Genomic DNA, 72,089 nt, shown 5'->3' with positions numbered 1-72,089 from the left:
CCCGAGAACGTAACGCAAACAAAATTAAAAGAACACTCTATATTAACAAACTTGATTGTTAGTAACTTTTCATTCCAATACACAAATTTTGAGTTTATGTTTAGTCCACTGATAATGAATGGCTACATTGTGGTTTACAACATGGAAATGAATACAACAAGAAATACTTACAATGTACATTAAGGATCACTGCATTTGACTGTTCACTTTGTCCCACTTGACTGTTCTCAGCTTTACAATATAATTCATTATTATTATGATGATATGTTAATGTAATTGTCATCTCTTGTATTGATTTTCTTCCACTGTATACACTATCCATGTACACAAGCTGACTAGGAACAGTGATCATTTGGTTGTCATGGTACCATATCAGACTAGCATCCGGGTTACTGCTACATGACGTGCATGTGAGGAGCAAAATGTCACCAACTATGACATGTCCAGTATTGCCAGGGTAACCAGATAGTAAAGTACTGCATCCATCCGGGTAGACTGGAGAAACTGATTATAAATTAATTGAAAGATTAATAACAGCAAATGTTATTTGGCATATAATTCTACATCTGAAGTTGAATGCAATATTTCCATTACTTCCATGGTAGTGGCAAAAATACAATGGAACTAATAAAAGTACCTATTCAACATAACCAGTGACTTATGAATGTTTTACACTTATACTGGGCTTGTTTTTAACTGTTTACCAGTATGTGTGATTATATGAGGATACTGCAATATATGAGCAAAGACAATACGGCTGGAATAATGACTGACGTGCAGCAGAAATCAGTATGACCACGTTCTGTCTGAGAACATACTTTGCGATATGCTAGTGATAACCTTATTACTGTACATCTTCCTGAGCTAACCACTTCGTATTTTTAGCCCAGAGCCTTGAAAAATAATGGAAATTATAAAAATCTCGCTACGAATTTCAAATTCAAAAGCATCCTCCATCTTAGAAATATTGTGGGTGTACATATGGCATAGTGTGCGACATACATATGACAAAGAACGTGGATATATATACGACAGAGAACAAGGCATATATACGGTGCGTGGCATGATGAGTGTGAGACAGGGCCTAAATTTATGTAAGGGGTGCTTGCAAAAATTATGCTGAATCTCAGTCACCTTGTAAACTAAAATCACAATTATATCTTTTAATTTGTGTATTCATACTGGATAGAGCCACAGTTTGAAGTGGTCATATCATAGCCCAAAAGTTACAGTCGTTTCCACAAAACCTCGAACGTTGACTTTGTATAAAATGATAACACACTACTAAAGTTGTTTTGTAACATTCCTAGTAAATGTTTACAATTTGCTCCAGATATTATCAAAGTTGCGGTAAAATCAAAGAGTTGTTTATTTTATAAAACAGACAGCAGTCTTCACTGTCGCCACACAAAATCCATAAATGACAACTAGAACATGTGGTTGGTAAATGCTAAAAAAGCATTTCGTTTTCAAAGTAAATTAATTTATTACTCACAGTACACTGTAATGGGTACACTATCTGAATTAACATCTCCAGTGACTTGTGAATTCCTTGCTTTACACTTATACTCTGCTTGGTTATATTCAGCTCTTGTAGTTATTGTTATTTGTTGTTCTGATATCTTGCCATTGTAGTCACTATTAGTTTCAGTTAAAGTCCCAATATTGACATTATCATCGTTATCATCTATTTTATTATTATTCCTGTACCACAGTATAGTAGCTGATGGGTTACTAGTTGTTGTTGTACAGGTTAACAGTATATTGCTACCACTGTTAACAGCACTAGTATAACCAGACAAACCAGCATTATCAGGTTTAACTGAAAAATAAATAAATTAAAACAATATTTCAGTATCATGTTCATTGTTACACATATTTCTCTATGTATTTATACCGCAACTCTAATTAAGGGAACATTATAAAAAAATAAAATATCAAAGCATTTCCTGTATAAAAAAATCAGATTAGTGAGGCAAGCAATGTTTGCCATTATGCTGTTCATTAATGGGTACTTCAAGATCCCATTAGTGATTTCAATGTGTTCTCTATTATAGCCATTTGCACATTCATGTAGTGTATATAGTGTTTGGAAAATTACAGGACACAAAAATACCATGAAAAACAATACAAGTAATGACATATTCCTCGTGAGTTCTCAAGTTCAAGAAATAAATAAAGATTGAGCATGAACAGTCAGAGAATATCAGTGATATGGCCACTTGTCGGCCATTTTAAATCCAAGCTATCAAACAAAGTGATGTGCGTAAAGATCATATAAAATACATACCAAGTTTACCAACAAAAACTGTCTACCTTGTATGCGTGACCAAGATTCAGACGCGTAATTGCAGAAATACTTGCTATATTAAAATAGTCGCCATTCGGCCATCATGAATTGTCAAATGAATATATCTGTATATGTGCAGCATGATTTATGATGTATATCTAACGTTTAAAAATGTTTGGTAGTGGAATGTCTGGAATACAACTCTGAACCAAATTTGTTTACAGTAATTGTGACTTGAAAACAGCCGGAGCAGTAACAACTGAGAAAGCCCTCTCGCCATAGTATTTAGTTCTAGAACTGGGTTTTCAGTTTAGAAGGTGTTGTTTAGAAGAGTTGATTGTGAAGATGTATATAGAGCAATGGCATCAGTAATGTAAGCAGAAGCAAGATTGTTATAGGTTTTAAATGTTAGGTAGTATATAAGTAAAGGCAGTATATAATTTGTTTATGGACTGGCAAATTAACCAAAGAAGTTGAAACAGAAGCGGGATAAAATGTTCTTATGTTTACGACATTTAACAATTGTGGCAGCAAAATTCCAGATACGTTCAAGCCGGGATGAAGGTGCCCCGTAGAGCAATGAGTGACTATAGTCTAAACTGGATATAACAAACGATTATTACCAGTAGGCATTGATTTTTGTGGTCCAGATATTTGTGAATTTTCCAAATTTTGAAAAATATGTCTATGTTAGGTGACTTGCAAATGTTTTTGACACTGTTTTAATTGCACAGTGTTGCATAATGATTCTAAGATCTTCGAAAGGATGTCAATGCCACCAATATTGATGGAAAGAAGATCTGAATGACTGGTCATCAATTGGTCAGAGGTTATGAAGTGAAAAAAATGTACATCATACACAACATATAACAGCAAACATAATGTACAGTTGTATATTATGATTTGACCAATTTTGAACAAAAACATAGTTTAACTCTTGTGACCTTGCTCTTTGTTATATAATATTATTTCTTTTATCATAGTTTGTTGAAATATGAATATGCATTGTCATAATAAATTTTTATACAAACAAGATTTAGGATTGAAATAGCAGTGAGAAACCAGCCTACCCAAAATATCTCTTCACAAGGGAATTATTATTTATAGTCTGTGAGGTAGTATAAGTCACATCACATATTGGGGGCAGAAAATGTGTTTGGGGAAGGCGGATATAATTCATATTGGGAGCAGAACAACTACACATGTTGGGGACATAAAATTAGTATATTTCTGTGTGAGAAGATATAATTCAGGCACATATTGGGGGCAGCATATCTGCATGTAAGAGGTTAAAGGTAATTTAAAGCAAATTAAATGATTATACTTACAGTACACTGTAATGGGTACACTATTTGAATTAACATCTCCAGTGATTTGTGAATTCCTTGCTTTGCACTTATACTTTGCTTGGTTATCTTCAGCTCTTGTGGTTATTGTTATTTGTTGTTCTGATATCTTGCCACTGTAGTCACCATTAGTTTCAGTTAGAGTCCCAATATTGATATTATCATCGTTATCATCTATTATATTATTATTCCTGTACCACAGTATAGTAGCTGATGGGTTACTAGTTGTTGTTGTACAGGTTAACAGTAGATTGCTACCACTGGTAACAGCACCAGTATAGCCAGACAAACTAGCACTGTCAGGTTTAACTGAAAAATAAATAAATTAAAACAATATTTCAGTATAATGTTCATTGTTACACATATTTTTCTATGTATTTATACCGTAACTCTAATTAAAGGAACATTATAAAAAAATAAAATATCAAAGCATTTCCTATATGAAAAAATCAGATTAGTGAGGCAAGCAATGTTTGCCATTATGCTGTTTATTAATGGGTACTTCAAGATCCCATTTTAACTGAAAATGGAATTAACATGTGAACAGGCTAATTCCATTTTAATAGGTTTATTCTTTTTGCTTTTTTTACTATGGTTGTGCTGGGCAACATGTTGTTGGTCTAAATGAGCAGGTGTAAATAGGACCCCAATTTTCGATATTTGGAAGCCAGTGCAGATATGCACTCCTATATATACAGGTGTGTGATTAGGCAGCTACAGGAATCAAAACCCATTATCTTGCTAGTGCAAGACAAACATCTTATCATAAAGGTTCATCATTACACACATCAATCTTACTACACAATATCTATTTTGTCATACATGCAAATATTTTCCTTGTAAGCAGAACAATGTTAACTTCATCAGTATTACCAGACATGGCAGTTTTATTATATGACATTATAATGATGAAAAACAAATAGAAATAACAATATAGAAATTGGCTTTGATACCATATTAAATTTTTCCCTTGCTTTCAATCTTCCACTAATGATTTTTATTATGAAGATAATTACAGATTAATTTGTAATAAAAGTGTATGTAAAAGTTTCATGCTCATATATGTTGGTCATATTAATTATTTAGTTTTAATTAATCTAATTGTTGGACAAAAATATAAATACTAGATTATACTTACAGTACACTGTAATAAGTACACTATTTGAATTAACATCTCCAGTGACTTGTGAATTCCTTGCTTTACACTTATACTCTGCTTGGTTATCTTCAGCTCTTGTTGTTATTGTTATTTGTTGTTCTGATATCTTGCCATTGTAGTCACCATTAGTTTCAGTTAGAGTCCCAATATTGATATTATCATCGTTATCATATATTCTAATATTATTCCTGTACCACAGTATAGTAGCTGATGGGTTACTAGTTGTTGTTGTACAGGTTAAAACTATATTACTACCACTAGTAACAGCACCAGTATAACCAGACAAAGTAGCACTATCAGGTTTAACTGAAAATAGAATTAATATGTGAATTACTACAAATGATAACAGAAAAAGAAATGGCTCAACTTATCAGGTGACCAGGAAAATCATAGAGAAACATGTGCCATTGGTAATCATATGTTCTCATGTAAATTTTACCAAGACATTGCATCATCTTCATGTACATGAGAATGACTGTTTTAACAGCATGTTCTCATGTAAATTTTAACAACCAGACATCTAAATCGTGTTCTCACGTAACATCGCTTCATTTCCATGCATGTGAGAATGAATGTAATTAGTATGTTCTCATGTGAATTTTAAAGCGTATAAGTAACAAACAATAAATTTGTTTTACTAACTGTACTAACAATTAACTGTCAGAACAGCTGATTTTGAGTCACCAGATCCAACATCATTATCCGCAATACAAGTATATGTACCATAATCAGACTTCTCAATATTGGATATTGTCAATGATCCAACAGTCACTGCATATCTACCATTTATATCAATATCAGTGCTGTCTTTCTGCCATGTATATGTAACATCAGGTACACCAGTAGCTGTACACTCAAATGTGACAGATCCACCTTCATTTACTGTCTGGTCAGATGGTGGTGTAATGATGGTTGCTGGTTCTAAGATATCATAAATAAATAGATTATATGATTAGGATTTATCAGGTTTACCAGTATCTGCACATTGTAATGTGACTGGTCCAGTACCTACTATTACTGTCTGATCACATGGTGATGTAATGATGGATACTGGTTCTAAGATATCATAAATAAATAGATTTTATGATTAGGATTTATCAGGTTTATCAGTATCTGTACATAGTAATGTGACTACTACAGTACATACTATTACTGTCTGATCAGATGGTGACGTAATGATGGATACCGGTTCTAAGATATCATAAATAAATAGATTTTATGATTATGATTTATCAGGTTTACCAGTATCTGTACATTGTAATGTGACTGTTACAGTACTTACTATTACTGTCTGATCAGATGGTGACGTCATGATGGATAATGGTTCTAAGATACCATAAATAAATATATTATATGATTAGGATTCATAAGGTTTACCAGTATCTGTACATTGTAATGTGACTGATCCAGTACCTACTATTACTTCCTGATCACATGGTGACATAATGATGGATACTGGTTCTAAGATATAAATAAAATAGATTATATGATTAGGATTTATCAGGTTTACCAGTATCTGTACATTGTAATGTAACTGATACAGTACCTACTATTACTGTCTGATCACATGGTGACGTAATGATGGATACTGGTTCTAAGATATCATAAATACATAGATTATATGATTAGGATTTATCAAGTTTACCAGTATCTGTACATTGTAATGTGACTGATACAGTACCTACTATTTCTGTCTGATCACATGGTGACGTAATGATGGATACTGGTTCTAAGATATCATAAATAAAATAGATTATATGATTAGGATTTATCAAGTTTACCAGTATCTGTACATTGTAATGTGAGTGGTCCAGTACCTACTTATACTATCTGATCACATGGTGACGTAATGATGGATACTGGTTCTAAGATATCATAAATAAATAGATTTTATGATTAGGATTCATAAGGTTTATCAGTATCTGTACATTGTAATGCGACTGGTCCAGTACCTACTATTACTGTCTGATCACATGGTGACGTAATGATGGATACTGGTTCTAAGATATCATAAATAAATAGATTATATGATTAGGATTTATCAGGTTTATCTGTAACTGTACATTGTAATGTGACTAATCCAGTACCTAATATTACTATCTGATCACGTGGTGATGTAATAATGGATACTGGTTCTAAGATATCCTAAATAAAATAGATTATATGATTAGGATTCATAAGGTAATACTGGTTCTAATATATCATAAATAAATAAATTATACGATTAGGATTTATAAGGTTTACCAGTATCTGTACATTGTAATGTGACTGATCCAGTACCTACTATTACTGTCTGATCACATGGTGACGTAATGATGGATACTGGTTCTAAGATATCATAAAATATAGATTATATGATTAGCATTCATGAGGTTTACCAGTATCTGTACATTGTAATGTGACTGGTCCAGTACCTACTATTACTATCTGATCACATGGTGACGTAATGATGGATACTGGTTCTAAGATATCATAAATATATAGATTATATGATTAGGATCCATAAGGTTTACCAGTATCTGTACATTGTAATGTGACTGGTCCAGTACCTACTATTACTTTCTGATCACATCGTGACGTAATGATGGAACTGGTTCTAAGATATCATGAATGAATAGATTATATGATTAGGATTTATCAGGTTTACCAGTATCTGTACATTGTAATGTGATTGGTCCAGTACCTACTATTACAATCTGATCACATAGTGACGTAATGACGCATACTGGTTCTAAGACATCATAAATAAAATAGATTTTATGATTAGGATTTATCAGGTTTACCAGTATCTGCACACTGTAATGTGACTAGTCCAGTACCTACTATTACTGTCTGATCAGATGGTGACGTCATGATGGATAATGGTTCTAAGATAACATAAATAAATATATTATATGATTAGGATTCATAAGGTTCACCAGTATCTGTACATTGTACTGTGACTGGTCCAGTACCTACTATTACTGTCTGATCACATGGTGACGTAATGATGGATACTGGTTCTAAGATATAAATAAAATAGATTATATGATTAGGATTTATCAGGTTTACCAGTATCTGTACATTATAATGTGACTGATACATTACCTACTATTGCTGTCTGATCATATGGTGACGTAATTATAAATACTGGTTCTAAGATATTATAAATAAATAGATTATATGATTAGGATTTATCAGGTTTACCAGTATCCGTACATTATAATGTGACTGGTCCAGTACCTACTATTACTGTCTGATCATATGGTGACGTAATGATAAATACTGGTTCTAAGATATCATAAATAAATAGATTATATGATTAGGATTTATCAGGTTTACCAGTATCTGTACATTGTGATGTGACTCATCCGGTACCTAATATTACTGTCTGATCAGATGGTGACGTAATGATGGATACTGATTCTAAGACATCATAAATAAAATAGATTTTATGATTAGGATTTATCAGGTTTACCAGTATATGTACAATGTAATGTGACTGGTCCAGTACCTACTATTACTGTCTGATTAGATGTTGACGTAATGATAAATACTGGTTCTAAGATATCCTGAATAAATAGATTATATGATTAGGATTTATCAGGTTTACCAGTATCTGTACACTGTAATGTGACTGGTCCAGTACCTACTATTACTGTCTGAGCAGATGGTGACGTCATGATGGATAATGGTTCTAAGATAACATAAATAAATATATTATATGATTAGGATTCATAAGGTTCACCAGTATCTGTACATTGTACTGTGACTGGTCCAGTACCTACTATTACTGTCTGATCACATGGTGACGTAATGATGGATACTGGTTCTAAGATATAAATAAAATAGATTATATGATTAGGATTTATCAGGTTTACCAGTATCTGTACATTATAATGTGACTGATACAGTACCTACTATTACTGTCTGATCACATGGTGACGTAATGATGGATACTGGTGCTAAGATATCATAAATACATAGATTATATGATTAGAATTTATCAGGTTTACCAGTATATGTACATTGTAATGTGAGTGGTCCAGTACCTACTATTACTGTCTGATCACATGGTGACGTAATGATGGATACTGGTTCTAAGATATCATAAATAAATAGATTATATGATTAGGATTTATCAGGTTTATCAGTAACTGTACATTGTAATGCGACTGATGCAGTTCCTACTATTACTGTCTGATCACATGGTGACGTAATGATAGATACTGGTTCCAAGATATCATAAATAAATAGATTATATGATTAGTATTTATCAGGTTTATCAGTATCAGTACATTGTAATGTGACTGGTCCAGTACCTACTATTACTGTCTGATCAGATGGTGACGTCATGATGGATACTGGTTTTAAGATACCATAAATAAATAGATTATATGATTAGGATTTATCAGGTTTATCAGTATCTGTACATTGTAATGTGACTGATACAGTACCTACTATTACTGTCTGATCAGATGGTGACGTAATGATGGATACTAGTTCTAAGATATCATAAATAAATAGATTATATGATTAGTATTTATCAGGTTTATCAGTATCTGTTCATTGTAATGTGACTGATACATTACCTACTATTGCTGTCTGATCATATGGTGACGTAATTATAAATACTGGTTCTAAGATATTATAAATAAATAGATTATATGATTAGGATTTATCAGGTTTACCAGTATCCGTACATTATAATGTGACTGGTCCAGTACCTACTATTACTGTCTGATCATATGGTGACGTAATGATAAATACTGGTTCTAAGATATCATAAATAAATAGATTATATGATTAGGATTTATCAGGTTTACCAGTATCTGTACATTGTGATGTGACTCATCCGGTACCTAATATTACTGTCTGATCAGATGGTGACGTAATGATGGATACTGATTCTAAGACATCATAAATAAAATAGATTTTATGATTAGGATTTATCAGGTTTACCAGTATATGTACAATGTAATGTGACTGGTCCAGTACCTACTATTACTGTCTGATTAGATGTTGACGTAATGATAAATACTGGTTCTAAGATATCCTGAATAAATAGATTATATGATTAGGATTTATCAGGTTTACCAGTATCTGTACACTGTAATGTGACTGGTCCAGTACCTACTATTACTGTCTGATCAGATGGTGACGTCATGATGGATAATGGTTCTAAGATAACATAAATAAATATATTATATGATTAGGATTCATAAGGTTCACCAGTATCTGTACATTGTACTGTGACTGGTCCAGTACCTACTATTACTGTCTGATCACATGGTGACGTAATGACGGATACTGGTTCTAAGATATAAATAAAATAGATTATATGATTAGGATTTATCAGGTTTACCAGTATCTGTACATTATAATGTGACTGATACAGTACCTACTATTACTGTCTGATCACATGGTGACGTAATGATGGATACTGGTTCTAAGATATCATAAATACATAGATTATATGATTAGAATTTATCAGGTTTACCAGTATCTGTACATTGTAATGTGAGTGGTCCAGTACCTACTATTACTGTCTGATCACATGGTGACGTAATGATGGATACTGGTTCTAAGATATCATAAATAAATAGATTATATGATTAGGATTTATCAGGTTTATCAGTAACTGTACATTGTAATGCGACTGATGCAGTTCCTACTATTACTGTCTGATCACATGGTGACGTAATGATAGATACTGGTTCCAAGATATCATAAATAAATAGATTATATGATTAGTATTTATCAGGTTTATCAGTATCAGTACATTGTAATGTGACTGGTCCAGTACCTACTATTACTGTCTGATCAGATGGTGACGTCATGATGGATACTGGTTTTAAGATACCATAAATAAATAGATTATATGATTAGGATTTATCAGGTTTATCAGTATCTGTACATTGTAATGTGACTGATACAGTACCTACTATTACTGTCTGATCAGATGGTGACGTAATGATGGATACTAGTTCTAAGATATCATAAATAAATAGATTATATGATTAGTATTTATCAGGTTTATCAGTATCTGTTCATTGTAATGTGACTGATACATTACCTACTATTGCTGTCTGATCATATGGTGACGTAATTATAAATACTGGTTCTAAGATATTATAAATAAATAGATTATATGATTAGGATTTATCAGGTTTACCAGTATCCGTACATTATAATGTGACTGGTCCAGTACCTACTATTACTGTCTGATCATATGGTGACGTAATGATAAATACTGGTTCTAAGATATCATAAATAAATAGATTATATGATTAGGATTTATCAGGTTTACCAGTATCTGTACATTGTGATGTGACTCATCCGGTACCTAATATTACTGTCTGATCAGATGGTGACGTAATGATGGATACTGATTCTAAGACATCATAAATAAAATAGATTTTATGATTAGGATTTATCAGGTTTACCAGTATATGTACAATGTAATGTGACTGGTCCAGTACCTACTATTACTGTCTGATTAGATGTTGACGTAATGATAAATACTGGTTCTAAGATATCCTGAATAAATAGATTATATGATTAGGATTTATCAGGTTTACCAGTATCTGTACACTGTAATGTGACTGGTCCAGTACCTACTATTACTGTCTGAGCAGATGGTGACGTCATGATGGATAATGGTTCTAAGATAACATAAATAAATATATTATATGATTAGGATTCATAAGGTTCACCAGTATCTGTACATTGTACTGTGACTGGTCCAGTACCTACTATTACTGTCTGATCACATGGTGACGTAATGATGGATACTGGTTCTAAGATATAAATAAAATAGATTATATGATTAGGATTTATCAGGTTTACCAGTATCTGTACATTATAATGTGACTGATACAGTACCTACTATTACTGTCTGATCACATGGTGACGTAATGATGGATACTGGTGCTAAGATATCATAAATACATAGATTATATGATTAGAATTTATCAGGTTTACCAGTATATGTACATTGTAATGTGAGTGGTCCAGTACCTACTATTACTGTCTGATCACATGGTGACGTAATGATGGATACTGGTTCTAAGATATCATAAATAAATAGATTATATGATTAGGATTTATCAGGTTTATCAGTAACTGTACATTGTAATGCGACTGATGCAGTTCCTACTATTACTGTCTGATCACATGGTGACGTAATGATAGATACTGGTTCCAAGATATCATAAATAAATAGATTATATGATTAGTATTTATCAGGTTTATCAGTATCAGTACATTGTAATGTGACTGGTCCAGTACCTACTATTACTGTCTGATCAGATGGTGACGTCATGATGGATACTGGTTTTAAGATACCATAAATAAATAGATTATATGATTAGGATTTATCAGGTTTATCAGTATCTGTACATTGTAATGTGACTGATACAGTACCTACTATTACTGTCTGATCAGATGGTGACGTAATGATGGATACTAGTTCTAAGATATCATAAATAAATAGATTATATGATTAGTATTTATCAGGTTTATCAGTATCTGTTCATTGTAATGTGACTGATACATTACCTACTATTGCTGTCTGATCATATGGTGACGTAATTATAAATACTGGTTCTAAGATATTATAAATAAATAGATTATATGATTAGGATTTATCAGGTTTACCAGTATCCGTACATTATAATGTGACTGGTCCAGTACCTACTATTACTGTCTGATCATATGGTGACGTAATGATAAATACTGGTTCTAAGATATCATAAATAAATAGATTATATGATTAGGATTTATCAGGTTTACCAGTATCTGTACATTGTGATGTGACTCATCCGGTACCTAATATTACTGTCTGATCAGATGGTGACGTAATGATGGATACTGATTCTAAGACATCATAAATAAAATAGATTTTATGATTAGGATTTATCAGGTTTACCAGTATATGTACAATGTAATGTGACTGGTCCAGTACCTACTATTACTGTCTGATTAGATGTTGACGTAATGATAAATACTGGTTCTAAGATATCCTGAATAAATAGATTATATGATTAGGATTTATCAGGTTTACCAGTATCTGTACACTGTAATGTGACTGGTCCAGTACCTACTATTACTGTCTGATCAGATGGTGACGTCATGATGGATAATGGTTCTAAGATAACATAAATAAATATATTATATGATTAGGATTCATAAGGTTCACCAGTATCTGTACATTGTACTGTGACTGGTCCAGTACCTACTATTACTGTCTGATCACATGGTGACGTAATGACGGATACTGGTTCTAAGATATAAATAAAATAGATTATATGATTAGGATTTATCAGGTTTACCAGTATCTGTACATTATAATGTGACTGATACAGTACCTACTATTACTGTCTGATCACATGGTGACGTAATGATGGATACTGGTTCTAAGATATCATAAATACATAGATTATATGATTAGAATTTATCAGGTTTACCAGTATCTGTACATTGTAATGTGAGTGGTCCAGTACCTACTATTACTGTCTGATCACATGGTGACGTAATGATGGATACTGGTTCTAAGATATCATAAATAAATAGATTATATGATTAGGATTTATCAGGTTTATCAGTAACTGTACATTGTAATGCGACTGATGCAGTTCCTACTATTACTGTCTGATCACATGGTGACGTAATGATAGATACTGGTTCCAAGATATCATAAATAAATAGATTATATGATTAGTATTTATCAGGTTTATCAGTATCAGTACATTGTAATGTGACTGGTCCAGTACCTACTATTACTGTCTGATCAGATGGTGACGTCATGATGGATACTGGTTTTAAGATACCATAAATAAATAGATTATATGATTAGGATTTATCAGGTTTATCAGTATCTGTACATTGTAATGTGACTGATACAGTACCTACTATTACTGTCTGATCAGATGGTGACGTAATGATGGATACTAGTTCTAAGATATCATAAATAAATAGATTATATGATTAGTATTTATCAGGTTTATCAGTATCTGTTCATTGTAATGTGACTGATACATTACCTACTATTGCTGTCTGATCATATGGTGACGTAATTATAAATACTGGTTCTAAGATATTATAAATAAATAGATTATATGATTAGGATTTATCAGGTTTACCAGTATCCGTACATTATAATGTGACTGGTCCAGTACCTACTATTACTGTCTGATCATATGGTGACGTAATGATAAATACTGGTTCTAAGATATCATAAATAAATAGATTATATGATTAGGATTTATCAGCTTTACCAGTATCTGTACATTGTGATGTGACTCATCCGGTACCTAATATTACTGTCTGATCAGATGGTGACGTAATGATGGATACTGATTCTAAGACATCATAAATAAAATAGATTTTATGATTAGGATTTATCAGGTTTACCAGTATATGTACAATGTAATGTGACTGGTCCAGTACCTACTATTACTGTCTGATTAGATGTTGACGTAATGATAAATACTGGTTCTAAGATATCCTGAATAAATAGATTATATGATTAGGATTTATCAGGTTTACCAGTATCTGTACACTGTAATGTGACTGGTCCAGTACCTACTAATACTGTCTGATTAGATGGTGATGTAATGATAAATACTGGTTCTAAGATATCATAAATAAATAGATTATATGATTAGTAATTTATCAGATTTACCAGTATCCGTACATTGTAATGTGACTGATACAGTACCTACTATTACCATTTGATCACATGGTGATATAATGATGGATACTGGTTTTAAGATATCGTAAATAAACAGATTAAATGATTAGGATTTATCATGTTTACCAATAACTTTACATTGTAATGTGACTGGTCCAGTACCTAATATTACTGTCTGATCACGTGGTGATGTAGTGATGGATACTGATTCTAAGATATCATAAATAAAATAGATTATATGATTAGGATTTATCAGGTTTACCAGTATCTGTACATAGTAATGTGACTAATCCAGTACCTAATATTACTATCTGATCACGTGGTGATGTAATAATGGATACTGGTTCTAAGATATCGTAAATAAATTAGATTATATGATTAGGATTCATAAGGTTTACCAGTATCTGTACATTGTAATGTGACTGATACAGTACCTACTATTACTGTATGATCACATGGTGACGTAATGATGGATACTGGTTCTAAGATATCATAAAAAATAGATTATATGATTAGGATTCATGAGGTTTACCAGTATCTGTACATTGTAATGTGACTGGTCCAGTACCTACTATTACTATCTGATCACATGGTGACGTAATGATGGATACTGGTTCTAAGATATCATAAATAACTAGATTATATGATTAGGATCCATAAGGTTTACCAGTATCTGTACATTGTAATGTGACTGGTCCAGTACCTACTATTACTTTCTGATCACATCGTGACGTAATGATGGAACTGGTTCTAAGATATATTGAATAAATAGATTATATGATTAGGATTTATCAGGTTTACCAGTATCTGTACATTGTAATGTGACTGGTCCAGTACCTACTATTACTGTCTGATCACATCGTGACGTAATGATGGAACTGGTTCTAAGATATCATAAATAAATAGATTATATGATTAGGATTTATCAGGTTTACCAGTATCTGTATATTGTAATGTGACTGATCCAGTACCTACTATTACTGTCTGATCAGATTGTGACGTAATGATGGATACTGGTTCTAAGATATCATAAACAAATAGATTTTATGATTAGGATTCATAAGGTTTACCAGTATCTGTACATTGTAATGTGACTGATACAGTACCTACTATTACTGTCTGATTAGATGGTGACGTAATGATGGATACTAGTTCTAAGATATCATAAATAAATAGATTATATGATTAGGATTTATCAGGTTTATCAGTAACTGTACATTGTAATGCGACTGATGCAGTTCCTACTATTACTGTCTGATCATATGGTGACGTAATGATAGATACTGGTTCCAAGATATCATAAATAAATAGATTATATGATTAGTATTTATCAGGTTTATCAGTATCAGTACATTGTAATGTGACTGGTCCAGTACCTACTATTACTGTCTGATCAGATGGTGACGTCATGATGGATACTGGTTCTAAGATACCATAAATAAATAGATTATATGATTAGGATTTATCAGGTTTATTAGTATCTGTACATTGTAATGTGACTGATACAGTACCTACTATTACTGTCTGATCAGATGGTGACGTAATGATGGATACTAATTCTAAGATATCATAAATAAATAGATTATATGATTAGTATTTATCAGGTTTATCAGTATCTGTTCATTGTAATGTGACTGATACAGTACCTGCTATTGCTGTCTGATCATATGGTGACGTAATTATAAATACTGGTTCTAAGATATTATAAATAAATAGATTATATGATTAGGATTTATCAGGTTTACCAGTATCCGTACATTATAATGTGACTGGTCGAGTACCTACTATTACTGTCTGATCATATGGTGACGTAATGATAAATACTGGTTCTAAGATATCATAAATAAATAGATTATATGATTAGGATTTATCAGGTTTACCAGTATCTGTACATTGTAATGTGACTGATCCAGTACCTACTATTACTGTCTGATCAGATGGTGACGTAATGATGGATACTGGTTCTAAGATATCATAAATAAATAGATTTTATGATTAGGATTCATAAGGTTTACCAGTATCTGTACATTGTAATGTGACTGGTCCAGTACCTACTATTACTGTCTGATCACATAGTGACGTAATGATGCATACTGGTTCTAAGACATCATAAATAAAATAGATTTTATGATTAGGATTTATCAGGTTTACTAGTATCTGTACATTGTAATGTGACTGGTCCAGTACCTACTATTACTGTCTGATTAGATGGTGACGTAATGATAAATACTGGTTCTAAGATATCATGAATTAATAGATTATATGATTAGGATTTATCAGGTTTATCAGTATCTGTACATTGTAATGTGACTGATACAGTATCTACTATTACTGTCTGATCAGATGGTGACGTAATGATGGATACTAGTTTTAAGATATCATAAATAAATAGATTATATGATTAGGATTTATCAGGTTTATCAGTAACTGTACATTGTAATGCGACTGATGCAGTTCCTACTATTACTGTCTGATCATATGGTGACGTAATGATAGATACTGGTTCCAAGATATCATAAATAAATAGATTATATGATTAGTATTTATCAGGTTTATCAGTATCAGTACATTGTAATGTGACTGGTCCTGTACCTACTATTACTGTCTGATCAGATGGTGACGTCATGATGGATACTGGTTTTAAGATACCATAAATAAATAGATTATATGATTAGGATTTATCAGGTTTATCAGTATCTGTACATTGTAATGTGACTGATACAGTACCTACTATTACTGTCTGATCAGATGGTGACGTAATGATGGATACTAGTTCTAAGATATCATAAATAAATAGATTATATGATTAGTATTTATCAGGTTTATCAGTATCTGTTCATTGTAATGTGACTGATACAGTACCTACTATTGCTGTCTGATCATATGGTGACGTAATTATAAATACTGGTTCTAAGATATTATAAATAAATAGATTATATGATTAGGATTTATCAGGTTTACCAGTATCCGTACATTATAATGTGACTGGTCGAGTACCTACTATTACTGTCTGATGAGATGGTGACGTAATGATAAATACTGGTTCCAAGATATCATAAATAAATAGATTATATGATTAGTAATTCATCAGGTTTACCAGTATCCGTACATTGTAATGTGACTGGTCCAGTACCTACTATTACTGTCTGATTAGATGGTGACGTAATGATAAATACTGGTTCTAAGATATCATGAATAAATAGATTATATGATTAGGATTTATCAGGTTTACCAGTATCTGTACATTGTAATGTGACTGGTCCAGTACCTACTAATACTGTCTGATGAGATGGTGACGTAATGATAAATACTGGTTCCAAGATATCATAAATAAATAGATTATATGATTAGTAATTCATCAGGTTTACCAGTATCCGTACATTGTAATGTGACTGATACAGTACCTACTATTACTATTTGATCACATGGTGATGTAATGATGGATACTGGTTTTAAGATATCATAAATAAACAGATTAAATGATTAGGATTTATCAGGTTTACCAATATCTGTACATTGTAATGTGACTGGTCCAGTACCTAATATTACTGTCTGATCACGTGGTGATGTAGTGATGGATACTGATTCTAAGATATCATAAATAAAACAGATTATATGATTATGATTTATCAGGTTTACCAGTATCTGTACATAGTAATGTGACTAATCCAGTACCTAATATTACTATCTGATCACGTGGTGATGTAATAATGGATACTGGTTCTAAGATATCCTAAATAAAATAGATTATATGATTAGGATTCATAAGGTTTACCAGTATCTGTACATTGTAATGTGACTGATCCAGTACCTACTATTACTGTCTGATCACATGGTTACGTAATGATTTAATACTGGTTCTAATATATCATAAATAAATTATACGATTAGGATTTATAAGGATTACTAGTATCTGTACATTGTAATGTGACTGATCCAGTACCTACTATTACTGTCTGATCACATGGTGACGTAATGATGGAAACTGGTTCTAAGATATCATAAAAAATAGATTATATTATTAGGATTCATGAGGTTTACCAGTGTCTGTACATTGTAATGTGACTGATACAGTACCTACTATTGCTGTCTGATCATATGGTGACGTAATTATAAATACTGGTTCTAAGATATTATAAATAAATAGATTATATGATTAGGATTTATCAGGTTTACCAGTATCCGTACATTATAATGTGACTGGTCGAGTACCTACTATTACTGTCTGATGAGATGGTGACGTAATGATAAATACTGGTTCCAAGATATCATAAATAAATAGATTATATGATTAGTAATTCATCAGGTTTACCAGTATCCGTACATTGTAATGTGACTGGTCCAGTATCTACTATTACTGTCTGATTAGATGGTGACGTAATGATAAATACTGGTTCTAAGATATCATGAATAAATAGATTATATGATTAGGATTTATCAGGTTTACCAGTATCTGTACATTGTAATGTGACTGGTCCAGTACCTACTAATACTGTCTGATGAGATGGTGACGTAATGATAAATACTGGTTCCAAGATATCATAAATAAATAGATTATATGATTAGTAATTCATCAGGTTTACCAGTATCCGTACATTGTAATGTGACTGATACAGTACCTACTATTACTATTTGATCACATGGTGATGTAATGATGGATACTGGTTTTAAGATATCATAAATAAACAGATTAAATGATTAGGATTTATCAGGTTTACCAATATCTGTACATTGTAATGTGACTGGTCCAGTACCTAATATTACTGTCTGATCACGTGGTGATGTAGTGATGGATACTGATTCTAAGATATCATAAATAAAACAGATTATATGATTATGATTTATCAGGTTTACCAGTATCTGTACATAGTAATGTGACTAATCCAGTACCTAATATTACTATCTGATCACGTGGTGATGTAATAATGGATACTGGTTCTAAGATATCCTAAATAAAATAGATTATATGATTAGGATTCATAAGGTTTACCAGTATCTGTACATTGTAATGTGACTGATCCAGTACCTACTATTACTGTCTGATCACATGGTTACGTAATGATTTAATACTGGTTCTAATATATCATAAATAAATTATACGATTAGGATTTATAAGGATTACTAGTATCTGTACATTGTAATGTGACTGATCCAGTACCTACTATTACTGTCTGATCACATGGTGACGTAATGATGGATACTGGTTCTAAGATATCATAAAAAATAGATTATATTATTAGGATTCATGAGGTTTACCAGTATCTGTACATTGTAATGTGACTGGTCCAGTACCTACTATTACTATCTGATCACATGGTGACGTAATGATGGATACTGGTTCTAAGATATCATAAATAAATGGATTATATGATTAGTATTTATCAGGTTTATCAGTATCAGTACATTGTAATGTGACTGGTCCAGTACCTACTATTACTTTCTGATCAGATGGTGACGTCATGATGGATACTGGTTCTAAGATACCATAAATAAATAGATTATATGATTAGGATTTATCAGGTTTATCAGTATCTGTACATTGTAATGTGACTGATACAGTACCTACTATTACTGTCTGATCAGATGGTGACGTAATGATGGATACTAGTTCTAAGATATCTAAAATAAATAGATTATATGATTAGGATTTATCAGGTTTATCAGTATCTGTTCATTGTAATGTGACTGATACAGTACCTACTATGGCTGTCTAATCATATGGTGACGTAATTATAAATACTGGTTCTAAGATATTAAAAATAAATAGATTATATGATTAGGATTTATCAGGTTTACCAGTATCCGTACATAATAATGTGACTGGTCCAGTACCTACTATTACTGTCTGATCATATGGTGACGTAATGATAAATACTGGTTCTAAGATATCATAAATAAATAGATTATATGATTAGGATTTATCAGGTTTACCAGTATCTGTACATTGTAATGTGACTCATCCGTTACCTAATATTACTGTCTGATCAGATGGTTATGTAATGATGGATACTGGTTCTAAGACATCATAAATAAAATAGATTTTATGATTAGGATTTATCAGGTTTTCCAGTATCTGTACATTGTAATGTGACTGGTCCAGTACCTACTATTACTGTCTGATTAGATGGTGACGTAATGATAAATACTGGTTCTATGATATCATGAATAAATAGATTATATGATTAGGATTTATCAGGTTTACCAGTATCTGTACATTGTAATGTGACTGGTCCAGTACCTACTAATACTGTCTGATTAGATGGTGACGTAATGATAAATACTGGTTCTAAGATATCATAAATATATAGATTATATGATTAGTAATTTATCAGGTTTACCAGTATTCGTACATTGTAATGTGACTGATACAGTACCTACTATTACTATTTGATCACATGGTGATGTAATGATGGATACTGGTTTTAAGATATCATAAATAAACAGATTAAATGATTTGGATTTATCAGGTTTACCAATATCTGTACATTGTAATGTGACTGGTCCAGTACCTAATATTACTGTATGATCACGTGGTGATGTAATGATGGATACTGATTCTAAGATATCATAAATAAAATAGATTATATGATTAGGATTTATCAGGTTTACCAGTATCTGTACATTGTAATGTGACTAATCCAGTACCTAATATTACTATCTGATCACGTGGTGATGTAATAATGGATACTGGTTCTAAGATATCATAAATAAAATAGATTATATGATTAGGATTCATAAGGTTTACCAGTATCTGTACATTGTAATGTGACTGGTCCAGTACCTACTATTACTGTCTGATCACATAGTGACGTAATGATGCTTACTGGTTCTAAGACATCATAAATAAAATAGATTTTATGATTAGGATTTATCAGGTTTACTAGTATCTGTACATTGTAATGTGACTGGTCCAGTACCTACTATTACTATCTGATTAGATGGTGACGTAATGATAAATACTGGTTCTAAGATATCATGAATTAAAGGATTATATGATTAGGATTTATCAGGTTTATCAGTATCTGTACATTGTAATGTGACTGATACAGTACCTACTATTACTGTCTGATCAGATGGTGACGTAATGATGGATACTAGTTCTAAGATATCATAAATAAATAGATTATATGATTAGGATTTATCAGGTTTATCAGTAACTGTACATTGTAATGCGACTGATGCAGTTCCTACTATTACTGTCTGATCATATGGTGACGTAATGATAGATACTGGTTCCAAGATATCATAAATAAATAGATTACATGATTAGTATTTATCAGGTTTATCAGTATCAGTACATTGTAATGTGACTGGTCCAGTACCTACTATTACTGTCTGATCAGATGGTGACGTCATGATGGATACTGGTTCTAAGATACCATAAATAAATAGATTATATGATTAGGATTTATCAGGTTTATCAGTATCTGTACATTGTAATGTGACTGATACAGTACCTACTATTACTGTCTGATCAGATGGTGACGTAATGATGGATACTAGTTCTAAGATATCATAAATAAATAGATTATATGATTAGTATTTATCAGGTTTATCAGTATCTGTTCATTGTAATGTGACTGATACAGTACCTACTATTGCTGTCTGATCATATGGTGACGTAATTATAAATACTGGTTCTAAGATATTATAAATAAATAGATTATATGATTAGGATTTATCAGGTTTACCAGTATCCGTACATTATAATGTGACTGGTCGAGTACCTACTATTACTGTCTGATCATATGGTGACGTAATGATAAATACTGGTTCTAAGATATCATAAATAAATAGATTATATGATTAGGATTTATCAGGTTTACCAGTATATGTACATTGTAATGTGACTGATTCAGTACCTACTATTACTGTCTGATCAGATGGTGACGTAATGATGGATACTGGTTCTAAGATATCATAAATAAATAGATTTTATGATTAGGATTCATAAGGTTTACCAGTATCTGTACATTGTAATGTGACTGGTCCAGTACCTACTATTACTGTCTGATCACATAGTGACGTAATGATGCATACTGGTTCTAAGACATCATAAATAAAATAGATTTTATGATTAGGATTTATCAGGTTTACTAGTATCTGTACATTGTAATGTGACTGGTCCAGTACCTACTATTACTGTCTGATTAGATGGTGACGTAATGATAAATACTATTTCTAAGATATCATGAATTAATAGATTATATGATTAGGATTTATCAGGTTTATCAGTATCTGTACATTGTAATGTGACTGATATACTACCTACTATTACTGTCTGATCAGATGGTGACGTAATGATGGATACTAGTTTTAAGATATCATAAATAAATAGATTATATGATTAGGATTTATCAGGTTTATCAGTAACTGTACATTGTAATGCGACTGATGCAGTTCCTACTATTACTGTCTGATCATATGGTGACGTAATGATAGATACTGGTTCCAAGATATCATAAATAAATAGATTATATGATTAGTATTTATCAGGTTTATCAGTATCAGTACATTGTAATGTGACTGGTCCTGTACCTACTATTACTGTCTGATCAGATGGTGACGTCATGATGGATACTGGTTCTAAGATACCATAAATAAATAGATTATATGATTAGGATTTATCAGGTTTATCAGTATCTGTACATTGTAATGTGACTAATACAGTACCTACTATTACTGTCTGATCAGATGGTGACGTAATGATGGATACTAGTTCTAAGATATCATAAATAAATAGATTATATGATTAGGATTTATCAGGTTTATCAGTATCTGTTCATTGTAATGTGACTGATACAGTACCTATTATTGCTGTCTGATCATATGGTGACGTAATTATAAATACTGGTTTTAAGATATTATAAATAAATAGATTATATGATTAGGATTTATCAGGTTTACCAATATCCGTACATTATAATGTGACTGGTCCAGTACCTACTATTACTGTCTGATCATATGGTGACGTAATGATAAATACTGGTTCCAAGATATCATAAATAAATAGATTATATGATTAGGATTTATCAGATTTACCAGTATCTGTACATTGTAATGTGACTCATCCGGTACCTAATATTACTGTCTGATCAAATGGTGACGTAATGATGGATACTGGTTCTAAGACATCATAAATAAAATAGATTTTATGATTAGGATTTATCAGGTTTACCAGTATCTGTACATTGTAATGTGACTGGTCCAGTACCTACTATTACTGTCTGATTAGATGGTGACGTAATGATAAATACTGGTTCTATGATATCATGAATAAATAGATTATATGATTAGGATTTATCAGGTTTACCAGTATCTGTACATTGTAATGTGACTGGTCCAGTACCTACTAATACTGTCTGATTAGATGGTGACGTAATGATAAATACTGGTTCTAAGATATCATAAATATATAGATTATATGATTAGTAATTTATCAGGTTTACCAGTATTCGTACATTGTAATGTGACTGATACAGTTCCTACTATTACTATTTGATCACATGGTGATGTAATGATGGATACTGGTTTTAAGATATCATAAATAAACAGGTTAAATGATTTGGATTTATCAGGTTTACCAATATCTGTACATTGTAATGTGACTGGTCCAGTACCTAATATTACTGTCTGATCACGTGGTGATGTAGTGATGGATACTGATTCTAAGATATCATAAATAAAACAGATTATATGATTATGATTTATCAGGTTTACCAGTATCTGTACATAGTAATGTGACTAATCCAGTACCTAATATTACTATCTGATCACGTGGTGATGTAATAATGGATACTGGTTCTAAGATATCCAAAATAAAATAGATTATATGATTAGGATTCATAAGGATTTCCAGTATCTGTACATTGTAATGTGACTGATCCAGTACCTACTATTACTGTCTGATCACATGGTTACGTAATGATTTAATACTGGTTCTAATATATCATAAATAAATAAATTATACGATTAGGATTTATAAGGTTTACCAGTATCTGTACATTGTAATGTGACTGATCCAGTACCTACTATTACTGTCTGATCACATGGTGACGTAATGATGGATACTGGTTCCAAGATATCATAAATAAATGGATTATATGATTAGTATTTATCAGGTTTATCAGTATCAGTACATTGTAATGTGACTGGTCCAGTACCTTCTATTACTGTCTGATCAGATGGTGACGTCATGATGGATACTGGTTCTAAGATACCATAAATAAATAGATTATATGATTAGGATTTATCAGGTTTATCAGTATCTGTACATTGTAATGTGACTAATACAGTACCTACTATTACTGTCTGATCAGATGGTGACGTAATGATGGATACTAGTTCTAAGATATCATAAATAAATAGATTATATGATTAGGATTTATCAGGTTTATCAGTATCTGTTCATTGTAATGTGACTGATACAGTACCTACTATTGCTGTCTGATCATATGGTGACGTAATTATAAATATTGGTTCTAAGATATTATAAATAAATAGATTATATGATTAGGATTTATCAGGTTTACCAATATCCGTACATTATAATGTGACTGGTCCAGTACCTACTATTACTGTCTGATCATATGGTGACGTAATGATAAATACTGGTTCCAAGATATCATAAATAAATAGATTATATGATTAGGATTTATCAGATTTACCAGTATCTGTACATTGTAATGTGACTCATCCGGTACCTAATATTACTGTCTGATCAAATGGTGACGTAATGATGGATACTGGTTCTAAGACATCATAAATAAAATAGATTTTATGATTAGGATTTATCAGGTTTACCAGTATCTGTACATTGTAATGTGACTGGTCCAGTACCTACTATTACTGTCTGATTAGATGGTGACGTAATGATAAATACTGGTTCTATGATATCATGAATAAATAGATTATATGATTAGGATTTATCAGGTTTACCAGTATCTGTACATTGTAATGTGACTGGTCCAGTACCTACTAATACTGTCTGATTAGATGGTGACGTAATGATAAATACTGGTTCTAAGATATCATAAATATATAGATTATATGATTAGTAATTTATCAGGTTTACCAGTATTCGTACATTGTAATGTGACTGATACAGTACCTACTATTACTATTTGATCACATGGTGATGTAATGATGGATACTGGTTTTAAGATATCATAAATAAACAGGTTAAATGATTTGGATTTATCAGGTTTACCAATATCTGTACATTGTAATGTGACTGGTCCAGTACCTAATATTACTGTATGATCACGTGGTGATGTAATGATGGATACTGATTCTAAGATATCATAAATAAAATAGATTATATGATTAGGATTTATCAGGTTTACCAGTATCTGTACATTGTAATGTGACTAATCCAGTACCTAATATTACTATCTGATCACGTGGTGATGTAATAATGGATACTGGTTCTAAGATATCATAAATAAAATAGATTATATGATTAGGATTCATAAGGTTTACCAGTATCTGTACATCGTAATGTGACTGATCCAGTACCTACTATTACTGTCTGATCACATGGTTACGTAATGATTTAATACTGGTTCTAATATATCATAAATAAATAAATTATACGATTAGGATTTATAAGGTTTACCAGCATCTGTACATTGTAATGTGACTGATCCAGTACCTACTATTACTCTCTGATCACATGGTGACGTAATGATGGATACCGGTTCTAAGATATCATAAATAAATAGATTATATGATTAGGATTTATCAGGTTTACCAGTATCCGTACATTATAATGTGACTGATACAGTACCTACTATTACTGTCTGATCACATGGTGACGTAATGATGGATACTGGTTCTAAGATATCATAAATAAATAGATTATATGATTAGGATTTATCAGGTTTACCAATATCCGTACATTATAATGTGACTGGTCCAGTACCTACTATTACTGTCTGATCATATGGTGACGTAATGATAAATACTGGTTCCAAGATATCATAAATAAATAGATTATATGATTAGGATTTATCAGATTTACCAGTATCTGTACATTGTAATGTGACTCATCCGGTACCTAATATTACTGTCTGATCAAATGGTGACGTAATGATGGATACTGGTTCTAAGACATCATAAATAAAATAGATTTTATGATTAGGATTTATCAGGTTTACCAGTATCTGTACATTGTAATGTGACTGGTCCAGTACCTACTATTACTGTCTGATTAGATGGTGACGTAATGATAAATACTGGTTCTATGATATCATGAATAAATAGATTATATGATTAGGATTTATCAGGTTTACCAGTATCTGTACATTGTAATGTGACTGGTCCAGTACCTACTAATACTGTCTGATTAGATGGTGACGTAATGATAAATACTGGTTCTAAGATATCATAAATATATAGATTATATGATTAGTAATTTATCAGGTTTACCAGTATTCGTACATTGTAATGTGACTGATACAGTACCTACTATTACTATTTGATCACATGGTGATGTAATGATGGATACTGGTTTTAAGATATCATAAATAAACAGGTTAAATGATTTGGATTTATCAGGTTTACCAATATCTGTACATTGTAATGTGACTGGTCCAGTACCTAATATTACTGTATGATCACGTGGTGATGTAATGATGGATACTGATTCTAAGATATCATAAATAAAATAGATTATATGATTAGGATTTATCAGGTTTACCAGTATCTGTACATTGTAATGTGACTAATCCAGTACCTAATATTACTATCTGATCACGTGGTGATGTAATAATGGATACTGGTTCTAAGATATCATAAATAAAATAGATTATATGATTAGGATTCATAAGGTTTACCAGTATCTGTACATCGTAATGTGACTGATCCAGTACCTACTATTACTGTCTGATCACATGGTTACGTAATGATTTAATACTGGTTCTAATATATCATAAATAAATAAATTATACGATTAGGATTTATAAGGTTTACCAGCATCTGTACATTGTAATGTGACTGATCCAGTACCTACTATTACTCTCTGATCACATGGTGACGTAATGATGGATACCGGTTCTAAGATATCATAAATAAATAGATTATATGATTAGGATTTATCAGGTTTACCAGTATCCGTACATTATAATGTGACTGATACAGTACCTACTATTACTGTCTGATCACATGGTGACGTAATGATGGATACTGGTTCTAAGATATCATAAATAAATAGATTATATGATTAGGATTTATCAGGTTTACCAGTATATGTACATTGTAATGTGACTGGACCAGTACCTACTATTACTGTCTGATCACATGGTGACGTAATGATGGATACTGGTTCTAAGATATCATAAATAAATAGATTATATGATTAGGATTTATCAGGTTTATCAGTATCTGTACATTGTAATGTGACTGGTCCAGTACCTACTATTACTGTCTGATTAGATGGTGACGTAATGATAAATACTGGTTATAAGATATCATAAATAAATAGATTATATGATTAGTAATTTATCAGGTTTACCAGTATCCATACATTGTAATGTGACTGATACAGTACCTACTATTACTGTCTGATCAGATGGTGACGTAATGATGGATACTGGTTCTAAGATATCATAAATAAATAGATTATATGATTGGAATTTATCAGGTTTACCAGTATATGTACATTGTAATGTGTCTGGATCAGTACCTACTATTACTGTTTCATCAGATGGTGACGTAATGATAGATACTGGTTCTAAAATATCATAAATAAATAGATTATATGATTAGTATGATTTATAACTCATATACAAGAATATACGAACACGGGATTCAAATAAACACAGACATAAACAGTAATTTACAAAAAGACATATTACTAAGTATCTCCAACTATCTATAAAGTTTGTGAATTCCAAGATGCGCAAACCAACATTAGGTAAAGTTCCCCCCCCCCTAGTCTGAAACAATTCGATATCGCTATTTTTACTACACATACAATATTGCAGTTCTTCTGTTTCAATAACTTTTGTTTCCAGCCGACGAAATGATGGTGGAGTGCAATTTAATTTACAGGAATAGGTCATTTGTTTGGTTATAATAATGATATGGTTCAATAAACTTGAGAACTGATCATCGCCTAGCAAAATCCAAATATCTGTGAAAGTGTGTGGGATATTTAAAAATTCACCCCATCTATTACATATAGATGTCCAAACGACAGCAATATAGTAACTAATAAATGTGTTAGAGTTTCACCGCTATTATGACAAAAAGAACAAAGGCCAGAGGTCACGTACGGAGATCTCATACGGTTAAGCATAGTATTCGTATATAAAACATTGTGATTTAGTTTCTACTGGAATTCATGAAGTTTTGTTTCAATTGTAACTCTAAATAGTAACTTGAAAATACTTTCCCACTTAATTCATTTAATTGAAATAACTGCTGAAAATAAGTTTTATATTTTGGTGGAATAATTTAAAAAGATGATAGAGCATTCCATATTACTTAACATGTTGACGTATTCAATGGACAAAATACGTTGTTAATGTACAGACCAATAGGCAATTCTGGTCTAACAAAAAAGGGAATACAGCCGCACCACTCTAGTGGTATAGCGGAAATTATGTTGTGCCAAAGGAGGTATTGTCTCGGAGTAAACCCAATTTGATGTAGTTGTGCCCATTTTTTTATTCCCCATTTGAAATAAAAAGGTCCGAGATATAAACAATGCCCTTTATAATGAAATCTAAATAACATAACTCTTGTTATCAATGAGAATGTTGGAATTGTTCTAAATTATATGGTTAGCAACTGTTTGAACTAGTTGCTTGGATTGTAGTTTCTACCAACTGCACAACAAACTGTGATAGAAAGGGGGTAAAGTAACAGTTAATAGCTCAATTTTATAATTACATCTAAAGATTAAAGAACCACCAAGGGGAAGCAGATAGTATGATAAACATTGTTTCTAATCCAGTACCTACTACTACTGTCTGCTCAGACGGCTATGTAATGATATTCACTGGGTGATGTGATGTCTGCTATATTGCTCTATTAAGGTTAGGCAGTAAAGTTTAGTGCATCTTAGTCACATACAATATATTCACTGATACTCTAATATAATCGTGAATTATTTTTTTGTTTTCGCCTTGATTACGATGATTATCTTACAACGTTATTACGTCATTTAAATAAACACCATTCATGTTATAGCTATAATAAATACAATGTATTTAAACAAAAATCCGATTTTTACGTCATCGATACAACGCGACACGCCAAATATTTACCGTCCATAATTTTGTAAAATTTACGCAAATGCGCTTGTGGAGACAGTATTATTACGTGAATTGGAGGACGTCGCTGACACGTATTAAAATTACAGGGACGCATAGTTCCGTTTTGTCGGCAAAGCACGAGTTTTTCTCTTTCTGTGCGATCCACTATAATTGTTTATATTAAAATCAGTACTAGCTATAGCGCAAATCGTTCTATGTTCACACTGACCAAGCCACTTGACACAGCAAATATTTTTGGCCAGCAATTTGGGAAAATCGACTATTTATACGACGCTAAGAAATAGGTAAGCAGACACCTTGATACAATGTCCTAAAATGTACAAACGTTTGAATGTATTTACGTGCAATTGATGTTCTTTTTGAAGTTAAACAATATGGATTTAATTTGGTTCAGTCTGCTGACGAACAAGAGGTGCCGCACTGATTTTCAGCTGATGAATACACTTGACAGTGCAGGTTTAGTTCCATCGTAGTTTCAAATCATAAAAAACTTACCTAGCATAATTACATCAGTTTCATAGTACTGAGGTGATAGCTGTATATTCGTACATCTCCATGTTCCTATATGATCTGCTTTGATAGGATTTATAGTGAGATAGAACGCTGCATTAGATGAATCTCCAGTAATACTACACTCATCACAATTACCAGGAACAATTGCTGAGTTAGAAGAGACAAGTCTTGATGTCGGTGATTCTTGTGACCATTCTGTGAAAGCTGCTGGTGTCCCACCTTGGAATGCACATTTGAGTGTCACACTTGAGTCCAGCTCTATATAGACTTCTTGATCAGGAATATCTTTCCATGTGAAACCATTTACTAAAAAAAATAGAACTCGAAGACAGTTTAGAAAACGTCTATATAAACACAACAGTACTGGGCCACATCACGTCACTCATGTATTGGAATAGATACCCGGATTATACGGTCGCGACATGTAAAATTTTTAATATTTGGAAAGGCAACAGACCAAAAAAACTTGAAAAACAATAGCTTGCCTAACTATTCTCGGTCAGTGATTTACGTTGGGCAATGTGTTGTTCAGATTGAGTGACTGTGTCATGAAATGGTATCTCAATCATGTATTTCAGAAAAAAACCTTGGTAATCAGCAGACATGACTGTACAAATCTATGCATGTAACCACAGTCCCTCTATCCCCGGTCTGGAAACGGTCGTTGTATTACGTGTGAATTGGCCTCCTTCCCTGGCAAAGGCGCATTGCGGGTATGGGCAAAGCATTGTCACGTGATCAGTACGCAGCCGGCCACTATTTTTGACATCGTCAGTGTTATGTATTTTTTTACAACTTAGTTGTTTATTCCAGAATTCGTGCTTTTTCACATAATTTTTTAACCAGGATATCTGTATAAGGTCATATTTTAGCCGGCGAGTAGTTCTCCAATTCATCTATTTTACCAGCAGCGACACATTTTCGCAACAAATTGTCATACCTTTACCCAGATATTTGTCGTTTTTGATTTTGGGGTGATTGAAATGAACTCTATTTTATTTACCATACTTCTCGGCGCGAAAACAATATTTGTCTTCGATTTTGACATTTTATGATCGAAACATATCATTAAAAATTGGTGGGCTGATTTGTTATTTGTCACACCGCATTTTATTAATGTTAAATTGAGCGACTATTATGGATGCTTTTTAGATCGTAAATGCAAATGGCGACGTTTTGAAATGACAATGTACTCAATTCTGTGCTAGAAAAAATCATTTGTATACAAACATTGAAGCATTGTTATATACTTTTGCATAGAATAAAGTCATTAGTTGTTGTATAGTTGACTTGAACTGTTATGAACCCCCCAAGAATCAGAAATATCACAGGTTTTTCGATCGACTACGTGAACATGAACGACGCCATTTTGACAAGATTTGTTTAGCGATGTCAGCATGTTGGCACGCGAAGTTTTTTCCCTATTAAAACTATAAAATGTACATAATTCCCGATATTAATTTTTGCATTGCAGGAACTGGATGTTTATGATTTGGTAGGCTGGTTGTAATGCATATCAGGGTTCAAAAAACCCAAATTTCATAGTGATAATTTTGTTTACATGTTTGTTTACGTTGTGGTTGCCCGAATTTGAAGTCAAACTGAAGTCATACAATGAGGTATCGCTTTGCATGACGGTAAATTTTCCGATTTTAATGAATATTTTGACGGTATTGTAATCTGTCTGACTTCCTGACTCCCTCGGCCCGGGTGTGAACGGTTTGTTTACCCGCACCGCGGTTCGAGACAAAAGAACGCTAGTCGTTTCCAGACCGGGGATAGAGGGACTGTGATGTAACCAAACAAATCTTGTAATCGTTCGTGTTACATAGATACAAAGCATTATACTTTCTATAACTAACAGCAATCATGTGTACGAACTTACCGTTACTCCACAATGCTGCAAATACTGCCAGTGTGATGTGTACTATCATATTAGGATAGAAATAAAGGTACTTCATTCAGAAAGGGACGCACAACTAAACGTACTTCCTTTAACACACAAACAGTCTAACACGCATATGTTTTCCTGGTTCATGCCCTTTGACCCATGACTGTTAGTTAACTCCTGCTTAAAGTAGGTGTGATACACACTGAACCAGTTATATCACCCAATCCTCAGTCGAAGGTTGACAGAGTATTACCATGTACAATTGTAGAAAATAGTGTGCCGTGAAATTAGAGTGAAACACAGAGTCGCTTTAGTGCAAGTGAAAAGCACTGTTGTGTAATATTTAGGTAAGATTAACAGTGTCTGTTCTTTATCGCAGGGGCGTGACATTGTCACATTGTTGTAAAATACATGGTATACCTTGCATATTTTAAATATGTAGCGGTCAGATTGTCAAGAAGTATTTTAGTATACCTGACATAGACTTTACGACGTTCAGTATAGGGGCTCTATATTCTTTTATGGTGAGTCATTGTATTAATAGTGTCAGTACGACCTGGCCCTGGTCGCTTACGGCCCTGGTAAATACATGACTGGTTTAGACGTTCCGGCCCCAAAACAGGTTGCTAGTTGCGGCCCTGGTATAAATTATATTCGATATGTGTTCATATCTAATGTTAATATATTGAATGCACAAAAATATATGGCTATCTTATTCACAACTTATTTTTCGTTTTTTGCAGGGCATTTAACACTGCGTTTCACACAATGCAACAGATTTTTATTCATTTACTCGCCGCCGCCTTTGTACTAAACACCGTATCGCCCAGGGTGATTGACACTGTGCACATGGACCTGTGCGGCCCGCTAACACAGACTACACATCTAATACAATCTGTTTCAGTCCGGGTTCGAATGCACACTTTGATTTGTCGCGTAATGAATTAAAAACTACATTATTTTCCTGTGTCGTAAATCGACACAGGAAAATAATGTAGCAGGTTATGTAGGCAGACAAAGTAGTTTTATTGGTCTATCAGTAAATAAACTGGTTCTTTTCACGTCGTGTTTCTGATTGTCGGGCGATACATTTCAGTTCCGCTCAGGGTCCGCATTTTTTTTGGTTCGTTGGAATGTATTTCCATGGGGAATTGCGTGAATAAATTAGGAACAGAAGTCGGAATGTGATTATGTAGCAAGATGCCCGTTGAGTGGAAACCCCGGAAAACACTAAACCTGTCGAAAAACACTAAACCTGTCGAAAAACACTAAACCTGACAATAAAAACACTAAACCCGAGGTAAAGGGTGTATTATGGGTGTACCATAATCGTCCAGTGAATATTTGATTAAAAGAAAGCGAAAACATGAAACAGAACCCACGACGGCAGCTGATTTCACAAGGGCGCCCTCAATGTAATCTAAACTATTAAGTTTATTATATGTATTAAATCTGGGTTAAATACATTTAGTTATGAATTTCAAATCTAAAAATATGCCAATTGCTGTGTTCATAATTTGTAAATATATAAATAAATAAAATAAAATGTTTGGTTTGGGGCGCGATATACTAGTATCTAACATAGAGGGCGTCCTGCTGCCAAATCAGCTGCGGCCCTGGCCTCGATCATAAAGGGATTTTTCTTTAGCTTTCTTTTCATAAATACTCAACTGAACGATCATGGTATATCCACAATTCGCCCTTTATGAAGGGTTTAGTGTTTTTTCAACAAGTTTAGTCTTTTTCAATAGGTTTAGTGTTTTTCAACTGGTTTAGTGTTTTCCGGGGTTTCCACTCAACGCAAGATGCCTTCAATTTGTCACCAAGTTAAATGATCGACTTATTTTACTTTTGACGCTAAATTACAACATTGCGGTTGCTAGAAACTAATCGTGATAATTAAGAAATTTGTTCATTGCATTTGTTACAATTTCAATATTCGTAGGTGCTCTTGCATTGTGCTAAAATGTAAGTGTTAATTGGCTGCATTCCTTCCTAGGTGGACAGACAATCATTGTCTAACTTATTGTAAATAGTTGTTAAGAGCCTAATAGTGTAGTAACACGAATTGTGTATGGGCGAACACCTGGGTATTTTTATTAAACCTATGGTATTTTGAAGGTGATGTGCATGGTATCGGGCATTTGTGCACTGTAAGGAGGGAAAGCCGAAGTTAAAGTGTCACACACAGCCGGGTTTCACGAACGTGTTGAAGCGTATATGAAAGAAATATTTTAACTCCATATTTGATTTTGCAAAGAATTTGGGGATTGAGAGTTGAACTATAAACGTTTTGGGGATTTTTTCCATACAGGCCTATGGTACCATCAACTATAAACCTCTCCTGTTTGCAACCAATGCGTTAGTTTTTTTAAATTGTATGGTTATATTGTTGGACTTTTCATTAATTTCACTGGGAAGATTGTTTTGAGATTTTTTTTTAAAAATTTACAACTTAATTGTCTTATTTTTCTACTCTACTCTACTTTTACTTTCTATTTGATGTTTACGTTATATATTTACAAGTCTCGACTTTATGCAAATTGTAATATTTGATCGTGAACGACTATTACTATTTCATCAAATCACTACTTCAACAAAGTATATCACTATGTGCATGCACGTGTGGTCTTTACTACATCTTGCTTCGTAGCTGGAAGTGATAAACGAGTGTTTTGGACCGTTCAAGAGTTATAAGTACGTCAAAGCATATTCGATGATCGCGGCACTAGGTCGCCCTGAATACTGAAGGCGGAAGTAGAGTTGATCATGTGATGTCATGTGAACAGAAACTTTGAATAAACATTATTTTTCGGGAGTCAATAATGCAAACGTCATTCGCAGTTGACCGGCAAGGCTGGCAAAGTCGGGACTTTTTTATTGTTTTACAAAAAGAAATAATTTTAGCGGGATCGCGAATACTAACGTGACCGCGAAAGAAATCCCGATTGGACGCATCTGCAGGCTTTTGATGACTGCTAATAATGATGTCATTGATTATTCATTAGTGAGTGTGTGAAAGTGAACGTGGCCTTTTTAATCGTATTTTGAAGTTAAGAAATGAAAATGTAGCTGACACGGGATAAACTATTGTAATGTAGTGTTATGTAGGCTTGAATTAAGTTGGTAGTGGTGCTGGAGTTATTTCACTCATAAAAATGACAACGGAAATGTGATTCAAACATCGGAAAGTGAAGTCGGACCTCAGAAGTAAAAGGTCATGTACATTATCATAGATACGATATGACGTATACAGCTATACTGTATTCGTTGTCAGGGCTAGTCAACAAATTGTAATTAGCATAATCACCGGAGGGATTCCGCTATGGTTTTCACTCCAACGCAGGGGGTCGTCTGCAGATGCATCCAGTTGGGATTTCCTTCGCGGTCACGCTAGTTTTCGCTATCACGCTAAAAATAGCTAAATTGACAATTAATTATATATTTTTTTAAACAAAAAAGTCCCGACTTTGTCTATCGACCGGCATGTAATCTAAAATACATTCAATAGAAAAAGTCGTTGTCCAAATATTGAACAAGCAATTATGGTCTTCCCTTGTATGAGGTGCATGCCTCCCCAGGAAATAATTTACAGCCTAGCTGTTTCGAATATATAACCTTGTTTTATATAGACCTTAGAAAACACACGTCTATGCTAATCTGAACCTGGACAATTACTCACAAAGGAGCTGTATGTTTACAATCAGTCAAATTCATGTTGATTTCCGTAGCCCCCAACAGAATGTGAATTCCCTGCACGTGTGCACAATAACCTTATTAATACATCAGGAATACATCATGGGAATGCCGAAATCTTAAAGGTTTAGAACAGAATCGCGTTTCCTAATATGGTAGGAAGTAAATACCCAGGGCAATACCGCAAAATTACAGCATGCTGTAATGTATGGCGTTACGGTGACAGATGTATAATAAACCTCATATTACCAGCTCATTACAGACTAGCACATAAATGTCGTCTCGTTTATTGTATTCGATATGTTCATTGATTGTCATGTCGGAAATGGCATACCAAAATGAATAGCTATGAATATATAGTAAATCTTCCAAATTTACATTGAATACAATGGAGTTTTGGTCGCTTATTTGAGCTGAACCTTTGCACACACTGTTGGCCTGTACTCAGCGTTTCTTAACCTATGCAAAGGAACTGTGGCCGTGCTAAGCGTTCGCACGCGTTTTCTTAGCTGTGCACGAACGCAACTATTTACTCAAAAAACGGGTTGGACTCACTGTCAGCATCTTTCATTCTTATTTTTTGTCATATTACCTCAAAACCTGCAAATAGAAGTGTTAATGGAATCATGGGAAGAAACGGCGTGCATTGCCGTGTGATAACTGTCATAAAGGTGATTGACAGGTCATACTTGTTTACAACTCTGGAAGAACAATTGGAATCTACCAGGTGTGCTGATATTTGAATAATAAAAGATGTTTATGAATCGCTGAGCTGCATACGTGACACAGCTGCTAGCAAAATCACATTTTGATTGGCATGGAAACCCAGGTGGTTTCCCTGAGTCTGTGCCATTTATGCCTATAAATTGGACAGACTGAGGACAGTTGGGGTCCATCATTTCTACTGTGTACCCTGTGTGTAGCTACTGCAATATTGTCAGACAAGTGATGCAGGCTTCAATCATCGTTCTGTGAGATTTGTACGAACTTCTCTGCGTTCTGCTGCTTTCAGGGGTGCCCTCCAGAATAGCAGCTTTTCTCTGCAAGCAAGACTCCTGTATGTCTTCATTGTTGTGTTGCAGAAACCATTGACTGTCATCCATTTCTTCATCCTGGAACTGTGAGTTATCACCAATGCACAATTCCCTAGATAATACTGTCGAGGATATCACATATTTGCCATCTAAACTAATCAAATACATATTACTGGAAACAGTGCTAAAATATAAAATAAAACCGACCAACTGGGATATGAAAAACACCAGCATTAGTACAAAAAAGGCAATATATTAAATATTTATCTTGCAAGGAAATTCTGTCTCGCTGACCTGAAGAACAATTGCACCAAAACGCAGCTAAACAGACTTTTGATGTTATTCACCAAAGGTGCCATTTATTAATTGCATACCACACATATTCCGATTTTTTTTTCAAACACATTGGGAACTGTGAAAGCAGCTGCACCTAACCGTCACGTTGACATGACTGGCAGCCAGCTTGAAAGTATTTATTTCAGATGCCACATTTATCAAATTTATCCAATTATTTTGAAATCTTTATATGCAACTCCTTCTGACAGAGAAAATAAAATGCGGGTTTTGTTTTCTCTCAATTAATGTTGTAAAACAATTGTTATCAGTCATATTGTTAAATTGTCAAACTTTTACCGGCGTTTTGAAACTTGATACATGTAAAACAGAAACCCAAATCTTAGTGTAGTAGCACTGTTTGTATGGAGCTTAAAATACATTGCATTGGTTAGTCACTGAAAATTGTACCCCTGTACTGTTTGTACGATTTCACATAACATAACATAACATACGCTCACGAGAGGGCGTTAATTAATGATGTAATTCACTAGAACTTGTAGAGTTTTTGTCCACTATAAATGTGGGTCACGGGTCAAAAAACGCAGAGAAAATATAACTAAAACATATATTGAACAAGTGGTATACATCATATTATATGATATCTAGTAACATGTTTCTTTTGGTATTTGATAATAAGAATGTTCATAAATTATCATAACATGGAATATTTTGTGTTATTATGTTGCATCGGTTTTTACTATCGTGAATGAGTGTCAAGTCGTGTCAAGCTGTGTATTTTATCTAAAATAGCACTTCACTGAACAATTATGATGTGTAAGTGATGACCATGCTGATTCAGAAATTCAATGCGTTATTAATATGTTTATCTCCTGAATATATAACGTACATTACAAAAACTACGTGATGTACATTTCAAAAGTTAGGGTAAATAATACCTTTCGATTAACGGGAAAATAAATGACACCATGCTAACAAGTTACAATAAAGCACTGTTAAAACATATTCATGGTCTTTAATATATGCATTATATTTTCTCGTTTTTTGTGGGGACACAATTTACATGCATTGATGAATGTTAGCATATAAAGATAAGATAGATAGATAAAGGTATATTGCATTAGGTTGTGTGTCAAACGTGTTCCAAACTGTTCAATCCTAAATTAACCATGAAAGAGATATATCCATGCACAGAAAATAATAATTACTAAAAAAAAATATTAATAATAACAAATAGTAATAAATTTAACTACTGAGCTTACATAAATATTGTACGAGTCAATCAGTCATGCCCAGAAAACAATCTTAGAGTATTACTTTGAGTTGAATTGTACATATATATCGAATAACATCCTGGAGATGTTATGGATGAGCTGTTTCGCTCCCAATAATTTGTAAAAACAGCAAACGGCGTCCATTGACCGGAAAGTGCACCTTTTTATCTATAGAGCGATCACTATAGGTCTGAAGACCGCTTTGGCTGCCCTCGCTAAATATTAATTTTAGGGGTTTGGTACGTATTCTTCATTTTACATTAGTAACATGAAAAAATCACTATTTATATCTTTATTAGGAATGTCTAAATAATAGTATTTAAATTTTTTAAACATGCGCCGTATGTAAAATTCTATACTATGTATTTATGTGGTATTTATGTGGTAAATTCATGGTTTCCGGTTTCTTGATTGTTATAGTCAACAGGGGCGGATTGGGCCACCGGGACACTGGGCAAATGCCCCATAGGCCGCTAGGTTGTCGAGCCACATCAATGACTTGTACAAAATGTTTTCATGAGTTTCTATGTTATTAAGGTGTAGATGCAGGTTCGTGGGCACTTGGGAGTGATTTTTTTATTTTTGCTTTTTATTATCCAAATAATCTTGGCTATAGACTGTTGAAATTTTGTAGAATTGTGAATAGTGGAACATGCTCAAAAAACGATTTTAAAATATAGATAACATGTACAAACATTCTCTCTTTTGAATGCTTAGCAAGGTTTAGCAAGGCTGTACATAAATGATAGAAAAGAAACATGGTGAAAAAAAGAAGACAGACTGCAGTAAAGAATGAGGTTCGATTTCACAATATCAACCACAACAACATTTAACGATTGGGCTTTTAAATTTCTCGTGGTCTTTTTATGACACGACACATATACATGTGCGTAAATTTTAGTTTAATTCTGAACATTACATAAATAAGAATCTATTGGTCATTCCTTTGAATTAGAACGCTTATCTAGACTATACAGCCTATACAGCTCTACAACCATTGATTACCACGCAATTCGGTACACAATACAGGTCAACACAAGGGTCAATTGAATTTGAAGTAAATACTGGCAACTTAGGCTCATGTCCTCAATACCTTTGATATGCAGATTGAATGTTCGCAATTCATTTCAAGCTGCAGGGTGTATAAACAATGACCCACCAGAACAATTGTTCATAATTGGACAAACAAGAACATACCAGGCTGCATCCTGGAAACAAGATAGCATATTACAGGAAGTCATTGAAAACATAAGCTCCTACATCCCCCCAATACACTCTACAGCATTAATGGTTTCTATACTCAGTCAGTTGCCTAAAAACGATAGCCTTGCCATTTTTACCACCATGTGTTGCAGATATGGCGTTAAATGATGTAGTTATGACATTACGTAGTACAAATATAAAATTATATGATGGATATACATCATTACGTGATGTGTATATGATATTATGTGATATTGATATGACATTATACAAATGCTGATCCCAACAGAAGTTGCGTATACAGTTTTCACAACCCAAAGAGCTCATTTTCAGGGAAAAGAGAAGACTGTGAATTTCTAATGCTTCCGCATGATTTTTACCCGCGCTTGCAGTGATTTTCGCCTTCGCGCTCATTTACGCCCGTGAGACATTCCATGTAAGGGTGGTCAATTACATACCAAAGGTCGAAAAGTCCATCTATTAGGCTACTTTGCGAGCAAAATTGTCAACGTTACTACCATGGTGAGATTGAGTTGTGTGTTTATATGCGCTTTGACCTCAATTCATGTCGTCTGCTGCTGGTATTTATCACTGTTTTGGATATCAAAGTAATACATAATAAGTTTTGACTTTACAGGAATCCACAAATAAATTATGAATTTTTAACGCAGAATAATAATCTTTTATTTAAAATCTGCACGATATTCTTCTATTGTTATTACATTATATATCTAGCGAATTAGTTTTATTTCACATCAATGTCACCAAGAAGCAAATGCTATTTTTAGAACCCATCCAACTGGGAATTATTATCTGATATTATGCACACTCATTTAATTAAAAGAAAACAATGTAAAATGTATCATGGGCAAACTTACAATCACATGATCTCGTGGTAATATCAATCTGTTAAGATCGTTTATATGTGTATAATATACATTGAATACTCACATACTTTAAGTATAAACCTACAATAAACCATACTTACAATAGTGTATAGCCATATGTGTACAAGCACGAAATATGAATAATTCAAGTAATCACTAACATCATCACTAAACAAAGCAGTGCAAGTTAATAAGACACAAATCAAATTTCTCATCATCGACTTTATTTGTTGATGTCTTAGGTAGGTAACATTTGTATATGTGGACTACAATTCACGTTAATCTTCAAAAAAACAACGTTAGAAAACTGCCCATTTTATATGAACAGCTTAGGTAAAGCAAAAGAAAATTTTGGCGAATATCACAAATTTTCTAAGGGAGAACATAAACGTATTCCGCATTTAGTTAATTAACAATTTTCACGTCAAGATTATTAAAATTACATAGATAATTAAGAAATATGAATCAACACCACGAGGAAGTACGACGAATGGCATGTTTACATGATGAATACTGTGTTTATACGATATTTATAATGAATAAATTCAAGCATGGTAGTTATGCAGCCATTAACTTTCGTAATCAAACATTTGCATATGGTGTCTCGAACGGTTGCGATGGCTTGACATTTCCCTGTAAGTAACGAAAATGATAAACAATTGACAATCGGTAGGTTTTGTACTTCTGTCACGAATTCGTGCTCAATATACATGATAATATATTCAACGTCAGTTTACTTATATTTAGCTTTGATTTATATGGCTAATAGATTTACTTAATTGAGTAAAGGCGATCGCTTTATTAGATGACGTTACCAACAACACGAGGTCAGTTATTTGAATATAAAGGGACATATGTATTGCCACAGTGTCAGGGTGCAGTTCTCATTGGTCATCAAAGAAGTTGCTGGAGTAGTTGCTCAATATGATAAAAGCAGCTAAAGTCGCTTTAACCAGCTTATAACTGAAGCATAATAAAATAATTAGCTGTCGGCTCTGTTTAATGATTTACGAAAGAAAATTAAATTTACACCACAGAAATTAGATGCCATAAGGTGACACATTACACAGGTCAACACGACTGTCGGCTATGAATGTAAAGACATAATAATAATTGTTATTGCATAATGGATATATATATATATATATATATATATATATATATACAATTTGTAATTTCCGTACAGCATATTATTTAAAATTATGTGACTTTAAAAATGTGTCATGTGAGATGATGAACTCGTTGATCACAGATCACTACTTAACATATGTCATTGCAGCATACGTTTATTTGTTGCCGACCACTCTAATATATGACACAAACTTGTTTATGTAAAAGTTATTATATGCCGAACAACAACATTTTATGCATTATATTGTGTAATGTTCATAATAATACTATTAAAATATTGGTAAAACAAGATAAATGCGGTGAACTAGGCATTCTGGATATATAAAATGACAAGGTAATCTATAAAATGAGTTTGAGGTGATAAACTTGTAGTACTTTCAATCACAAGACTACTATTGCATAAATGAGGGAGAAATCATTATAACGGTATCTACTATATTTCGTTTCAAATTTCTTAAAAGTGAATAATATCGATCAATTTTGAATGTACAACTATTGTGACTGAAAATATGTGTCATTTCGGCATTTTGGCTAATTTTAAAATAATCAAACTACATATATATGAGTATATAAATGAACAGCTGAAATTCGATTTAGGCGGATGTAAAAGTAGAAAAAACATCTGTTTAATTGATCGATTTATAACAAAGACACATTTGTCGGGCGTATAAAGCACATCTCGTTCGCTAGTCTTCAATGCAAAGTCATGTTCATATATTTGCATATGGAGCCATATTAATATTGAACGAGTTATCAGGTTCCTGTTAAATAAACAGACAATAGTAAGTAATTGTTCATGCTGTATACACAATGATAAGATATTTCTTGTTTAATTATTCATTGAATTTAAATGTGTTACAACCTGATTTTACCTCGCTATCGTTCAGCAGTGACCTAATTGACATTACCAATTTGGTGAATGTCGGCCTATCTCGAGGATGACGATTCCAACATGATTTCATCAGTTGATACCTACGGACAAATGTGAAATATGTATGATGATGCAATGATGTATACATACTAAATAAAAAAAAAATATTTGGGTTTATCTTAAAATAAAACATCCACAGTAGAGAAACACAAAATAAAAATACAATTGTGCTGAGTAGGTTGATTTGTTTAGGCAGTAACAGTGAGTATACATGTTAACGGATGGATATACTATTTATATCAAAATTTATACATACAAAGCAGCGCGACAATGAGTTGGACGTGATAATAATTTTCCATTAGTTACCATCACTCTCACATTTTCTTCTGTTGTATCCTGATGAGGGGTTGATCCTGTAGAAAAATTAGGTCGATAATCATAATTTTAGATTATTATAGAAATAACGCAACAGTTTGCTAAATTATTGTACTGTTTGTGTTAATATATTATTTTTTGCACATTTAAAACGCGTCCTTACTATACAATCAAATATATAACTATTACATTTAATATCATTCAACTTATTAAAGAATATAAAGTGGCGATTAGTCGTTCGTCACGTCCCCGTTATTGAAATCAGATACGTTTTACCTTGAGTTATAATTTCCCATATTACAATACCAAATGACCATACATCACTCTTGGGAGTAAATCGTTTGCTTAACAGCGTTTCAACGGACATCCATTGATACGGAAAATTACCCTGAAAAAAGGGAAAGAATATTACAACCCAGAACATCAACGCTGTGAGTTTACTCAAGAAGTAAATCAAAAATCATTTGCATCATGGACACTACTACTACAGCAAGCTTTTCTGTAATCACTTTAACTTCGTTTTTTCAAAGAACCACGCATCATCTATTACGTCACTAGCATAACCAAAATTAAAAAAATTACACTTCTTGTCATCACTAATCAGCACATGCCCAGCAGTCAAATATCGATGCATTATCTGAAATACAAAATAATCGCAATGTCACTATGTTATGAGTAAAGATTCGGCGTTTTTGGTATTCACAGGCCATTATATTTCTCCCCATATTGTAGTGAGCTGCTCCCAGCAAAGTGCGGTGACGAACAACGAAAAGTGAATTGAAGTAATAACAATGAGTACGACATGTTAACTGTAAATATGTATATTATTTGTTATTCAGTAAAGCCGAGTGATTTTGAAGTTCAACGTCATTTCTTTGCTGTACCATTTAGACTATGGATGAACCATTTTGACGTTGCTGCGGTATGAAAATCACCATAGGATGACGCGAATTAACGTACGTGAGTTGTTGAGATCAATAACAATTCATTATTATAAATTGAAAACGTGTGATATACTCAGCAGAATTGTACTTACACTGTACATCAACTGTAATTGTATCTGATCCACTACCCAATGTGTTGTCCGAAAATGTATTTGTTGCTATACATATATAAATACCAGACTGTGTTCTTCTGATATCACTCATACTTAATGTACCACTATTGTGTATACTTCCAGTGGGAGTTGTCCATTTAAGAGAATTACTAGATGGGTTTGCCAAAGCACTGCACTCTGCACTATATGTACTGTGTTCTATTACTTTACCATTATTGGTATTTTGTAGAGTAACAATTGGTGCATCTGAAAGCAGAAAACTAGATCTTATTTTAACATATTATCTACAGTGTACGTACACATATTTGAACAAATGAATCAATTGATATTAACAATATTTGTTAATCATTGATCAAAAAAGGAAAATGAAATACTTATGTAATGTCCATAAAAAACATTTTGCTGTCAAAATGTAAAGAAAAACTGTCCACATTTTCACATGAAAGACGATTGATGTTGCACTTTAGTCACACATTTAACAGTATACATTTTTGCATATTTTTGAAGCGTGAAAAGCACGATGTATTAATTGTAATCAAATACGATAATAAAAAGAAGTATGGCAATTAAAACGAATCGGGGTAATAGAAGTGATAAAAACAAACTGAATACACACATATAGAACTAATGCATATTACCTAATATTTACAGCAACAACATTGTTACATGCCGTTGTAGTTTTAAGTTAATGCGTGAAGTAACAGAAAAATGCCATCTCAAATTACAGTTACGGCAAAAATACTAAAAACAATATATAATGAAGTTACAGCCCGCCGGTAGTATAATAAAAATGCTACTCAGTAGTAATGTAATACTATATTATCAATAAATCATATCATTGAAACTTTAAATTATGTCATGATAAAATGACCACACGTCACTGCGTATTGAAGTGACAGCATAATATAATTAAGAAATAAACCCCGTCCTTCAGAGACGAGTATACTCCGAGATTTGGAACAGTTTCACGGTATATACACATGGGCGATAGCGGTTGTGTTTATAGAGTGAACAGTTCAGATGCGAGTCATATACTCAGCCCCTTGTGTGGTTATTCATATTACATTGAAGATATACGAATTATATTTTGTTCACTTCCTATACTAAAAAGTGTATTATTTTTGGCTGAACATTTCTTTATTTTAACTGTGGCGGCGCAACTAATACATTAATTTCGTATAAGATAGTCAAGATAATATGTAGAGGTAGTATGCTGTAACATTATAGGTTGAACATTCAAGATTAGCCACAATGATCAGAACAGTTACCAGTGTCACTATCACCAAAATAAATGAACACAAAATAAACACTCAGGCAATTGGTAACAAGAATCAAAACATCAATCAAATATCACAAATCAATCAAATATTTATAAATATTTTTAAAATACTAGATTAATGGTAGTTTGAAAATTCAACAACATTCTACACATGCAACCAAGTAATTTGATATGTAACATTTTGATATTTGATTCTCATTGGTATTTGATTGCAATATAACAATGTTGTATTTTACATTAAAATCCGTAGTTTAAAATATATAGTTATAAGCTCGGATTAGTTTGGGGTTGTAAGTGTTGTGGTGTGCGTGGTAGTCCCGCGACACGTCAGTTTGCTCGAAACTCGTATTCGGTTTCCAAAATCACGCATCTTAGAGAAAATTATATATTGCAAATCCAGTGGATCTGGCCAGTGATGATTAATGGTAGCGTAGAACAATTGGGTCAGTTATTATAGGAAGGGTTGTTGAACAGTAATTATGAGAATACATATACACAATTATGTGTCCGTATCGAGACAATTCTTAAGCTACACAATTGGTGTCCCTACTTGTTTAATTGTATTGGCTACGCTTATGCTGGATGTAAAAAGGAGTATATCGAAAGTACACAAATCGCAATCACTAAGATCAAAATTATGTAAAGAATACGGCAACTTACTTGAAACAACAACCAGGAAGGCTACACGAGATATAAACATCATTGATCGCTGAAAGTATCGGTGAATTTGTATTTCCGGGTTCATAGCCCTTGACCTTGTCACTGGCTTTACGAGTCGCCGTCCATACTCAATCGACGTACACCAACTGGGCAGACAAAATATTCTGTATTTCCTCAACACGTTGTACTGTCACAAACGATTTGACATCTTTACAGATAGTTTTGGTAACAAATATACAGGTGATTTCTTTTATTTAAAAAGTGTTTTATCAAAAAGGTATAAATTTTGTTTACGTCAATCAAGTCTCTCCAGTGACTTTTGCTAATGCAAAATCGTCTCATCAGCCTACATTTACGAGATCTCAGATGTTTATACTTATTTTTTACTGGCAAACTGACTGACAGTGGGAGTGGCTGATCGTTGACTATGTTGCAATTTATGTGATTTATTGCATTAGTGAAAGACAAGCCATGGTGTTTCTGGCCACACTTCTCCTGTGTGATATTAAAACCAGCTAACCAAACCATGCAGGTTGTGTCCTCTGCTAAGCGAGCGTCCATTGAATGTTTTACCATGATGCTGTGGGTTCGAAACCTTTCCTTGAGCCTTTTGGGCAGTCATTTGTTTTTCTCTCAATAATTGAGGAACTCAATCACCTCCTCAATTCCAGACGTTGCACCTTGACTAAAACTGCTCATTGCTAACTAAGGTGTAAAGTCTGATTTACAATACCGGTTTACTAAATATGTTAAACTTATGTAGCTGAGACAATGTGGGTTTACAAAATATGGTACAGCAATATAAATGCAACTGTAGAAATTACACTCTGCATATTAATACAAGGTTGCTTGTTTAAAATTTGCATAAAAGAGTCACGTGTGGATTTACTAAACTAATTAACGAAGGTAGTGTCTTACATAATCATTTATCTGTGGCTATGAGTTACAGATACATTCTTATTTATACACTATGCTATCATTGCATATGGGGAACAACGACGTTTTACACATATCCATGTCATATATAAATGAGCGTGTCTGTGTGTAATTTTTTGATTAGAAACGCCAATCTACACCTTCTAACTTAGAGAGCTCAACAACCATTGAATACCACGGAATGCGCTACTCAGTACAGGTCAACACAGGGGTCAATTGTGTTTGAAGTAAAGACTGGCAACTTAGGTGAATGTCTTCAATATCTTTGATATGCAGATTAGATTTCCACAATTCAGACACTCAGTGAGCAAAATTGGCAATACTGCCGCCACAGTGTTCTTGAGTAAATGCTTCATTGCACTTTGACCTCAATTTATGACTTCAGCATTTCATGTTTACCTTGCATACATAATTTCATGTATGCACTCGAGAGTGTGAAACACTGCTTCATTTAAACAAATGTAATTTTCCTAAAATCTGTTTTTTACTGGTGGTTTACAATTGGCATGAGAACAAACAAATATGTGAAGATTTACAAAAATAAATAAATAAACGACCAGAACCGTATATTATGTATTTATGGCTATTCCTATCGTTGTGCATGGTAAATAACGAAATTTCACACAAAATTACGACAAATATAAATGAGTGTAAACATTACATGGTTAAAATTGTGTCTGTGTGTCATTCTTTTGAATAGAAACGCTACATCAACCGCTCAAAAATCCATTGAATACCATGGAATGCGGTACACAATACAGGTCAACACAAAGGTCAATCGTGTTTGAAGTAAAGACTGGCAACTTAGGTTGATGTCCTCGATACCTTTGATATGCAGATTAGATTTCTACAATTCAGACACTGTGTGAACAAAATCGTCATTACTGCCACCACGTTGTAATTTCTGTGTGCATTTTTACCTCAATGCATGGCTACCTTCTTAATCTGATGGTATTTATGGTTGTTTTAAATTCCTGGCTTGTTGTTTTTTTCACGACCGTACCACTAAACGTCTATAAATCTAACATGCCGGCATTTCACGTTTAACTTGCGTACATAATTATGCATAGGTTTCACTACTGTTTTAATTAAACCATGAAGTTTGATGAATATTAAAACCAGAAAATATGACATACACCACTGATTTGACCAGGTGCTTTGTCCAACTTATTAAACGCTTATTTGTTGATTATCATTTCTGTCATCAACCGATGATTAATAGAATATTTGTTTGGAAAATAGAAAGATGTACCATGTCTCATAGCTTTCTCGCATATTCCAAAAAAATCAAACAGTCCATCAGCATCCATAGCATTACTAAAAAAACAGTTATTAAATTAGATTTATGTAAATGTAATCCGAGTTATGATAATCTGGAATAAAATAAATAAACGTATTGTGACGAAAACACATGGATATTTACACTATGGCACCAACATACGAAGATTAAGAAAGTGAATCTGCTCAGCTGATGTTTTGAGTGTACGTTTCTGGAGACATAAATGTGTATAATCTATATAAGTGAACTTGAAGCTCATCAACACATTTTAGTCGGCGAACATTGTGACATACAAATAATATATTTATTCATATATCAGGGGCTAATAGTATGTATAATAGTATGTTCAATGCTTGAAATAAATAATTGCAAATCTAAATTATTTCTTTGGTAATTAATACGATAGACGGAAATGAACGAATGACGGAAATGCGATAACTGCACATTGTGAATGCAATAAATGTTTGTAACCGACTGGGTTGAATATTTTTCACGTCAACCGTATGCCCCGCATGTATAAATTAAAGCCGCGAATAAACTGGCAACTCAATAATGGCTTGTTTCATTCATTCAAACTAAAAATTGAAATGACAATGACTTTGTTTTTTACTCATTGTATTGTTAACAATCGTGAACCCGCTAGAATATACGAGCAATTTTAATTATATATTTTATTAAAATGATGTCATTGCCTCCCGTAGTATTATTACGTGCATTTGATCTCGTCACATGACATTGTATGTGTGATTTACTCTATATGCATTGAAATATGTATGCAGCTTTTGTTAAACCTTTGTATAGCGGTAAATTAGTAACGTCACATACATGAAGTTATCAAGCGGTAATTTAAAATCCATACGAATAACAAAATAATCTTCTTGTTTCGAAAACAAATTATTATTATACATATCTGAACGCCATAACGCCAATCTGTTCTAAACGTTTTGGGTTTCGTCATTCTCATGATGTATCCTTGGAAGGAAAATATGTATAATAATAATGCTATTACGGAGATACCTCAAAGTATCAGATAGAGTGTACTCAGACAGTACTGCGGCTGTTTGTACATACTTTTAGGTATCCTCGTAATAATCTCATATTCATACCGGAATATTACTACGCAGTATGATTCGTGCATAACTCTAGAATTAGATGGCAATTTTCACTAAATGAGATCAATTCCAACAGATTACCCATAACTTACCATTCTCATCCAAAATGACATCCTCGAGGTTAGATATGTTGGTAGGCTTATGTTATCAAGTGACCAAGAAATATAATATGTTATGAATAATCTTGTACTGATATTATTCCTCAAGTCATTTCAATAATAAAAAGAGTGTCACGTGACCTCACCTTGAATTGTTATGTGTAGAAGATATCGCCATGAGTGATGTTCAACATCACAGTTATTTTTAACTTTTCCAGTAATTACCAAATGTTTCTTTCTATTTCTTGGCATACAACATCATCAGAAAAGTGTAATCCATGCGAGCTGCGTCCTTCACAATCGCGTGTTATCGCCATTGCATCTCCGAGCATAAGCAGAAGTAAATACAAAAACAAAAAACGATCTATTGATGTAACAGCAGACGTGTACACATATACTACAAGTTTTCCGTGAATCTATAGAATGTGACATACGTCATGTGCCGGTCTACGACTTGACGTAACTGTCACTGCATAATTGTACTCACATGTGAAAAATGCAGTACTGTGATATGCAGTCCTTTTTGTAGTGAAACAAGAGAAATGTTACAGTATGGTACCTCATTGTACTGCTTCATTGTGTAAAGTATTTCCATGGTAAATGCATAAATTATTGACCAAAACCGATGTCATGCATGTTTGGATGATAAAAAAGATGACAAAATTAAAATTAGTAAAATATTTGTTATCAGTTGTTGTCAGATCCAGTATCGCAATTGTTACACAATTTTTATAGTCTTTGTCGGAAGAGAAATGCAAAAATGTAAATCTTTAGACATTAGTTCTGTATCTGTTATTTCTCCACAAATGTCATTATTTAATACTATCGTGATCGTCTATATCAGCCCAGGAAATAGTGGTATCCTGAAGTTGCTTTTTCACACTGCATACTATTTATAACACTTAGTATTGTAGTTATTACCATGGAATTTTTTAAATCATTATTTTGATCATAAATCCTGAAATAGTTCAACACTAGAGCTGGCCGGAATCAAAGGTCGTGGAGTCTAATTGCCAAAAAATGACTCAAACTGCCCATCGTCTTTGCATTTCAAGTGGGTAATCAATCACTTAGTCCACGGTTAAGTTCTGAACCGACTGGGAATTAGCAAACTATGTAAACCTATGATATGTATGCCATTCTATTGTGTTTGCGGTACACATGTAAGGTGCATATGGGCGTGTTTAAGTTCTCATGCCACTAGTTAGCCTAGGTAATTTATTCATGAAAACTTGCAACGAGGATCTATGTCTATAATATCTTTGATATATAAATTGAATTCCAGAACGCGTGCTCTAGGTGGGCAAAGTGTCCACTGTCTTCACCATCAAATAATTTGTAATTATATTAATTATATGTAATTATTGTAAGGTGTCACTCCAGTTTAATGATAGAAAAGTCAATACTCGTCTTGTGATTAAGGTTTAATTTAAATTCAACCCTTTTACATTTGGTATTCACAGCTGTTATAGGTTTTTATATGATTCTCTTTCACTAATATACAAAATAATATAATTCATTACATTGTACGTTGTACATGATTCAATTATACAATATGCGCAATATGTGTATGTACATAATTATAATAAAAACACAGATAGAAGATAATAATTCAACGAGCAGTTAGAACATTGATATACATGGTGCACTATTAGTCAAGATGAAACTACTGTACAATGTAAAAACAATGTCTTTTTATAGGCCTTTTAATTGACATGACATACATAATATAACTTAATATTATTGTTCCGCCATTTATCGGTTGCTTTCTCGTAGTGATGTTAAGAAATGTAATCCTCTGTGCTATATTCTAGTAATTTTATTATAATCTTTCCATTCTGGAAACATCTTTCCAGAAGTTCTTTGTTAATGTTGCTAGTTGTGAATATTCTGCGAGAAAACAAATTGTAATTAAATAATATAAATATGTACCACTTTTTAAAAAAGACAACAGACTTGTTATAAAAAAATACAGACCAGTCAGTATTTTGCCATCTATATCTAAGGTTATGGAAACTATTATTCACAAAGAGATGTCAGTTTTCCTGGATCATATATGGGATTCTAAAATTGCAGCCTATAGAAAGGGATATAGCTGTCAACATGCCCTTTTACGACTTGTGGAAGACTGGAAGCTTGCTTTAGAAAACAAGCAACAAGTAGGGGCCATTCTAATGGACCTTAGTAAAGCATTTGACTGTCTCCCCCATCAGCTGATAATTGCCTAGCTGAGAGCCTATGGCATGTCAGTGAGTCAAACTATCTGGGCATGTTAGTTACTGGCTCAGTTTATGTAAGGGTGCCACAGGGGTCTGTTTTAGGGCCAGTACTTTTTAATACTTTTGTAAATGACCTTTTTGCAATATCTACAAATATGTCACTTTATAATTGTGCTGATGACAATACTATATCAGCTACTGGTGTAAATAAAAATAGCTGATAAACAAGTTAACTCAAAAGTCAGAAATGGCTGTCAAATGGTTCAAAGATAACATGATGGAAGCTAATATAAATAAATTTCAAGCAATTATATTAAATGACAAATCTGACAATACCACTTTTAGTATTGGGGGTGTTGCTATTGAAACTGAAACTAGTGTTAAATTACTCGGGATTAATATTGATCAGAATTTAAATATTCATCATCGTGTCAGATTATTTAGATCAAGCCTCAAGACTATGTATGTTTAGATGTTTTATTTTATCATATTTTACTTATTGTTCTTTAGTTTGGAATTTTTGTGGTAAAGCAAACATTGCTAAGATGGAGCGTATTCAATACAGAGCTCTGAAATTTGTGTACAATGAATTTCAGTCCAGCTATCAAACTTTATTGGAACGTGCTGGACTACAAACACTAGAGATGTCCAGGAATTGTGACATACTTGTTGAAGTTTATAAAAGTGTGAACAAATTCTCCCCATCTTTTATGTGGGATTTATACAAGGAGAAAAATGTGATGTACAATTTAAGAAATTCTTATCAATTACAGTTAAAACGACCAAGGACTAAACGATATGGACTGGAGTCATTGTCTTATTATGGTGCTAAAATGTGGAACTCGCTTCCTAATCGAATGAAGGAATGCAAATGGTGTCATTGTGGTCACCATCATTTTAAGATATTTAATTGATTATTTGTGAAATCTTACTGTTGTTTTTCTCTGTGTTTGATGTTTGTAATTTTTGCTTTTGTTTGATGTAATTTTTAGTAATCAGTGATATTAGACTTTGGCTAGGTATTTCAAACTGACTTTAAATAAAGGAATTGAATTGAATTGAAGACTAATTATGTCGAATATAGTCAAAGATAAAAAAATAAAAAAAAAATAAAAACATTTTATAAGGACGTGTGCGGAATTCAAATATACTATTATGTAAAATAATTCTTATTATTTTGCGATCAACAATATATGTTTAAACTCAATAATATGAATAAAACAAACTTGTTATTAATCTTCATATAAAAGTCTTCTCATATATTGATATAAAACAATTTCACTTCCGGAATTAGTTTCAAAACATACCGTATTTACACCCTTCAGACTTGGTAACTCATACTCTGAAGCAGGTTCCATTGTCTCTGGTGAAAGTGTCGTATACGTATGGTCAACTTCAACACTTGGCTGTGTGATTCAAATATATATATATATATATATATATATATAACGAAATACATTGTATATGTCTTTATTGATTACTATTAGATTGAAATTTACCACATCAACTCTTGGTTTTGTTTAATATATAACGTTAGTACCTTAGATGCCACTGACATCGGTATCTCATATGTATGTCCAGTTTCACTTCTAATTTCAGAACACGTGGTGTATTCTCTATCTTCATTTAGAGTCTGATAAGTAAAATAAGAATAGGATAACAAGTAACATATACATATATATATCATATCTACAATATATATATATATATATATATATATATATATATATATATATATATATATATATATATATATATATATATATATATATATATATATAAAGAGTAATACATATGTTATGCAGGGTGCAGGAATGTCGATACATAGTATAGTTAATAATTTACTTGCTTTACCTGTTTTGCATTTTTCGTTATGACTCGCTTAATCAGAATAAAGCCAATTAAAAAACCAATTACGCAACCACCGAGTAGTGATACCAATACACCAATAACAATAGCAACAGTGTTACAACTTTCAAAACAATCTACAATACATATTATATATTGATTGATAATTAAAACATGGGTCACACATAATCAAGGTATGACTGTTTAGCACACCCGTACGAAATTAAGAACATATACCGATGTCATTGAAAGAGGTTATTTAACAACAATGAGCTAATTCTGGATCAAATTCTTGATTTGCAAACTATTACACATATTCAGCGTGACGAGTAAAATAAAATCTTTATATAAGATTAAATCAAATTACTATTGTATAAAAGTAGTCTGCGAAGTTGAATTATTATTCTCGTACCTGCATAATCAGTGCGTTTAGTTGCTTTAAAATTGTGTCCCTCGCATGTATTATCACGTGTACAATACGTCACTCTGTATTCCGCATTGTTGTCTTTCACTGTATACTCCACCACATCTCTGTCCAAACAATTCTCTTCTATAATCCAATTGTCATTTCTTTCCAGTTTTTCTATTTTCACACATTGATATTTCATATCTTCGTGACGTGTCCATTTTATGATACTAGTCTGGTCATTTAAATTAACTATTGGTTCACCTATTACAGTTTGTAAATGAAAAGAAGTAGTGAGGATGATCAAATATAATAATATTGTTCAGCTTTCACTATATCAATGGACGCATTAGTGATGGGAATTTTGCACTAATACTATATTGTAAAGAATAGTCCCATTCAACACATTATATGTATTTGGTATTCTCAAAATAAGGATGCTTTTATCTTATTTGAAGTACACATGTTATGAATATACTCGTTGGAAAATTATACTTACGATAAGTAATAAACACATATGTAGCAGAAAACTGCCCGATTCCATATATGTTGCCTGTCTTTGCTTTTATTTCATACGCAGTGGACGGCTTTAACTGCATAATCCATATAGTGGTATTTCTTGTTCCCATTTCGTCAGATGGCCAAGATTGGAATGACGCCTGTGATGTCGAACGATATTCCAGGTATTGTGCCGTATTTCCACTATATCCTCCATCATACCCGGGTGACAGTAATATAGACAAACTATCATAAGAACGATCAATTATCTCCAAAGATACAGGTGCTTCGGGCACGCCTGTTAGCAAATAAAATGTAGCTGCTCCAGTACAGTTTGTCTCACACGATCAAAACAAATCTATAATCATTATAAGTTCAGCTTAAAGTTTACCATCATTAAATAAGTTTATCTTGTTAAACAATTCTCTGTCATGAGAATGCTAGATATATTTAATTTTGTCATAATAGAAAATCAAATACATTTCCTAGTACTGCCCTTACCTGCATGATGTAAATTGACCTGGAGTACAACACTTCCAATGTCATTATGTGCAGTGATATTATATACGCCGAAATGGAGTTCCGTGACTTCGTTGATGAATACAGTACTCGTAGAGAATGTATCTACTTTGTCCGTTAAAACAAAGTCGTAATTTATCCAATCACCAAACGTCACATGTAATGGGTTGGCATCGACAGATACGCTCATGGATATCGAATCACCAATTCCACTATAATAGTCTGTAATGCCATTTGTCACAGGTACATCTATATAATAAGTTAGAAAAAGCGCCAACCCAATAAAGAACAATATTATTGAAGATGTCTTTGCAACAAAATATCTTAACATCACATTCATGTATATATACCATCATCTCCTCTTACAATATTACTAACACTAAATAACTTTCAATACACTACACATACAACAGTACTTACAATATACAGTAACTGTAGCTGATGTACTATCTGGTTGTCCTATAACATTACTAGCATGACATGTATATATACCATCATCGTCTTTTACAATATTACTAACACTGAATAACTCTCAATACAGTACACATACATCAGTACTTGCAATATACAGTAACTATAGCTGACACACTATCTGGTTGTCCTATACCATTACTAGCATAGCATGTATGTATACCATCATCTTCTCTTACAATATTACTAACACTAAATTACTCTCAATACACTACACATACAACAGTACTTACAATATACAGTAACTGTAGCTGATGCACTATCTGGTTGTCCTATACCATTACTAGCATAACATGTATATATACCATCATCTTCTCTTACAATATTACTAACACTAAATTACTCTCAATACACTACACATACAACAGTACTTACAATATACAGTAACTGTAGCTGATGCACTATCTGGTTGTCCTATACCATTACTAGCATAACATGTATATATACCATCATCTTCTCTTACAATATTACTGATAGTCAATGATCCGCCATTGAGACTGTATCTACCACGTGTGCTGATATCACCATCGTCTTTCCTCCATGTATATGTAATGAGTGTAGCTGGTTTACCATCAGTGGCTGTACATTGTAATGTCAATGAGATGCTGCCTTCAGTCACTGTCTCATCTGATGGAAAAGTGGTGATTGTTGGTGGATCTGTAATAAAGTAAAAACTGTGTGTTTATTTTATTTACATGTCTTGTTATGAACGTTCTCGTGGATTAGGTTAATGTAGGCTGTAATGATATTTGTCTGATTTATTGTAATCGTGCATGAAAAAAAAATCATCAGAAAATGAAAAAAATAGTAAGACACAAGTCTGAAAACTTAAAATCATATTATTTCTCAATTTATTATACGAATTTATTTAGACAATATTATAGGAATGATTGTACTGTGTCCTCACACCGTACAGCCAGCGACTTAAGTAGTCAAATGCCAGATTACTACACATCGACATATACATTATTGCGTGTCATGAATATCTTTATTAAATGAAAAGATTCAAAGAGGCATTGAAGAGTTATATAAATATATTGATTTTCTTTAATAGTTATCCAATCCACACTTAATTACCCAGTTATGCTTAAATGAAGACAGAAAAGCTTGTATTTACTTATATGTAATCCACAGAATTCTGGTGCGCGTTAGCATTAGCGTGGGTTGCTTGAACTTACAGTTCGAATAAACTACATTAACTTAGCACATTTTACTTTTACAATATTGCAGACTCTAAATAACTTTCAATACACTACACATACAACAGTACTTACAATATACAGTAACTGTAGCTGATGCACTATTTGGTTGTCCTACACCATTACTAGCATAACATGTACATATGCCATCATCTTCTCTTACAATATTACTAACACTAAATAACTCTCAATACACTACACATACATCAGTACTTACAATATACAGTAACTGTAGCTGATGCACTATCTGGTTGTCCTATACCATTACTAGCATAACATGTATATATACCGTCATCTTCTCTTACAATATTACTAATAATCAATGATCCACCATTTAGACTGTATCTACCACCTATATTGATATCATCACTGCCTCTCTTCCATGTATATGTAACAGCCGTGGCTGGTTTGCCTCTAGTAGCTTCACAGAGTAATGTCACTGAGTTTGTTTCTTGAACTGTCTGATCTGATGGTGAAGTGGTGATGGTTGGTGGATCTGTAGAAAATATAATATACATATGTTAGTGTGTCGGTAATAGTCAATATTACAAAGTTTTTCAGCATCGCTAATATAAAGTTTACGGTGTCTAGTCTTGGGGTTCTCTATTCTGGGATGGCAATTAGCTGTATAAATCAAACATAATAAAAATAACGAATATATATATTGAAACTGGGTAATCTCACTTGAATATTCTTTTTATTTATTTATTTATTTATTTATTTATTTATTTATTTATTTATTTATTTATTTATTTATTTATTTATTTATTTATTTATTTATTTATTTATTTATTTATTTATTTATTTATTTATTTATTTATTTATTTATTTTAGATACAATACCATAACCTTTATAACATGTATGAGTATTAACGCAAAATTTAAATTTGTAGTTGTAGGTATAATTCATTAAAAACTCAATTGTAAAACATATTTTAAATACTGAATGAGAAAAAGTGGTCTAAATAGATGGGTGATGCGATCAGTGGTTGTTATCAATAGAATGATCATATTTGTTGTATGTAATGGACACACACATCGATTAGATGGAATCATTGTCCTAGGTTTGATTCTAAAAACATTTACAGTCTACGATTTTAAACAAAATGACAAATAATTCGATAAATTTGATCGAATCATAAAATAACACAACCTACGGTTTTATGGATGAGTATAGTACTTGTATGCAAATTTTCAAATGAACAAGGTATTACACATGTATATTAGTAAGGAATCAGCATGGACATGAATAAATCAAGCAGTCGGCAATTTTGTTCAAATCTCAGGGAAGAAATGACGTGCACCTGTAATCCAAGATACTAAACCGCATAACATGGGAATTAACTGAAATAGAAACCAAATTATCAGCAAAATTTAGCAAAACTATGAATTTTAACCTGACTGAATGCAAAATGAATTACACATATGAGTTAAATTCAGTCGGACTGTAAGTAATATATATGTTCTAATTTTTTCACAACGAAATAAATATTAGACCTGTTCAAGCCAAAGTGATATGAAAGCTGAATTTTGTAAGCTGTAAGTGTTTAGTGGAAACTCAAGCTTTCCAAAACTTGCTAGCTGGTCGGTAAAAACTGTCAGAGACGCCAATGTTGTGATGTCACAGATGAGGTGCATTACCCTGAAACCTTGAGGCAATCATAACCTACTTTCAATATGCTATAATGGGTTGCACGACAAATTCCCAACCATAACTGTACAATCCTTGTTTACACCAAGATTGTAGACGTAAATTCAATTTGATACATGCATGAAAATGTGTCAGTTGGGCCTCTGTTACTGTAACCGTGTGTGACACTGTACTGTGGTTTTACTTGTAGATGTCAAAAACAAGTCACAAAGTAAACTAATTGTTTATCAAAAACATTCATCAAAGTTATTGTTGCAAGGAAGGCTTTTATATATAAAATATTGATGCAATTGGGTCAAAGTCAAAAATATACATTTTTACCCAAAATTTTAAAATATTCTCTAAAATTAGATAAATGAAGGTATCATCACAAAATGAAAAAAAATATGAAAAATGTCCATACGAAATGTCTACATATAAAATAACAAGGTTAAAGGGCCAGCCATTTTAAAGAAGCAGTCGAAAATAGCGTCACGAAATGAACAAATTGTGATAAAAAAACTGTAGGCCAAATTGCATCGTAGTAGAAGTCATTTAAGCGGGTCTACTTTTTTATGAACAAATTTCCATCAACACTCATCAAGGCAGCTACACAACAAAAATCAAACGTCAAACGGTTCAGCGATTTTTGATAAGAAGTCATCCACAACAATCCAGACTTGAAACGTTAAACACAGCTTCTTCGGTATAGCTCAGTTGACCTAATTGGGCTAAAACTGACTACATAAAAAAGTCACTAAAAATAGAGGAATAATAATTTTATCATAAAATGGACAAATCTGATAAAGGTCTACCCAAGGTATCTAAATTGTGTGTATCTAAACAATGGGTCTGTTAGTTTTCAAAAAGCAGTAGAATTTTTACCAAAATGGAGAATTACAATCTTTAATGCGGTCCAAACCCCCTTAAGTAATTAAATAATGAAAATGAATACATACACTGTACAGTGACTGTAGCTGAATCACTTATAGCTTGTAGGCCTACACCATTACTAGCATAACATGTATATTCACCATCATCCCCTCTTACAATATTACTAATAGTCAATGATCCACTATTAAGACTGTATCTACCACCTATGGTGATGTCAGCACTGCCTTTCTTCCATGTATATGTAATAGTATTGGGTTTACCCGTAGCTGCACACTGTAATATTACCATATCCCTTTCAGTTACTGTCTGATCTGACGGGAAGGTAGTGATTGATGCTGGAACTTGAAAGAAAGAAACAAACAGTGAATACATTTAAGTTTTATTAAGTGCTATTGATTTTGTAATTGGTGTCATAATCTGCGCATCTTATCTTTATAATCGTCCAAAACAGTCGTAGCTTAATATTTTTATATTATTTTTAACATTTGAAATAAATATAGACATACAATTAGTAAACAGTATGCATTAGTAATTCACCATATGTATTTGTTACACTGTTATTTACGTCCAGTCGGTGATTTTAACCATGCAACAAAATAAATATCATCAGTTACTTTTCATAATTGATTTTAATGCAAAGTTTGAATAAAATCAGCCTAGGTATGCCTATAAAACAGTTCATTGTATGCTTAAAATTAATTGCTGAAGATTTTGGAAACAAAAATAGATCAGAACTAATTAACATTTTAATATGTTTCCTCAAGGAGTTAAATTTTAATCAGTGTGATAAACATGTAGCCAATTCGGATTGCATTCATCATGGATTGTTATTTTTAATTTAATTAAATTCTCAACTGACATAGTTATAATAGATAAGATATGTTTATTTTTTGAAAACGTTACATTTCAGGAAATACAATGTACATGTAGAACAGAAGTCAGGAATCCTAAATTAATTAAAATAATTAAAAGGTAAAGAAATACTTACTATTTACAATTAATTGCGTGGTTACTTTATCGTCATCATTCGTATAAATAAAGTTAACATCACATTGATATATCTTTTCATCATCCACTGATAAATTATCAATTTGTAACGATGCGTCTGAACCAGATAACGATGTCCTTCCTGCATAGTCACCTTGTCCAATTCCAGCATTATTGTCATACTTGGTGTATACACCTGTTGTTCCACCGTTGGCTGTCCATTGTATATATGCATGTGACGGTGTCGCTGGGTCGTGGTATGTACATTGTAATACAACAGATTCACCTATTATACCAGTATGTGTTGGATTCGTTACTAACTGGAACTCGGCAACACAAACACCTGAAAGAATATAATTGGTTGGTTGCTACTAGTATATGGGTAAGTAAGTGAGCAAACCGTAAACAAACGGAGCTGCAGTCGTCTGTGCATTAACACTTCAAGGGGCGCCCAACGCACAAAGCCTCATTCAGCCTGCCAAATACTAAATTATGTATCATTTACTCACGATTAAGGTGAAGTAGAAGTACCACCAGTAAAAGAGACCAAGCACAGTCTGACATGTTGTAGATAAATGTCGAGTTTCCGGGTTCATGAACTTTAGCCAGTATAGTCATGTGATGTTATTGTTGGACAATAGTATTTCCTCACTGTTTTTGTATATCGCATATCCCTTAATCCACATAAATTAATTACAAAGTGGCTTCTAAAGCTATCATGAAATCCTAACATTTTAATATCTGTGATTATTTATGGTGGTACAGATTTAACAACAGGCAGCCATCAATATTTACTGTCATTCTGCAGTAGCCCTGAAATCGGTGATTTTTGACGTTCTGGGCCACTAAAAATAAACGACACAAATGTAGTGAATTGTCAAATCGTTTTTTTATTAGTGGTTAGGAATTGTGTGTTATATATATTGTTTAGTCCGTGTTCCGTTGGAGGTGGGTTGTTTTGATTAATCGGCCTCTGAAAACGAATTTGGAAATGTTTCACTTCCATTATGGAATGACAAGGGGGAATATACAACTATACATTGTGGAGACGGGTGACGGATTGGCATTTGTTTCTGTGATATTAGTTGATTTAAGCTAATCTCTTACATTTGCATATCGGGTAGAACCAATTGCGTTTACACTTCGTTAGCCCGTGTTAAGAATCCATGCTACTGTGGTCCATATATACAATTGGTCTGCTGCATGAAAATCCGGCTGCTACTTTAAAATCCCGCGGTTACATGAAAATCGCTCCACTACTTGAAAACAAATCGGTTCGCTACTTGAAAATCGCACCGCTATAAGAAAATTGCTCCGCTATCTCGAAAATCGCGTTGTATGTTGTGAGGTAACGAAGTTGGATAAACCACGTATTCTAAGTAGGTAAAGGTGACTGGTGATGCAATGCATATATCTGTTTATTAAATAAAATGAATTCAACCAATCTGCATACTTGAAACATTATAATTACATGTAGTGAATGTATTGGCATGCTGACTTTAGGCTTTGAATGTATTCAGGTTACAAGTCAGTGCGTTATTATTAAATCACAAATTTCACAGGACATACATCAACATACTTCTAAAAATAACGACTCTGCTTATCGTGTTTCACGGTTACATCATTGAAAATCCTAGCATCCACGCATTAAACACTTTACTATTACTAAGTGTGGCCCATCCACACTGTGGGAGGGGCCCTACAAATAGCGTTATGAAGACTTGCTATGAGTCCTAGTAAATATCGTGGTCGATGTTTGGTCTATAATTCGGTACACTCAATCATAATTTGATCTAACATGCGGTATAGTTTTCATCTTTAAATGCTCTATGATGAGGTATAGATTAAGGAGTTTGGCTAAAACAGCCCTATTACTGTAGCTAAGAAATATGTCCTTTCATGTCAGTAACTCGCCCCAAGACAACTCGTCCAATTGCGTGCAGTATGTGTGTTTACGACTATAAATGCACAGTCGAGAGACGGAGTCAGATTTTTCCACATTGAAAAAATCCACATGTTTAAAATGTTTTAATACAGTCTGGGATGTAGTCATCATAAGTTTGGTAATCACCGTCTCCCTCCAACTAGTTGTGAAACTTATAACCAATGGAAAGGCTGATGAATTCGGTTACATGGCACATTGTTTAACAATAAACACTATTTTGAAAATCAATAAAGAAAAATATTTCAATGAGAAGTAAAATAATTGTTATCACCCAGGAATGAACAAAATCTAACCATGTACTTTGGATACTAATAACGAGGACAGAATCTCGATTGCCAAAATGGATATATGCATAGATCAGATTGATGCTCGAGTACTACATGTAGATATATTCAAGTTCAACGACATCGTATAGTAGAAACAAGCCGGGTGAAGGTCCAAAACCAGCTGAACTCCCGGCGATGATGGCAATACATAAAATTATAATTTCAAAACAATATGGATATCTATAACATTTTAATTTCTAAACAACAATAATGTTAGTTACAATAACAGCGAGAAATATATACTAGACTAAGTATGCAAACAACAATAGTGTTAATTTAATTTAAAAAATGTCTAAATTATCAACGTTAAGTTAAAGACCTCCGTGTTTATGTCAAGTCATTGCTTTTGATTTAAATTTCAACCTCTCATTGTAAGTGTAACAAGCTTTTAGTAAATATATATATATACGAGTTTTACACCATGCCGTTATGTAGTTTTAAATGTATAACATAACAAATACGCGACACAAATGCATCATTTTCAGCCCACTGACTGTTTCCATTTTAACTTCGTTTGCGTTAACGTAATTTTCAAGTAGCAAACTGATTTTCATGTGGTGAAGCAATTTCCATGTAGCCGACCGATTTTCATTTAGCGGAGCAATTTTCAAGTAGCGGATAAATTTCAAAGTAGCCGAGCGACGTTTTTTTTTTTTCAAATAGCGGGACGATTTTTAAGTAGCGGATGTTTTTTAATGTAGCGGACCAATTGTATATATGTCCCATATATATGGGCCACCGTAGTTGTTGCTATGGTAGGACATTTTATACTAAAACCGGGCCCTTTCACGAAGTTCGCAAAAACATTCAGTCTTTAGAAGTCATTTTACTTTATTGCTAGGACGTATTCATTTGAACAGAGCTATTACAAGAATGGTAGGAGGTAATAAATTTGGGGCGAAAGTATTCAGAAATTGTTTTTTGGCTGTTGCCATGGCAGTGGTGGGCCAGGATTTTTTTTTCCAATTAGTGACGTTACAACCTACCATTATGAACAAAATCAGCTAAGCCAAATATGTCACAGAGGAGATAAAGCCGTTGCTGGTGAAAAATTACCCCAAGTTTCAGCTCAATTTCCTCGGTTATGAAAATATACATACAAAAACAGTCAATGTTTGCCCACACTCAAGCTGAGTAGAATGAGCTATGTCTGACGTGTTGTATCCTAAATTTGTAGGAGAAGATACATTTGGCGCGAAGCTATACAAAATATCAGTTTTTTGGATGTTGCTATGGCAACGGTGAGCCAAAATTTTGTTCAGATTGTTCTTATAACTAGGGTGAAGGTGTGACCTACCTGCAGGTTATAGCGGCCAAGCCAAAAAAATCACAGAATAATACGTGAAAACACGGATCGCCAATAAACTCAACCATATACATAGGACGTGATATCGGCATGCTGGAATGATTAGTTCTATTTTACTATAAATAAGCGAGCACGCATTTGTATATTGTAATACTAGCAACAGCATTGTTGGTCTTTCTTAATACAGAAAATTGTACTCACGATATAACACGTACAATGGGGTGTGTGCATAAATTGCCCCTCCATTGCCTGAATGCGATTAATGCAACGGAATGAATATTTTGTGTTGAAGTGTTGAAATATTTCCATTTCGGTATGTACAAGTTTCAGTCAAATGCACAAATAATCATAGGTTTTATCGAAGAACAAGAAGCCAACACCCGCGCATTTTTTATACACTCAGATTAGAAGTTGGTTGTTGGTAGGAATCAGAACGAATCACCATTTGAAGAATTCAACAACGATGCGGGGTTAGACCGCTACGCACACACCCACACATTCTGAACAGTAAACAATACTAAAGAAAAAGAACAACTAGAGATATTTCTGGCTCGCACTATCTGTGGCATTTTTTTTTAAATTTGCATCTTGTTTAAGCGGTTCCACAATGTTTTTTTAAATTTGAATCCGATATGTGATAATGAGAAAGGCATTAGAAAGTGTAAAATGTTTTTTTTAAGATTGGATGACGCACCCTGTTGCATCATGTGACTTTGATTGACACTAGTTAATTATTCAAGCTTAGCAGCGCGTAGCTGTCGGTTTATAGCTATTCTTGTGTTGGTCTTTAGTGATTTTGATGGTATTTTAATAATTTCTGATGTACTAAGTCATGTTTTGTTATTTTCAGGTAATATGATTTTTATCGACACAGAAGAGCTATTATTCCTCCTACATATGTATTTTCTTTCAGTTGAACAAGGACAATATGACATTACTGAAGAATGTATGCCTGAGAACTTGTTGGATACTCTGCTGAAGCGAACTATTCGTCGTCTACTTCAGATGCAAGGGTATACTGCTTACATTTTATTTTAGATAAATGTAAGAATAAATGTCTTTCCATGCATGTAGGATGCAGGGAAATAGACAACAACGGTGAATATGAATAGTAGCAGGCGACAATGACCTGATATTTTAGCTGTCCCACTTTCCAAAAGAAATTATAATACCGTGACGTCATTCAGCAAAGCAATGTTAGTTTGTCACTAGAGTTACGTACGGTTTAGTGAGATAAATCATAATAATAAACATAGTAGCGATATGTGACAGTGTCTGATGCGTACTATATACAAATTGTGTACTTTTATCGATTTTTTTGCGATGACATTTTGCGTCGCACGTCTATGTTACGCAAGTCTATAACAAATCCTAATGTCTGTATCACAAATGGCTAAAATACCGTCACCGAGACTATGGACCGGCACAACAAGAGCTATGAACCCAAAGCTAAGCAGTACATCCGTCAGCCGGTTCGTGTTTGTAACTTGTATTCGTTAAAATCTCAAGTTTACAGTATTTATCGTCATAAATGATCAATTCATGATGTGATCAATTATGTGATATTCAATGTCACGTACATCCATTTTGGTATGACATAATCGACTCATAAGTTGAAGAAAATGAAACTTTAACAGAGTTGGCATGAGAAGACTTGCAAGGAAATTATCCCTATTGTTTAGTACCGTACATGTAGTATACTGGGCCTTTTATCATCTCCCAGCAAACAATCTGTCTTTGTCCCACACCACCCGCCTCAGTCATCAGTGATATTGAATCTTTCTTTCTTAATTTGTTGGCAAGGTCGTCGTCAAGGGCAGCCAGCAGCACTTGTCTACACTCCATTAAATGTGGAGGTATTGGTCTTGTACATCCAACCAGTCGCATCAAAGCATACATAAATCAATACAGCATATTTATATTACCTATATTTAAATTTACAACATCCATGCTTTGCTTTTACAGAATATTCTCATATAAATGTATAATATAAAAATGTCTGTCACTACTCTAACCACCCTCCAGTTAGAGCAATCATGATCTCACCCATCTCAGCCTTTTGCCAACATTCTCGTCTATAAAATCATCAAAGAAAACACTCCGATTTCTGTGGAGGGCATTTGAAATGACCCGCTTATCCAAAATAACTGCACTGACTGCTAATAATAAAACACTTTATTTATGCCCATATCACGACTATCGGGGATCTGTTAAATCACAGAAAAAAAAGCTCTGGCTAATATTAACTAACCTTATACATAAAATAGAAATGTACTCGATGAGAATATTACTGACAAGACATTACATCTCATTAAAAAATCGATACCAACACAATTGTTAGTACTACAATTTCTATGAAATGAGGTATATTTTCCCATTAGAAATGGTAAACCTGTATCTTTTGTACCCTGTGTTACCGTTGCCAATGTGTGGTGCTCAGCTTACATTTTATATAGACAACAGTCAAGTTCTGATTCATCAACTTACAAGGCGCAGTCACCATGGCGCCTGTCAGTACCCTTTATTTTATGTTTTTGTCATTTTACCTCAAACCCTGGAAATGGAAGTGTGCATGGAATCGTGGGAGGAAACGGTGTGCACTACCGTGTGATAACTGTCATAAAGGTGATTGACAGGTCATACTTGTTTTCAACTTTGGAATGAGAGTTGGAATCTACCAGATGTGCTTGGGATTTACATAACAAAGGGTATTTACAAACTTTGGAAAGATAATCAGAATCTACCAGGTGTGCTGTTAGTTGAATAACAAAAGATGTCTAAGTTGCCTGACGTGACCAGCTGCTATCAAGATCACCTTCTGATTAGCTCATGTGGAAACCCAGGTGGTGTCACTCAATCATGCCTATAAATTGGACAGACTGAGGACAGTTGGGGTCTATCATTCCAACTTAGTATCCTGTGTGTTGCTGCTACGATATTGTGAGATAAGTAATACAGGCTACAACCATCATTATGTGAGACGTGTATGAACTGCTCTGCGATCTTCAGCTTTCAGTGGTGCCCTCAAGAATAACAGCGTTCCTCTGTAAGCAAGACTCCTGTATTTCTTCGTTGTTGTGCTGCAGAAGCCAGTGACGCCATTCATTTCTACATCATTGAACTGTGAGTTATCACCAATGCACACTTCCCTAAGCTATCCCCTATTTTAGTGAATGTATTCATTGTATTTTCTGTGTTTTATTTCTTGTAATTATTTTGAGAGGTATTAAAGCCAGGAGCTTTAACTCGATATTTTGGTGCATGTGTATTTCATTTCCAATACTAACAACAACCACACTCTGGCGCCCTGTGATTAAAATGAAACCAACACGATGGAATCAGCTTATCTTTTATAAAATACGGTATCGCTTTGAAATTATTAAATTGTTGAGTTGTACTCTTAAAAGGGTAAACGTTCTTTTTTTTAAAAATCAATATTTTTTTTCTGTAAATTTTTTTGTCAAATCGTTTGAATCTGTAAATTGAAACTTGAAACTGTGTATGCTGATGCGGACCAATGGTAACTGGGACTTAAAATGACAATCAGACACAAGGGTTGGCAGCCATCTTATTTTGAAATACATTAGATACATACATTAGGCATCTTATACAGGCGGTCATCTTAAAATTATTTAAACAAAAAGCATGTTTTTGGTGTGTTTGCTTGACATGGCATTTCTATTTAAAAGATATCCATAATGTTTGCCTTTGGCGTTCATCGATATTATGTATATTGCCTCAGTGTCATGCAATATTTCGCATATATAATGTTGATGACAGGTAGAATAATCAACCATTATTATTTCGACTCACCAAAAACGATAAATAGTATACTAAGTTCATATGGCTAACCGATCTGACAAATATATAAATAGCCCCTTCGTTACCTACAAATTCAGTTTTATTCGGTGTTACATGTAGCCATTTATCCTGAATCAAAACTTTGATGAACAATCATAATGACAGTGCCACCGCTCGTTATCTCAACACTACGTATACGTCGATGACGTCATCACCATTGTGATTCGACTGAAGCCGCCACTCGTTACTAAATGAAGCCACTGACAATTTGAAAACCAGAGGATTAATTTACGTCTCCGGCAATAGAGAAATAAACAACCTCGCGTTACGAGATGGCCTTGCTATAACCAAAACAACCACACAATCGTGTGCTTGGTGTTAAATGGATTTCGGAAAGTTACATTCTACAGGGCAAACCGCCCAAAAAACAGATATTGGACCCATGCTAACTAAACGCGATGTTGTTAGCTACACCGCGGCCTTATATGGCCCATGAGGTACTTTATCACCCGTTCACATTCGAGCCAAATTGTTTATATGATACTTATGGAAGGAAGATCGGCACTGGAACGCTATCCAAAGATCTCCAGCGCAGTTGATCCGAAATCGCCTTCGATCTCAAGAAGCTGCAATTCAATTGGCATTCCGCATAAATGTTTCCCGGTATTGCCGCTCCGAGCGAGATAAAAATGCATGCCTTCTCCGACGCGTCAAGTAAACCCTACGCTGCTGTGAGTTATGCTCGATCGAACACTCGCAATTCGTTTGTCATCGACAGAACAAATTTTGACATTACCCCGCCTTAGAGTTGATGGGTGCAGTGGTTGTTGGTATTGAGTTATCATTGGATTAATGACAGTGGAAATCTAGACGTCTTTACACGTAATTGCACCAAAGAAATCAACGCATTCACCCAGCAGTATCGCTACGTTCCAACGAGTGACAACCCCGCCGGTCTGCTAACGAGAGGAATTACGCCTAACGCCTTACGAAATTCTAGTATCTAGAATTGGCCCACGTGTGATTTATTCCGTTATTGTCAATCACCTCACCACTGCACCGGAAGTGATCATCGAACCACTGTTTACATCTCCCGTCGTCGACGTGCACGCAAAGAACCACCAGAAAGGTCAACGACACCGTTTCCATTGACAACGAGTGTGCAACGCAGGTTAGTGCTTCGACCAGTGTACATGTCATTATTGACATTATTCGCTATAATAATTATGTCAAATTACTACGTGTGACTTCGTATATATTACGTTTTGTGGATATTTTGAAACGCCGCGTGGTTTCGACAATGTTATGTGCGGACTTGCTATCGCCGTTACAAATCAGAGAAAATAAACACGGTTCTCTTTCTAAACAGTTGTTTCATGGTGGAGATAAACTTATCGGAGTAGGTGGACGACTACATAATTCGCGATTGGAATATACAACCAATTATCCAATTCTACTTTCAAGTAATTACCCTCTTAGCGTCAGGTCGCCTTGGCACAACTTTACACCCTTTCTAGCATTACAAACGTTGCATTTCATGATGAAGTAGATAGCGCCCTCATTGTGATTGGAATATACAACCAAATATTCCATTCTACTTCCAAGTAATTACCCTCTTACCGCCTTGATCATGATTGTTAAATCAACGGTAACAATGCTGCGTGAACATTACTGGATTATTTCCCTCCGCCGGGTAGTCAATCAGATACTTAGCAAATGTGCTACCTGTCGCCGTGTAAGGGGAGCCGTATCAAACCTAGTATCGCCCCGGCCTGTCACAATGCCGCGTGACTCCAGTCCCGATTTTTCAAGTGTGTGGCGTCGACTATACTGGAGCTTTATACGTCCGAAATCGCCATGACAAGCAAGACTTATGTATGTCTTTTCACATGTGCAGTCACCCGGGCCGTGCACTTAGAACTGATTTCGGATATGACTACCACTCAATTTATGATGGCTTTCCGAAGATTCGCAGCCCGTTGGATACGTTGTTTTGATTCACAGCGATGTAAACAAACGGATAAATTTGCACATGGCACGCGATTACTTCCGGGCAAAGATGGAATCGTGCGTTCGGTGGAGATTATTACGAAAGCCGGCAAAACGAACCGCCCCGTGAATAAACTTTATCCACTCAAGACGTCTTCGCAATTGACCCCAGATGACCCCAAAACGGCACCAACCGAGGAAACTCCGAGGGATACCCCCGAGATGACGTCACCGTCTACCGATGTAAACACTACAGCTGTTGAACTTACTCCAGACACAATGTAATCCATACGGCCACGAAGGCAAGCCTCTGTTGAAGCCCAACGCAGACTCACAACCCATTAATTGATTACTTGCTACCCTTTGGATTAATTGCTGCCTTCTTGTTTCAAGTAACCTTTAACATTATTTCGAATAACAACAATGCAATGACTTTCATTTCATGATAGTGATTTCACTATTGACATTTTGTTTCTTGATGATGAACGCATCATTGACGTTTTATTCGCATTTTAACACTGTTTGAATTATCAACAATACCATAGTTATATAATGCCTACCTTGTTATTCTACAGTGTTTGTATGCATGTCCTGTTCGATGATTACTATCATAAGACATCGAACAATTGAGACATCATTTAATTAATCACATCCTTTATTACGATTTATTTTTATTGAGATCAACAATATATCAAGGTATCTTTTTCGCCGGCCGCTCCAGTATGTCGATGAGACAATGCCTCATTATGTCACAACAAGTACACATGAGCGTAATTTTTATTTATCTGTGAACATAAATAAGAATATCTTACAAAAAACGCACCTCAACAACAGATAAATACCATAGTGTGCCGTACACAATACAGGTCAACACAGGGAGCAATCGCGTTTGAAGTAAAGACTGGCAACTTAGGTTCATGCTCTCAATATCTTTGATATGCAAAATGGATTTCAACAATTTAGCTTTAGGTTTATTTGTAATTGTTTTTAATATTTGACTTTTTGTTTGTTCCACAGTTGATACCACTGAAACCTATGAATCCAAAATTAAACTATTCATATTAATTTATACGTGAATTAAATCAGTACTTTATTATTATTTCAGTTTAGAAATGTACTTATCCACGATTTTTTTAGTATCTAACCCGTTATAAGCAAGGGCTTTTTTATGGCATGGAGGTGTATAAACTTATAGTGAACTAAGTGATCATCAACTAAATGTCAAAGTGAGTTGAATAAAGTAGGGAGATATTGTTATTAATGATATATCAATTTTTTTCTGAACGAAAAGAGTGTACTATACCAATAGCGCTAACATTTGAACAACACACACACTATTGAATGTGAAACACAATACAGGTCAAAACGGTAATTTATACATGAATTAGAGACTGGCAACCAGGGTCCATGCCCTAAATACCTTTGATATGCAAATATGTTTCAACAACTCTGACTGTGGGAGCGTAATCTTCAATGCGCCTCATTCTTGCAATTGCAATTTCCCAACACTTATGTATGATATGACATATTGTTAGCATGGAATCTACACTCACTGGTTATACTAGACCTCAATTCACAACTAACCTTCCTATCTTCTGGCATTTATGGTTGTTATAAATCTCAAAGTTGTTATATTTCATAATTCACAGCCTGAAAAAAACAGTATGAATCCAACATGGCGGCATACATTTGTCAATTAGATTATTCAATACGTTAATGTAATTAGCCAGAACTTACGCAGTTACTGTAAATTCTTTCAAAATTGTTCTTTCACTATAATAAATAACATGTTAATTTAGAGTTTGGCATTGTCTATTGTCTATTAAACTATTTAGCAGTTGCCAAGGATTATGCTAACTTTACCTGCTTCTAACGAAGAATGTGTCTGCTTCATTGAATAATTTTGGAATTGATTTTAGGCAATAGTATCTGCTTAAAATAATATAAAATTATCACACCCCAGGAGTTTTATATTGTATATTATTTTCGAAACACTATCAATATTTTCTACATGTTAAACTTTTTCTATTTATGTCTCATACGAATGTAAAAACGACTATTCATACAAAAACATTGTCTTGAGTGATGGAGTATCGACGATTCAGGTTTGAGTTGCTGAAATTGAAAAAAAAGAGAGGCTCTTATTATTTGTCTTATGAATGATTGCTTATCTTAATTTTGACACAGTATACTTGCTTATCCAGATAGATTAGATAAAAAATACAAATATCATTAGAAATGTATTGTCATTATATTCACGAATGGAACGCCTTCTTAATTTGTGTTGTATAAGAGAAAGTGTACGTTGTATTCATATTAAATGTAATATGCTATATTTTGAGGTTATACAGCGAGAGTATCAACCGACGCGCAGCGGAGGTCGATGCGATGGTGTACTGTCTGAGGAAATACTTTGAGTTACCCTCGTAATAACCTTATTATTATACATCTTTTCCTTTCAAGGTTACATCATGTGAATGCCGAAATTCAAAAGAACGGAATCAACGAACTTCTTTGTATATAGTCCAGTCAAACTCTGTTGGCAGCCATGTTTTTTTCATTATTAGAGAACGCTTAAGTGCGAATTTCCTAATATGGTAAGATGAAAATACCGCGTAAAATACCGCAAAATTACGGTACGCTGTAACTTATGGCGTTACCGTGATAGATGTATAATAATATTTATTATTACCTCTCTAACATCTTACCTTA

At 33.4% G+C, this 72,089-nt stretch overlaps 3 protein-coding genes across 3 annotated transcripts in view; all 3 read right to left on the bottom strand.

Moving 5' to 3' along the window:
* Positions 1–957, bottom strand: part of LOC146745982 (fibroblast growth factor receptor 2-like) — a 10,991-nt gene extending 10,034 nt beyond the window's left edge. Inside the window, exons 1-2 of the mRNA XM_085498866.1 lie at positions 870–957; positions 172–504 (exon numbers count right to left, since the gene is read on the bottom strand). Coding sequence (XP_085354992.1) covers positions 172–504; positions 870–957 — 421 coding nt within the window. The remainder of the gene's footprint in view (positions 1–171; positions 505–869) is intronic.
* A 49,788-nt stretch (positions 958–50,745) lies between these two features.
* Positions 50,746–55,633, bottom strand: LOC146745981 (uncharacterized). Its single transcript, XM_085499294.1, has 8 exons — positions 55,534–55,633; positions 54,812–55,078; positions 54,312–54,608; positions 53,819–54,076; positions 53,413–53,543; positions 53,099–53,191; positions 52,866–52,964; positions 50,746–51,229 (listed from the first exon to the last, which is right to left on the bottom strand). The coding sequence occupies exons 2-8, from the start codon at positions 55,017–55,019 to the stop codon at positions 51,215–51,217; spliced, it is 1,101 nt and encodes a 366-aa protein (XP_085355420.1). The 5' UTR covers positions 55,020–55,078; positions 55,534–55,633; the 3' UTR covers positions 50,746–51,214.
* LOC102801274 (protein turtle homolog B-like) lies at positions 55,633–60,585 on the bottom strand. Its single transcript, XM_085498865.1, has 5 exons — positions 60,520–60,585; positions 60,012–60,353; positions 59,089–59,364; positions 56,717–56,995; positions 55,633–55,957 (listed from the first exon to the last, which is right to left on the bottom strand). Exons 1-5 carry the CDS (start codon positions 60,572–60,574, stop codon positions 55,635–55,637), a joined length of 1,275 nt encoding a protein of 424 aa, XP_085354991.1. The 5' UTR covers positions 60,575–60,585; the 3' UTR covers positions 55,633–55,634.
* Between the last annotated feature and the right edge of the window lie 11,504 nt (positions 60,586–72,089).

Source organism: Saccoglossus kowalevskii, chromosome 5 (assembly GCF_978046115.1).
Source record: "Saccoglossus kowalevskii chromosome 5, keSacKowa6.1, whole genome shotgun sequence".
NCBI classification, from domain to species: Eukaryota; Metazoa; Hemichordata; class Enteropneusta; family Harrimaniidae; genus Saccoglossus; species Saccoglossus kowalevskii.
The sequence above is the reverse complement of the archived record's forward strand: the minus strand, read 5'-3'. Positions and strand labels throughout refer to the sequence as shown.

Coding starts and splice junctions, on each gene's coding strand:
- LOC146745981 (XM_085499294.1), bottom strand. CDS start 55,019: ATGAGCGTATCTGTCGATGCCAACCCATTACATGTGACGTTTGGTGAT. Junction 54,077..54,311: donor ATATGTGTTTATTACTTATC/GTAAGTATAATT, acceptor AAACTGTAATAG/GTGAACCAATAGTTAATTTA. Junction 53,192..53,412: donor TAACGAAAAATGCAAAACAG/GTAAAGCAAGTA, acceptor TTTACTTATCAG/ACTCTAAATGAAGATAGAGA.
- LOC102801274 (XM_085498865.1), bottom strand. CDS start 60,574: ATGTCAGACTGTGCTTGGTCTCTTTTACTGGTGGTACTTCTACTTCAC. Junction 56,996..59,088: donor AGCTACAGTCACTGTACAGT/GTATGTATTCAT, acceptor TATTTTCTACAG/ATCCACCAACCATCACCACT. Junction 55,958..56,716: donor AGCTACAGTTACTGTATATT/GTAAGTACTGAT, acceptor ACTTTATTACAG/ATCCACCAACAATCACCACT.